Source organism: Ochlerotatus camptorhynchus, unplaced genomic scaffold (assembly GCF_037179485.1).
Source record: "Ochlerotatus camptorhynchus isolate MF236.1 unplaced genomic scaffold, CSIRO-AGI_Acam_v1.1 ptg000137l, whole genome shotgun sequence".
NCBI classification, from domain to species: Eukaryota; Metazoa; Arthropoda; class Insecta; order Diptera; family Culicidae; genus Ochlerotatus; species Ochlerotatus camptorhynchus.
This window is the reverse complement of record NW_027040627.1, coordinates 324,519-396,607: the sequence shown is the minus strand read 5'-3', so window position 1 is coordinate 396,607 and position 72,089 is coordinate 324,519. Positions and strand designations below refer to the sequence as shown.

The 72,089-nt window shown below is 38.4% G+C and overlaps 2 protein-coding genes and 3 non-coding genes across 5 annotated transcripts; 1 reads left to right on the top strand and 4 right to left on the bottom strand.

Annotated features, from left to right (window-relative positions):
- Positions 1-11,939: 11,939 nt before the first annotated feature.
- TRNAT-AGU (transfer RNA threonine (anticodon AGU)) lies at positions 11,940-12,013 on the top strand. The gene has a single exon. It is a non-coding gene; the product is annotated as a tRNA-Thr (tRNA).
- A 1,573-nt stretch (positions 12,014-13,586) lies between these two features.
- LOC135700462 (protein aubergine-like) lies at positions 13,587-17,113 on the bottom strand. The gene is made up of 4 exons (XM_065220982.1): positions 15,262-17,113; positions 14,985-15,194; positions 13,985-14,923; positions 13,587-13,923 (listed from the first exon to the last, which is right to left on the bottom strand). Exons 1-4 carry the CDS (start codon positions 16,656-16,658, stop codon positions 13,659-13,661), a joined length of 2,811 nt encoding a protein of 936 aa, XP_065077054.1. The 5' UTR covers positions 16,659-17,113; the 3' UTR covers positions 13,587-13,658.
- Positions 17,114-54,334: 37,221 nt separating this feature from the next.
- On the bottom strand, positions 54,335-54,407 carry TRNAV-AAC (transfer RNA valine (anticodon AAC)). The gene has a single exon. It is a non-coding gene; the product is annotated as a tRNA-Val (tRNA).
- A 13,348-nt stretch (positions 54,408-67,755) lies between these two features.
- Positions 67,756-67,828, bottom strand: TRNAV-AAC (transfer RNA valine (anticodon AAC)). The gene has a single exon. It is a non-coding gene; the product is annotated as a tRNA-Val (tRNA).
- Positions 67,829-68,257: 429 nt separating this feature from the next.
- LOC135700461 (TWiK family of potassium channels protein 7) lies at positions 68,258-70,406 on the bottom strand. Its single transcript, XM_065220981.1, has one exon. The coding sequence runs from the start codon at positions 69,738-69,740 to the stop codon at positions 68,697-68,699; it is 1,044 nt and encodes a 347-aa protein (XP_065077053.1). The 5' UTR covers positions 69,741-70,406; the 3' UTR covers positions 68,258-68,696.
- Positions 70,407-72,089: the final 1,683 nt, after the last annotated feature.

Below are 72,089 nucleotides of genomic sequence, written 5' to 3'. Positions count from 1 at the left end.
TCTGCTCGCTGAAAGCAGGTTATGAAACAACTGTAGAGATGCTTTAAGTGTATAGGCTTCGGTCTCCAGGCGAGAAACTGAAATGGCCTAGACAGCTTTAAGATGTGCAGAAGATGCAGGAAGAAGAGTCACTTTGCAAGAGATTGCCTTATGGGTGAACGTCATCAGCTGATGAGCATGCATATGACTGTCATCTAAATAAAGGAAGATATCTACTTGAAAATTGGCTGCAAAACACACAGATTTATATTTCGATTGTTTACATTTCCATATTGAATAGTCATGGACCGCCAATCATGATGAATACCAAAATGTAGTGTTGGTAGAGGAAACTTCTCCCACCACGAGATATACAATCTTCGGTTTCCACGCTTTACCAATGTTCGTACCACCTCGGATAGCGATGACTATGTTTTCACCTTCGTCAGCTCAGATCAGCAAATAACGTTCTATAGAATTATTTACATCATCGTTTTGTATGATTTGCGTAATGGGGCTGAACCAATACCATATGCATTTTAATTTGAGATAACACTCATTCCTCAGAGAGCATTACGTATTTTAACTAAGGTCCGTTCGCTTATCGTATCAATGTTCATTGTGTATTCGAGAGAAGTATCATCTGATTACAAAACAACCGGCATCCGGTTGCAGCTATCATTCGAAAAAGTGATTTCAATGCTTCGGTTTGAATGGTCTGAGGATTCATTCGAACAGAGGATGATGTTTTGGTACAGTGTGTGCACTGTGTGCACGAATCAGCCGAGGAACATGCTCTGCAATAAGGAGGATGGAAACGACCATATGACGGAAGAGTTCAAACGCTGGGTTTTTAAAAGAGAAATCTATATTTTCAGTACGCGTAATCTGCTCCACGATGCCAAATCTGCGCCATAGAAAAAATATTGGATTTACATCTCGAATACCCGCAAGCCAATAATACCCACTCAGCAATTTTTAAAACTGCTTCAAACTTTAATTATTTCGAACCTGTAAGACTTTGAGTCCAAGTTGTAATGCTTGAGTAATTGGCCCTGACGAAGTCTACAGTAGTGGACGAAAATAAACGTTCTGTCAAAAGATAGACAATAGTAATTTAATTAAAAGAAAATGTTACACAACCCACAGCTCTTCAGCCTTAAACTGTGAAAAGAATTCTAAGCAGTTTTTCAAAGTCTGTGAATTACATATGTGCTTTTTTTAAAGTACGAAATTACGAAAAAATTTATGTCCACCCCGAATACAGTCTCGAAGATATTCCCAAGTACGGGATGATTAAATGATTTCATATATTGGATCCTGAAATTTATTCAAAGCCTTAGATTTAAAATTTAAAAAATCTTAGTTTTTTTCTTAGCAGCAAAATCTCAAACCATATTCTAAATTTGAGATTTTCCTAATTTTGTCAAGAAACCTTTCCCTTAAAAACCTTGTGATTTCGACCAATTTGGATCTCGTAAAACTTTCAAAATGGCTTCTGATTTTTTTTAAAGCACATTTTGTTTAAACAACTTTTTGTTAAAACGTTTTTTGATGTAAGTTACAACCAGCATACAATGTTTCAAATAATTTTCTGTGAAAAAATAAACTAGAAAGTTTACTAATAAAAAGTTCAATTTTTTTTACCAAAAGTTCTTGTTCTACGATTTATCTCAGGTTTCAAGTGTCCATGGTTGAAAGACTCTATAATAAAGACAAAAAAAGACCCTAATGTCAACAATATTCACTGCCTCTTAACGATTTTTTTTTAATTCCAGGATCATAAAAACGTTTCTAAGAATGTCCAGGACCTCGTGAAAAATATATTTTTGAATCCTTTTGATACCCTTGAAACTCTTCAGAGGATATCTCAAAAGTTCCTTAGAGTTCATGACACATTTCGCGCCAAATCGTATTCGGAGCTGGCAGCACCCTCAGATTTCAATGAAAGTTTCTGGATGTGTAGATTTTGACTAAATAAGCCTCTATGCATATGGCTAGTTGCTTTAAAATTTCGAGAATTCCACATGAAAAGGGCTTATACGTTAGAAAATTATATTCAATTGTCTACTACTGAGGCAAAATCCGGCACTACTATAGCTAATTAGCATTCTTAGCTAAAAGTATACATAAAGAATTAGGTATGAATAAAATTTAAATGGAGACCTTTCTTCGTAATAACAATAATGTGGGAAATCAACTTATCGCATCATAATTCTATATGTCCTTCTGTTATTTATACCTAAATCATTTACATTACATACCTACTACTTCATTCTACCTATGAGGACTATAAAACTAAGGTTGTTTTCATCGTCAGCGAGGAATAAATTTTACATTCGTACCCGTAGGTACAAATATAACCCATGTTTCAAATTCTTCATCTATAGCTCCCCTCGCTGCAAACAATGTTTAGCGAGTAAATGGAGCTACCAATGCTGCTATTGCTGCGGGTAGAAATCAAAATACTGGGGATTCAGTTATAATAGACGACGATTTTCAGCTCTTGATCCGTCTGAAAAATGTCCGCAGGAGACAAAACACGCTATCCTGCCATGAAAGTTATCTGGCGGGATTTGCAAAAACAAGTTAAAAAGCGATTCTCTGCCCTGAGGAACAAAACTTTTGAAAATAATGTGTCTAAATTTGACCCGAGTTCCAAACCCTTTTGAAAACTCACAAAAAGTTTGTAAAACCCTCAAAAGCCTATTCCAGCGCTTAAAGAAGGTGGTAAAATTTTGATCACAAATTCGAAAAAAAACTCAGAAACTTGCTAAGAAATTCGAGAGTTCCCATAATTTCAGCTTGGGTCTCACAAGTCCTATTGATAATCAGGTTGCTCGGGATAATCTGAATATTTTCTCTCGGGAAAATATTTTTGATGATTCCTGGGGGACTGATTTGGACGAAGTAAGGTCTATAACTAAAAAGTTTCATAAAATGAAAGCGCCCGCTGATGATGGAAGTTTCTATATCCTCATTAAAAAAACTCCCAGAGAGTACCTTGTCTTTCGTGGTAAAATTATTTAACAAATGTTTCCATTTGGCATACTTTCCTGATAAATGGAAAAATGCAAAAGTTGTTTTAATTTTGAAGCCGGATAAAAATCTAGCTGAAGCTTCTAGCTACCGTCCAAAAAGTTTGCTTTTTTCAATAAGTAAACTTGTTGGAAAAGATAATTTTAAATAGAATGATGCTTCACATCAATACGAACTCAATTTTTGCAGATGAGCAGTTTGGATTTTACAATGGGCATTAAACTACTCATCAACTCTTTAAGAGCTACCAATTTAATTCGATCAAACAAAACTAAAGGCTGCTCAACGGGAGTTGCTCTTCTAGACAAAGAAAAAGCATTCGACAGTGTTTGGCATGAAGGTTTGATTGCTAAATTGAAAAAAAGTTTAATTTTCCACTCTATATTATGAAATTAGTTCAAAATTATTTAACTGACAGAACTCTGCAGGTAAATTATCCAAATTCCAAATCTGAACGACTATCTGTTAGAGCAGAAGTTCCTAAGGGTAGCATTTTTGGGCCTCTATTTTTACTAACATTTTCACTTCGGAATCCGGCTCGAAGGACCAAAATGTACAAGCCAGTTGGTTGTAATTTTCTTCGCCATCGAAACGGCTGCCAAAAGGGCCAATGAATAGCTACAGTAACTTGCACTTATTTTTGTTATCTTCGCTGTCTCACTAGAGCGCAAGACTAGCACACATCGATAAGGCCTCAACAAAGAGCTATCAAAATTCTCTGTATGCCATTTTTGGAATCCCCCCTAGGAAATTATTAGAATTCAATCTAAAATTATCTTATTATTCTTAAAAAATTCTCCCGATGATTCCCTCAAATTTATCTTAATAATTCCCTTTAAAAGTTACCTTGTGGAAATTAATCCTTTGAATATTGCTAAGAATTGGAGTTCACCTCAGAATATATTCGAGCAGTTTAAAATGACGTTTCCTACCACTCGAACTTGGCCGTGAGATAATATTTTGAAAAAATTTCTTTTAGAACCTTGCAAAAATAACTTAAGGGAGTGTTACCAATCTTTTTTTTTTCAAAAAATCGATTTTTTTACATTTTGTTTGTACTTTATACTATCTAGTTTCATTACCCAAGGCATTTTTAGATACGCGAAATCGGTATCCTATTTTTCGCGTATTGAAGCAAAGGGTACCGTGGTGGTTTTAAGTACAGTAAAATCTTTAAGCGCATTTTTCTCAGAACCACTTTTTTCGCTGGCCGATAAGTTTTCTCAGAAACTATACAACTTATCGACTTGAGCTTTTTAATTTTGGTTCTTCATACTTGTCTTCTGCTAATCTCCTATTTTTATGTCAATATATTAATATTTAACCATTTTTTTCAAGTGCCCGAAAACAGTAAAACATGGGTCAAAATCGACCACTTTTTTCGTATGGTCGCCATTTTGTTAAATAACAATTTTTTTATGTGAGTGGGAGATTAGCCGAAGAACCTTGTTCAGATTACTAATTGCATGCGTTTATGTGTCACAGATTAGCCGTTTCAGATAAAACTAATCGGCCAGCCAGTAGAGCACAACGGACACGGGTATTTTCGGTCGCCATTTTTAATAATATGAAAAACTTTTTTTTAACACAAAATTTTACTGAAATCTGTTTTTTTGTTAATAAACATGTTTAAATCATTTTTCATCATTGATGGAGTTAAAAGTATTCATTTTACCTAAAAAAAATATTGAAAAATTGTTTGAAAATGGCCGAAAGATTGGTAACACCCCCTTAACTCCCTTGAAATTTTGCTAACCATTCTAAAATCATCCTCTTGGAATTCCGTAAAGATTCTCTGAAGATTATTTCAAAAATCCTCATTGGAATTTAATTGCATTTCTCAGGGCTGGTAGTGAGTCACTTTTTAGTGACTTGGTCACTTTTTTCAAGTCAGTCACTAAAAAGTCTCTTTTTTAAGGCCAAGTCACTAAAGTCACTTTTTTTAAGGCCAAGTCTTTATTTTCAACTATTTTAGCGTGAATTTATTTCAAGATTGATTATTCTTTTTGCGTTGTGACGTCAAATCGTCTTTCTCTATATACAGAATGTCTACTCATTTTTCTGGATAAAATTACCTAAGTTTTCAAAGTAAGTAATTCCAAGATCTAGAAATATTTAATATCTTGAAGTTTCGTATTCCTTGTACAAGTTCAAGATATTGAGAATATATTCAAAGGGTCAGAATCACGTAAACAAATAAATGATTTATTTCAAGTTCGTAATTAACTTTATGAAAGATTAGATATCTCATTAACAATTGTAAGAACTTTGGAGAAGTTCTAACTTTACAAAAATTGTAGGAACTTTGGAGAAGTTCTGAAGAATGAAAATAAATGCTGAGAATTTCAGTTAAGCTCTATGAACAAACTGCAGGAACATAAGGGAAGTTAGCACGCTGAAAATATGGGAAACTTACTGGAAGCTGTAAGAACCTCAAAGCGGTTCTTTTAGCATCCGAGACTTTTCAGGAACTTTTATGAGGTTCCTAGACTTTCAGAGAACTTTACAGGTGTCAAGCAAATTTGAGAAATTTAAAAAACTTTAGGCGAACATTTGCCAATTTTTAAGAAGTTTTAAGCACCTCAGAAAAGCTAGATAGATTAAAAATCTATAACCGTAAATTTTGATAAATTCAAGATAGTTCCATGATGTGCTGAAAAACAAATCGAGAGCCGTTAAGATGTTCCGCGAATTTCAGGGAAGTACAGAGACCTTCAGAGAATTTATGAAAACTTCAGAAATATTTCAAAAACTTCACAGAAGTCCAGAGAATTTCAGGGAAATTTAAAGGTGTTTACGGGAATTCTATTTATTTCCGAGCAGAACCGAGATTTTCAATAGAACTAAGAGCTTTATGAAGCTTCGAAAACATCAAGACAGGTCTGAGAATCAAAGGGCAGTTCAAATAATTTCAAGAAAGTATTAGAAACCTTAAAAAGTTTCGAGAAACTCAGTGAATTTCCGAAAACTTCAGCAAAGCTCCGAGAGAATTCCTGGAAATTTTATGAACATCCGGAAAACGTGAGAGTATTTTAAGGGTTTTATATCATGGAGATTTCAGGAACTTAAAAAAATGTAAAAATTTAGCTAAGTTGATTAGAGAACTTCAATGAAGTTCCATTAATAAAAAAGCACTTTTAGCAGGCAGCGATATCTACAAGAAATTCCAGTGAACTTAATTTAGATATTTTTATATAGATATTCAGCGAAGTTCCGAGTACTTCGAGGACGATCAGATAGCTTCAGAAGAATCTCATTAACTTAAGCAAATTTGCAGCGACTTACAAGGAGTTCCTTGGAATTATAGGGTATTCCAAGAATTCTATGATTGATCATTAAACGTGAGAAGCGTCAGGGAATTGTGAATATATTTCAGAAAATTTGCATTCAGAGAACTTCAGGTAAGCATAGATAAGTTCAGGGAAAAGCGAGTGTTAATAATAGTTATAATACTTAAGGAATATTTTATAAACTTCAAGGCAAATTTATTAATTAGCTGGTTCTTAAAATGAACTGATAAATTTAGGGCAGTCTATAGAACTTTAAAGAAATCCATTTATCGTTTAGGCACCAGGAAATTCTAGACTATTGAAGAAGTTTTAAATTACTGTCGATAATTTAAGGGAAGTTTTATGAACTTTAAAAAAATCTTGAGAACTTCAGTAAAAATCATGAAACTATATTAATTATTTCGTTCTAATTCCATGAACATTGAGGGAGCATAAAAGTTCCATAAATTTAGAAAAACTTCAGAAACTTCAACGAAGGACAGTGCCCAAGCAACAATTTTTGTTTTATTTAAGTTTTATAGCAGTTGATATAACCAAATTATAAAACCTTCACTGACGACCACATTGCTTTAACAATCTCCTGAGAACCGCAATACAGCCATGTCATGGCCAATTGGCCCAGTTTTAATGCAGTCATTAAAACTTGATATGCGAACTACTTTAGGAGCATAGGATTTATGTCAGTTTTATCACACTCTAGACGTGATTGTTAAAAATAAAAACATAAAACCTCCTCCAGGTCAGAAAGTTTTAACAGCCTTCTAATGACTACCATAAAACTATATTACAACCGCATAAATCGCTCCTGAAGAAGTTGATAAAACATGATACGCAAAATATTTTGACAACTTTGAAGGTGCTATGATAAAACAATGATAAAATAAGAATAAATCTTCCAAGCATTTAGATTGTTACTTGGGTGGTCTTCAGAAAAAAAAATTATTTAGTTTTTTAAATTTATTTCTTACTGAAGATTAATCCATTGTGAATCTTTAATGTTCAAAGTGTGAATGAAAATAACGAAAAAAATCAAATGGTTGTATTTTAAAATTCATTATTTTCTTTAAAACATTCTTAGTAAGAATTTTTTTTTAATTCTTTGAGACTTCCATGTATTTTAAGGAAACAAAACTTTTCCTGAGTATACCCGGTTTTCCAGCTTGTTTAAGTTAGTAGACATCGTGACTAATGCCTTGGGTTTGGTTATAAACTTTCTATTGAATCTTTCGTTTTAAAGTTTCATATCGCACATCAGTGTTTATGAGATAATAATTGAATAAGTCTAAAACATCAAACATTTATTTGATGCACCTTCTTTAAAGTCACTATTTTTACAACTATAAGTCACTATTTGCTCACTTATTTATTCAACATGGTCACTAAAATCACTATTTCTGACATCAGTGATCGCTACCAGCCCTGATTTCTCTTCTCAATTCCAATATTCAATTGAGAATAACATATTTTGACCTTACTACATACTGTATTATTTAGGGTCAAAAGTTAAGCGAAATAATAATCTATGCTTCTAGTAAGGATTTGTGTTATATTATGCGATAAAACTTGTGATGGTACTTGGGGTATTTTACCATATTCAGTTGTTTCAATTAAACCGTGAAAACTAGGTTAGACAACTGAACAAACCAGGAATTTAAATTCTTAAATAGAATGGTCAGAGTGTATTTGTTTCAATTCCGTTATCTTCAAAACAAAAAATTAGATTACACATTTTTTTCTATTGTCTATGATCTCGAGACATCACACATTTTCTGAGGTTTCGAAGAAAATAAACTCTGGTTCCTATTTACTACTATTTACTTTGTCATCTTGAAAGTTTTCCAAGCCTAAGATGTTGAAAAATGGTCTAGAAAGGCTGGAGATTTTTTCAAAGACCTGAATTTTGATAAATCTTTAAAGGCCGGTAGCTTTAGTGTCTGTCCAAATATCGATAAATCATGTAGTAGAACCATCTTTTTTCAAAAGTTTCATGTCCAATATCCCTAAAATGTATACCAGATTATTACAACTTTTTTCAAGATCGAGATTTCAAATCATAAACGCATGTAGTGTGACGTAGTAGCCATTATTTTTGTCCTCTTATCTACGCGCCAGAAACACCAATGTTGCCTGCTGAACAGTTGATGGAGCATAATCATAAGACATTAGTGACTTGAATCATTAATAGCGTTTGTTCCTTATATTTGATCGAAAAGTGGTCTTCAACAAAGTTGTAGCTGAGAAATTTTTCAACAAGCGCAGTTATCATTTTCTTAAACACAGACGAGTTAACTGGTGAATTTTGAGATAGTATGAACCAAAGTTTTGGTTTTCCCATAGTAATTTCTACACAAACTTCAAATGGTTTGTGCCAAGTCAGTTTCTTACTAAGTAAGTTCAAATTTTGGGAGGCTAACCAGGACCCAATTTGGAACCGTTTGAGCACTGTGGAGTGAAAATTTCAAATTTTGAATCAGTCTAATGACCAGTTTATTCGAGATTTGACCCACTTCTGTTTCAAAACATAGCTACGCCCATGATCATGTAGAGGATCTATACAGCATGCAAGTGATTCGTTCACCGATTACAATTTTAATTGATAAATGGCTTTCGTTTTCCATTACAATTGTGAATTGTTGCTGCTTAAATGATTTATTTGCTTGATATGTCGAAATGAAGAACAAATTGCAACCCTTAACCCTGTTTTTGGAATACTTGATATTAAACTGCCAAACTTACATAACAAAATATTTTTAAACTTCTTAGTCGAAATAAAAAATAATAAATATCTTTGTATTAATTTGGTCTTTATTGCAATATTCTTATGTCGCTCTCAATCAATCAATGAGATTAAAAAGGTTTTTACGATAGATAGCGATTATAAAATCGCTCGAAAGCTTTCGGCGAAGCTTATGGGCTGCTCCATATCAAAAGTAGCAAAGTAAGATAATTAAGTACCGGATAGTCGTCACGCAGTCTAGAGTCAACGGGTTTAAATCCATATAATTGATTTGTGTACGGTGAAATCATGGATATTATTTATGATTTCTGATCGATAGAACGGAAATGAGCGATAACGACGAAGTAGCGCTCTACCCTCATTGCTTTTGTAAACAATAATTTTAACAGTCGATTTCCCGCAAATGAAAACTCTTACCTTACCTTACCTTACCAATCAGGCTAAGGCCTTGTTGTCCTCTGCTGTCCGAAGAAGTCGTCTCCACTCTACTCGATCCATGGCCACAGTTCGCCAGCCTCGTAGTCTGCGAAGGGTCCGCAGGTCACCTTCTACTTGGTCGATCCACCTTGCTCCTCCTCAACTTCTTGAAGATCAGGGGCCGGTAGCCTGTCGTCTTCTGCGCGTGCTCCAAGGTCTGTTGCCGTGCCACCTTCGTTTTCTGCTGCTTCACCGTTGAGGTGCTCGTCATAGTACTGCTTCCACCTCTCAATCACCTCACACTCGTTCGTGAGAAGGTTACCGTCCAAGTCCTTGCACATATCGGCTTGCGGCACGTAGCCTTTGCGCGAACTATTTAGCTTCTCGTAGAACTTCCGTGTGTCGTTTACGCGGTACAGATTTTCCATCGCCTCGCGATCTCGATCTTCCTGCTGACGCTTCTTCCTTCGGAAAACCGAGTTTTGTCTGTTCCGCGCTTGTCTGTATCGCTCCACATTCAATCTCGTGCGGTGTTGCAGCATTCTCGCCCGTGCTGCATTCTTCTCCTCTACTAACAGTTTGCATTCGCCGTCAAACCAGTCATTTCTTTGGTCCGGGATTGCAGTACCTAGTGCCGCTACAGCAGTACTACCTATGGCTGAACGGATGTCCCTCCAGCCATCTTCAAGAGAAGCTGCGCCAAGCTGCTCTTCCGTGGGTAGTGCAACTTCCAGCTGCTGCGCGTAGTCCTGGGCAACTCCGGTGTCCCGTAGTTGCTCAATGTTGGGTCGTGGCGTTCGACTTCGACGTGTGTTATGCACCGTCGAGAGTTTTGAGCGCATGCATACTGCAACTAGGTAGTGGTCCGAATCTATGTTCGCACTGCGGTACGTGCGGACGTTGATAATGTCGGAGAAGAATTTCCCGTCGATTAGAACGTGATCGATTTGGTTTTCTGTGTGTTGGTCAGGTGATCTCCAGGTGGCTTTGTGGATATCCTTGCGGGGGAAAAAGGTACTTCGAACTACCATACCCCGGGAGGCTGCAAAGTTCACGCATCGTTGGCCGTTGTCGTTCGATACGGCATGCAGGCTGTTTGGCCCGATTGCCGGTCTATACATTGCCTCCCGTCCTACCTGAGCGTTCATGTCGCCGATGACGATTTTGACGTCCCGTTGCGAACAGCCGTCGTACACCTGCTCCAGCTGCGCATAGAACGCTTCTTTCTCGTCGTCGGGTCTCCCTTCGTGTGGGCAGTGCACGTTGATGATGCTGTAGTTGAAGAAACGGCCCTTAATCCTCAACTTGCACATCCTCGCGTTGATCGGCTGCCAACCAATCACGCGTTGGCGCATCTTACCCAGCACTACAAAGCCGGTTCCCAGCTCGTTGGTGGTGCCACAGCTCTGGTAGAAAGTAGCCGCTCGATGCCCGCTTTTCCATACCTTTTGTCCCGTCCAGCAAAGTTCCTGCAGTGCTACGACTTCGAAGTTGCGTGGTTGAAGTTCGTCATAGATTAACCTATCGCAACCCGGGAAGCCGAGCGATTTGCAGTTCCATGTTCCGAGTTTCCAATCGTAGTCCTTATTTCGTCGCGTAGGTCTGTGCCGATTGTTCCGATCCGTATTTCTTTCTTCGGTATTTGCAACTTTGTTTTTTTCCAGGGCGGCTTGTTGGGCCTGCCCCAACCCCCTGTCTCGCCGGGGGACCATCGTGCACAGCTCTGTTTAGAGTCCCACGCTGGCACTAGGACGGTGATCAGCCGCTCCTAACATGGAGAACAGACGCCGTTTTGAGCCGCACCTCCATGGTGAGCAGACGCTCAGGTTTGGTGAAGCATTTCCTCTATCACCGTACTATGGTTACCGCGCCAGTGTTCGCGTCGCACCTCTTCACTTTGCTATTGCCGGACTGGCAACATTGCCCAGGCTACGCCAACCAGCTGTGTCCATGTTTCAGCTGGTAGTCTTTTGTTATCATATGACTCGAGGAGGCGTGAAGTAGGAACTTGTGAGGAGAACTCACACCTCCACATTACACAATGCTAGCTGGAAAAGGGAACATTCCTCTACTTGTTAGTGTTATTAATGTTCATGAGTGAGCTTTTATTCGCGAGAAATCGACGGCTAAAGCCATTGCTTACAAATGCAATTACGCCCCTTTGAAATGTTGGAACTGATTTGTGTTTTCCGTTCCATCTTCAGCATAACTCAAACGCGATTCACATACATTGACTGTAGAAAGTACTGAAGCATGTTTCTTCATTTGCTGCATTAAGCGTGAAACGGTCCCCAAAAACTATAGCAAAGGTGTTTGGCATCATTCATTGATACAATTTGTTTTTCCTTTTACTACAGAGACTTTCAGATTTCGGCTAGATAGTCTATCCGCTGATACAGTAGTGAAAGTACTAGTGGAATTGAAATTTAACTTAAACTCTTCAAATCGGGAAAAATCACCAACAACTGCTACCATATGGCGCCGTGGCTTAGTTGGTTAAAGCGCCTGTCTAGTAAACAGGAGATCGTGAGTTCGAATCTCGCCGGAGCCTAATGTGGGTTTTTATTTATTAAATATGTTTTCCTACTAGACCGTCATAAACATGAAATATAACATTTTAGGAGGACCAGAGCTTACAAAATAAAGATATCCCTCCGTGACAATGACCAACGGAGCTAGTCATTGCCGTGACCTGGATTCGAACCTGGGTTACTACGGCCACAACGTAGGGTCCTAACCACTAGACGATCACGGCTATCGGGAGTTGTTAGCTTTAAGCTGTTGAAACTAGATTAACTGAAAGCCTTTTACTAACAGCAAAGATACAAGGCAGGTAATTTTAAAACGCATTCGACCATATCAAAAAATGGTAACAGAAATTCTGATTCCCAAAATTTTTGTCGCTCTACTTGAACAAACTTAAATTTTAATTCGTTCGGTGCAATTTGTTTTGAAATTTAATCGATGCACCCTTCCAAATAAAGGACCACAGTTCAAGAGGTGAACCAGCCTCTGGTTGAAAGACTCTATAATAAAGCAAAAAAAGCTGCACAGTTGGTTGAATTAGAGTCGGTGTATAATGAGTCACGCCAAGAGAAAAAAAAAGTTGAACTCGCATCACGGTTTTCGAAAGATTCCATTTATTTTCACTTGGCAACAGAGGACTTCTGCATCAACTTCAAATGACTTCTAGCGAGGAAAAAATTAACGGCTGTAGTAAATCATTATATCAGGGATTTTGTCGAATTATCTTAAAGAAAAATAGTAGAAATTGTCATTACTGATCATTACAAAACGTATCGCATGACAAATGTAATGCTCACTGCGTGTATATGATCATTTCTTCGATTATATTTTATATTTAATTGCAATACCTTTCGTGGACTTTCATAGCATCGTAATGCTTGTTTACTTTGCACGATAGGTAGCCGGTTTGACAGTGCATTAGGTAGACTTGGCTTCACTCTTGGCGTGACTCATTATACACCGACTCTAGGTTGAATGAGCTTTGTAAGTGTTTGTTCAACCATTCTGTTTGAGCTGTAAAAGCAGTTAACAGATATGAAAATTGATACTTTTAACAGCTAGATTTTGGTTTTCGTGAAGGCGTTTTCTCTGGCGAGATTGAAATTAATAGTGTCGTATGGGGTAAATGTCGGCTGCGACAACCAAAATGTATACGGTAATTTCAGTGCATTTTTTCAACAAACACTTTGGTGAATGTTTTCCAACGATTCCTTAATCTGTCAGCTTCAATCTGATTAGGTTTTTACGACTGAGCAAACGTATTTTTCTAGGTTACTCTTGAAATCAAGATTAAACAACAGTTCAAATGGAAAGGTTTCCGAAGAAAATTAGGTTGCTGACAATAGTTACACTCACCTGAGAAGTTTGGAGCGTTGTAAATGAGTTTTAAAACATTTGTTGACAATTCTATTAATTGGAATGGATAGAGCAACAGGCAGCAGCTGAAAGTAAACAAACAAACACTGCATATGTATGCGTTACGTCGAGGAGAAAAACCCCATAGAAGCGCGGACGCTGCTTGGATTACCGAGAATACGTAAATTCCCCTACCTAATATTTTCGAGGGTAATATAAATTCAAATCGATCATTGGTGTGCATGCATCTATATTTTGTAAACATGATTAAATTTAAGGAATAACTAACATTTAATGATATCTGAAGCAAAGTTTTACAAATAATATAGCTTCTTTTCCAACGCACTATTCGGAGCTTGATGCAAATACTGCCCAGCCAGGGAAGCCAGCTTGTGGGCGTACTGACACACTGCCGGAACACCAACCGTGCCGGACCAGTTGTAGTACATGTGGGTCTGCTTGAAGGTATACTGCTGCAGCTTATCGGCATTCAATCCGGATTCGTCCTTAAGAATGTTGTACGAAGTCGGGGAGACCGTACCCTGCCGAACGCTTTGAGATACCAGGTAGAAGTCATTTCTGAAAGATTGTAAAATGATCAGTAAATCATCACCTGTTTTTTTTCTGCAAAAAAACTTACCTTTCCGGTAGTGTGATGACATCATCCACGATCGTTCCCGGAAGTGGATTTCTCTTCTGCAGGAACAGTCTAGTGTTGATTCTTTTGTTCACCACAAAGAATGTCAATCTGGAAGGTGCTCGTTGCTCCTTGCAAGCTAGTTGCAACTTTTCCTTGATCGCGTTCACTTCGTGATCGTAGACGTACTTCAGCTGTCCTTCTCCTACTCCGTCGCGATAGACAATAATTCGATCCGGTAGCGAATTGCCAAAGTCAGCTCTGTAAGCATGAACGGCTTTAATGATGTTCAGTGCCATGAAGTTCGACAGCTCCTCTCCATTCGAATGATGATTTACGGTCGAAAAATACTTTGGATGTCTGCAGCCTGCTCCGTACATAGACGCCACTAGAGCTCCGTATGATTTCGACTTATCCCTGGTATCGTGGCAAACGTCGAAACCAATTACCATAATAGAAGTCAGGGGGTTCTTCAGAACCCAAGGAATGCCTCCCAATTTACAATTGACCTGAATCGCAACCTTCGTAGCCACAGACATCAACGTACGAATATTTCCACCCTTTGGCGTAATCGTGCGCGTCTTAAGGACTTGTGTTGCCACAGCTCGATCGACACAGCACTTCTTCTTGATTGCAGCATACCGATCGGCCTTGTCATTCGTTACCAAGCACATGATCAGCTGGGGATCTTTTTGAACAATCGAATTCAGACTGTCGATGTAAACCGTCGGTGAGTCGTTGGGAATGACAATGAGCTGGGGATCTTCGATTTGGAAGTGCATTCCTCGAGCTGCCTGCCTTAGGCATTGCATGAAATCGGTAATGAGCCTTTCCGATCCTCTTGGAACAATCGCGAACCATTTGGTCAGTGGAATTGAATAATACATGGGATTGTTGCGGAACGCCATCTGCCAGTCGGCCATATCTCCAGCTGCTACCGAACTGTAAAAGGAAGGATGGTCGATTAGTTGCAGATTCATTCAAGGAAATTTGTGATACTTACTAATTGGGCTGCTCCGGATGGAAGAATATCGTTTCCGGTAGAAAAACACGTCCTGGTACTTCGACCAACCGACGATCGAGTTCAGTTTTCCAGAATTGGAACACCTCTGCGCTTTCCTTGGAATTCTGTAGCCGTCGGTTGAATACCTCCAGACGTTCGATACGTTTATCTGGAGTCAGACGGGTATGATCGGCCAGGGTTCGCATTAAACTGAAAGCGATAAAACGAATTAGCATAAATCATAATATGCCTATTGGGATTCACATGGAATACTCACTTGAAATTTCGTCTCATATCGTCGGTGATACCGGTTGCCCGGACTAACTCCGGCACCAAGTAGATCAGCTCAGGCAATCCGGCTCGTATGTCTCTTGACTTCGATCGAGAAACCAACATCGGTTGTCTCGGGTCTCGGATGATGATGTTGTATCGATCTCTGAAGTATTGTACAAACGTGACTCGTCCATTGGAAGTCTCGAAGCTGCTTTCTGCAGTAGTGTTGTATTCTACGTCGTTGACCGTGTAAGTACGATTGCTGCCATAGTTCGTCATAACAACCGATCCTAGCACCATTCGCTTGAAGATATCCTGCCAATTACCGCCTTGATTCATGCATTGCCTCAGAAGCATGTAGCATGTATCCGTTCGCATAACTCGATGCGTCAATTCGGCGCACATTAAAACGTCGTTCTCGTGCTGCCTGATGCTAGTCACATAACCGGGATACAGTTCAATGCCGTATTGACTGACGGAAACCTTCGCGGCCGGATCGAAGAAGTTTCGTCCGATCAGTTGCAACTTCAGTCCGCTCATTGCCTTACGGTTGATCAAGTTAAAGATCACCAATGCCATTTCGTTAGTTCCGTCAATCGCACCGACACGTCGCAACTTAATGATGTACTGCTGATCCGAATTGGTGTCTCTTGTGGTAATTTCCACCTCATCGTTTCGCAACTTGTGCCGAGTGAAGAGTTGGGTTCCATCAAAAATGTATCCACCGATAGTTGGTTTTAAAGTATATACCAGCGAACTCATCAGCTTGCTACTTTCAACTGGAGGATTGAAATCGACTCGATACTGGAAGATGCTTTCATCATCCTTCCTGACCACGCGGAAGTAATTTGTCTGTAACATAATTCGTCTTCCACAAATTCCTTGCTTGGATGCCGTTTCTCCGATAGGGCGAGTACGAACGATATCCGAAACCGCTCGATTGCCACGCATCCCTCCTCTGCCAGCTCCAGGCGTCACTTGCCGAGGCTCCGTATCTTGGGCCGGCTGCTCAATGGGATTGGATCCTGAACTAGCACCGGCGTGTTGCTTCCCATTTTGTGCCTGGTCATTGCGATCATTCGGCTTTAGCCGCTGGTTACCGTTCGATTGTTTCCAGTTCGTGTTAGCGTTACCTCGTGCTCCTTCCGTTTGTTTCCAATCATGTCCTCCTCCGTTGTTAGATTGCTTCAAGTTTCCATTCTTTCCGCCATTTGATTCTTTCCAATAATTATTGCCTCCACCGTTTTCATTTTTCTGCCTCCATCCAGCGCCGTTCGAGTGCTTATCATTTCCTTGGTGAGAATTGCCGCCATTGAGTGGTGGAAAAGCACTGCCGCCACCGACGTTACCACGAGCACGGTTTTTGCCTGCACGACCGCTCTGTTGTTGATATTCCGCCATTATACACCACTCACGAAACACGCGATCCGATTTCCGGGTAGAAGTAAACAGTAACAGATACGAGAAAGTACTGAATTCAAGAATAGATTACTCGCAAAGTTTTATAAGGGTAAACCCGACTGGTAGCAAACTGCAGGTACCAGACGCAGTGCAGCGATCACTAATACTCAGCTAGATCTCAGTTTGTACCTACTTGGGTAGAAGTAGTATGTAACAGACAAACAGAAAGTGAAAAAGGATATTTTATTGCTGTTTTTTTTTGTCTGACCAACATGTACAATTGTTCCGTCATCTGGTTCGCAGATTTTCGTGTCCCTTGTCTTATGACCCGAACACAATAAGAGCGGTTGTAGCGCAACGAGGCGGTAGCATATTACTCGAGAAAGCTTACTACAGTATATATTAAGTAAACACTATATGCAGTGTTGAACCGACGACCATCCTTAAAGAGAATTTGTTTTTGATTCAGTTCCAAACTAGATCGGGTATCAAGATTGGGTAGGCTTGTTGTCCGTCAAACGTCAGTGTAAACGTTTGTTTTTGTAACCTGGCTCAGATTGACGTTCGCATTGACAATAAGCTCGGGTTCGCCCGGAATGGAACTGGTTTAATCTGGATAATAAACAAAATCGCTATTAAAGAATAAGCAAATGCGTTTGTAATCTACATTGCTAACATAACTTCAGGCGTAACATTTGAAAACGACACTAAAAGCTTTTGTAAATAAAAGTTGTAAAACCCTTTAAACGCCCACGCAAACCAATACCACTATCGGAAAGGGGAGAATGCTGTTGTTGGTTTGCGTGGGTGTACTTCGGTTCGCGTGTAAAAGGGCTTACAACTTTTGTTTACAAAAGCTTTTGTGCCGTTTTCAAATGTCACGCCTGACTTTAGTATTTCCCCCATTTAATAACAAATATCGGAACGCAAAGCAGATATAGATTCCAATGCCATCCATAGCTTCTTCTGCACTGGATATCAGTCGCTTATATGCCGAGACAAATTTTTGCAACTCAGCGAAAACTTATTTATTTTGAAATTCTCATAACCGTAGGGGAGGTGTACCAGTTATGGCACAACTGAAACAAACGTTTTAGTTACGGCATAAACCATGTATGGCATATGGAGTTAATATGGTGTAGTGCATGAATCGTATCACTACGTACAGTTATGAGATAGTGTCGTAACTGGAACACCTACCCTATGTCTACAGTGTCTAGAAGATATCATCCGATACCTTCATTCATGTTTGAACTTTTCCAACCCAAGGTTGCTTCCACTAACTTCGTTATAAAAAAAATGTTTTTCGGAATTATGAAATCATTAGTAGAGCAGTTCCACGCCAAATGACGAATCTGAAAAACAACCTTTTTGTAAACACGTAATGTAAAACCATTTTAGCTTGTGTTATATTTACATAATTGATTATTCCACATGAATAACAAAGAACAAAAAAGAAGTAATTCTATGTGTAAACACTTGTCAGTGCTGCTTGTACTGAATGCAAACTTATCGATATAGGGTTACGGTATGTAATGTGGGTCTAGTCCTTTCATTCGGCCTATCACGCAAATAAATAATTAATTAAGGAATATTACACAAAAAATAAGGAAAATATTGATCACTGATGATTGATAAATGTGTACCACACACAAATCAATTTATATCACAACATTTCAATACATTTTCAGCTCTCGTAAGTAATAAAACTGGTTGAGAATATCACTCTGTTCGGAGTTTTTAGCCGCCATGACTTCTAAGGTTAAGATGGGAAGGTTGCACTGACGATCATCAAATGGCCTGATTATGGCATTTATTGAATGGAATTACCTGATAATACACACTAGACGTAAAACTCACAGTTACTGTTTGAATATTTTATGTTTATTTTAATTGTTTAACAACGTTTTCACAAGTAAATCATGGACCCAACTTTAGGGACACATTTCTTTTCTATGTTCCTAACTTTGGCCCATGAAATTCATTTGACAGCATATAGCAATAAGAGTAACGTCAACAATGTGGTTTGCATTTGGATGATAAGGAACGAACAGGAAAGAAGATTTTTTCTGCCAAATCTGTATAATGAACATCACAATGTTTTGATTTAGATATTCTGCGGTCGAAAGACGATAAGCGAAATTTTTAATTTTTAATTTTTAACTTGAGTGATTTAATGTAGTTTTCGTAAAATTTTCTCTAAGAAATGTTTTGAGGAATGAAGAGTATTAAGTTAACAGTGATAGTGATAAAAAAAAATACATAAGAAAACGTTACCAAGAGCGTTTTTTTTTGAGAATCAAACAGGATAGGACGAAGTTGCATCCATAAATAGACCCAATTTGGGGACAATAGACCGATATTACATACATTTCCCTGGTGAGTTTTTGTCTTAAAAAAAGTAAGTTTTTCAACTTTTTGCGGTTCCTGATAGCAAACGACATGATAAGCATATCTAAGCATACCATTTAGCAGTAGAATATCGTTTGCAGGTAAATTAATTGATGAGTTATGATTAAAAACGTAATCTATGGCTGCATATTAGACCGAGGTTAGGGACGTATACCCTATATATCTTTTAATGTTCTAGCAGAACGATGTGTTTCCAAGTGGTACTCGATAATGGCGACTCGGTTTGAAGAAAACGTTTATGCAATGAAAACAGTGATAAAATTAACATTTTTACATTTTTCCAAATTTTTGTTTTATCGAAAATTGGAAAATGAATCTTTTCAGCAGATTCGTAGAGTTATTTCCTATCGATTGGCGTATTTCTTTAAGCATTTTTTTTTTATTTGCACCCAGTATAGTCCACAAAGACGTACTTATACGTCAAAAAAAAAAGGACCAAAATGTGTTCATTTGATTACTGAAAAATCCGGAAATTTTTTGAGTGATAGATTCCTACGATAAAAATAATCCCACATTTTTTTTTCATCAGGTCAGAGAAAATTAAAAATTAATTATTTTCAAAGTTCTATCACCGTTACTATGTCTCACTGGCGCAGTGAAGGGTAGGAGGTGTCAAGGGCTCAACCCCTCTCCGCCCCAGAGCCTTGGGACAGATGTATAAAATTGTATACTTATCCTAAATGGAAGCAGGCCTGAACATACTCATTGCAGCTAAAATTCTACTTTTCGAAATTATGAAGCTATGAGATATTATAATAATAATTTTTATATGTAAGCTGCATGTATTTGACACATACAGTTAGAGATGGGCGATTCGCTCCCGAGCTGTTCTATAGACCCGATTCTCTAAAGTGAGTTGATGTAAGTCTAAACCATTCAATCCATCACTCATAGCGGAACTTTTCAAAAAAGGACACCACTTACGCATTGAACAGTCACCGCCGCGTAAACCAAAACGCGCGCGTAATACAACATGTGCCTACTGATCGACGGCACCAACGGTAAAAGCAAACTTCCAAGCGGCTGTTTATGTGCTACACGATGTTAATTTTCTACTGGTATTATCCAATTTATTTATTTACCCGGCTCTTATTGCTGATGTTATTCCTTCAGCATGTGTGCTCTCACCTCTCCTCCCGTCATTCTCTGAGGGAGCGGAAGATCCGCACAAAAGCAAATAACCAAAAAGCGAAATGCAGCTCTCCAACTTATCAGCTCAGCTCTGGATCCGAATCATCGACTCGAATGATTCACTGAGAGCTGTTTAGGATGACAACTCTCGGACCCGTACAGCTCTTCAGATCTTTTTCTCTCTTTCTCTCGATTCTTCACGTTTCAGCTCCGGATTTAAGCTGATGATCTGAGCTGATGCCGAGAATAGTGAGAGAAATTCTGTTGGAGAATCAACATCAAAAATAAAATCAGAATGTAGACTGGATTGCATAGCTTGAGAAACGTGTATTGCATAGCTTGAGTGTCACGATGTCAATCATATCATCGCGTGTGACATAGGTGTAGCTCTCTCGCATACATTTTTTTTTGTTTTACTGTTATGTTGTTGGCACATTTTGCACGCATTTTGGTTTACGCGGTGGTTGATCAGTTGTTGCGTTAGTAGCGTTTTCCATTGAAAAGTAAAGTCATGTTGTAAGGTACGAATTTATTGGTTTAGACTACTTTTACGATCTTATGCAGTTTTAAGCACTAAAACCACTAATTAATTTTCAAATTTTCAATTTGTGTCATAATTTCTATAATTTCGATGTGAGCTGTTCAAAAGAATCGACTCCCTTTAGTGAGCTGAATGGGTTTTATCCACTCTGCTAGATGAGCTGATTTGCCCACCTCTTCATAAAATCTGTCAATTTCGCTTCCAGAGTGTCACAATTAGCGATTAGGTAAAACGAATAGTACCTAGTTATTCATGACGATTACTCATTTTAGCTAAAATAGCTAATTGTAACCCTCTGAAAACAAAATTGACTGGTTTTATGTGTCATACACAAGCTTTACCTCTTCTTATTGCATCTTACATATAAAAATTATTTTTTTGTAATAATATCTCATAGTTTCCTTATTTCATATTTCCCTTATTTCAAAATCATCCTCGTGGACAAAGCCGAGTCTTGTGATTATCAACAAGGCATAAAAAGTAAAAAGGACTAAGGTGTGTTCCCCTAGTTTGAAGTAGTTCGGACTAGGCTTCAGTGGTAGATCTTAATGCCAGTAACGCACCACGAAAAAGTAATCTACCAGGCGTTACTGGGTAACTGTTATGTCTATATGACATTCTATTGTAAAATTTAGCACTATGTTACATTCAAAGTGATCAATTTTTTAAACTTTAAAAAGGTTTACATGAACTAGATTAAAAGGAACTTTTAATAATTTATTCAGGAATCTGTTTAAATAAATTCATGCTGGAGTATCAAACTTTAACAAAGCTCAATAAATTGCAGTGGTTTTAAAAACTTATTAGACTAGCTATTGATTGATTTAATTCCACTTAATTAATTTTGGTATCCATGACAGATACGTATTTCGACTACAATGTGCAGTCTTCATCAGTGTCATTCCCACTAAAGAACTATTCAAAATCTAACCCCCGCTGATGAAGACTGCACATTGTAGTCGAAATACGTATCTGTCATGGATACCAAAATTAATTAAGTGGAATTAAATGGAAGATAACCTTTTTGCTGTTTTATTGAAGCATTCCGCTAACAACCCAATTTCATTACTTCATTTAATTCAGTGTTTTTTTGTGAAGTAATTACATGGAAGTTTACGTTTTTCAGAGTTGATTGGAAATGCTAAACTAATATTAACATGAAGCTTTAGTGTGATGATTGATTAGCTAGAAAAAGTTCTGAAGACGATAGGTTGATAGTTCCGCTAGGGCACGGCAGTGTGAAAATTAAATAGAAGTTGAATTTGAGCGAAGGGTGTTGTTGCGTGCTGTACTAGACTGGCCCACAAAAATAAAAGTTCTAATTTTCCACGGGTCAACCTCTATAAATATGCCATTAGGCGAGAAAACCATTCTATGAAAGTTTAAGCTCATTTGGTTGTAGGATGAGCTGGCGCTTTTAGTTTGAATTTTGTATGGGGATTTTTGATAAAATACATGAAAAAATGACACTCCTACACTGTATCGATCATAAAAAAGTTTCATTATTCTCGATTTGATTCAGATTTTCAAAACTTTTAGTTCAAACAATGAGTAACAACTTTGCTCAAGACTACATTATGAATCCGGTTAGTTTTATTGAGATATTCGCTTTTGAATGTGTATGAGCATTGTGTATATGAAAATTTCAACCAAATCCCCTATATAAACATTAAACCAAAAGCGCCAGCCCGTGTTACGTCAAAAATAGTTGAAACATTCAGAGAGTAGTTATCTCACCTACTAGCACGAGTCTGGATTTTGGCCTGTGGAAAATATCAACTTTTATTTTTTAGTGGTAATCTAGTTGATATGTTGTATAAACTTCCTGCATTATAAATATTGCAACAAAATACACATATAAATTCAAGAATTAATATCTCCGTAATACTAACTTGAATCAAGATGCTGTCTTCAGCAAATTTGTGTATTAAGCTACATGTTCTGAAATTCTGAGCTTAAAAGAGTTAGCAGAACCAGTTTTATGTACGAAAGAGTGAAGGGATAGTATTTCTCCATACATACATCTATGGTACATACATCTCCATACATTTCAACCAAATCCCCAAAAGCGCCAGCTCGTGTTACATCCGAATGTGCTGAAATTTTCAGAGAGTTTTTTCTCACCTAATGGCACAAATCTGGGGGTGGCCCGTTGAAAAAAATGTTAAATTTTCCATATCCCCCAGTCTAGGGCTGTACCATCATAAGCATTGTTGACGGTTACTCCCGCCTTGAGTTGTTACATTCAAAGCGTTTTTGTTTTGTTACTTCATACAGAAGTTTACGATTTTCAGAGTTGGTTGGAAATGCTATACTAATATCAACACGATGTTTAGTGTGACGCGCACTCTTTTGCCTGTGGAATTGAAGAAAAACTTCAAGTCCCCTCATTCATTAATGTATTCAACTTTCACAATGCCATACTCTAGTGGAACTATCAACCTGCCCTTCAGAACTATCTGTAGCTAATAAATGAGTGCTCACGAATCATAAAATCCCTGATTGTGACTCTCTGCAGGTGAAATTGAAAAATTTTGTCAAACATATAGTCTACAACCTCTTCTTGTAACTTACAAACAGTACAACATATCATTGTAACATCTAATGATATCATAATTCCTGTAAATATTTTTATAGCGAAGTGAGTCGATGCAACCTTGGCGTCCCACTAACTCGCGATTGCAATGCAGTTGTGTTTTGGATTCAATTTGATGCCAGCCGACTAGCTGATTCTGATGGTTCTTTTTTTCTGTTGCTTCGTTTACAAAATTGCGCTTTTATCGTTTACACAGACAGGTTAATGTATTGGATTGATGCTGACATATGAGTGGTGCAGAACAATAATGCAGCAAGAAAAAGCATCAGTGATCGGTGTTTATTCAACGATTGCTGTCTCACTTTCCTTGTCCTTTCATTGGAAAGTGTAAAAAACTAAAATCTGCTCCAGAAATGGGTGAGACGTTTATGGCCTTGAACGCGCTCTTGGTTTCATCCAGACTTTGAAGCATCCTTTGGTTCCAAAGAGGTCAAACCAGGTGAACGTCTCTTGAACTTGGAGGAAATTCTGAAGAGCGTTCAAGGAATCACGATGGTGTAGGGCTGTTTCGCATGGTCAGGGATTGCAAATTTTAAAAAAAAACGTATGAATATTGACATCTTTTCAGAGGCGTCTCGTGACCAAAAGGTCTACCTGTTCGACAAGCTCCATGTTTAAAAACCTGCGCTGTAAATTCAATTAAATTATTCTTTTTTGTTTAATCGTAGGGCGAAAACAAGGCAGTATAATTAAGACGACTAATTTATGAGGTTGTGAAATGGGGGCTGTGTCATTTCGCTGAAGAACTTTTCGCTGAAAGACATTTCTCCGAAAGCGTCATTTCACCTAATTTCAATCATGAATCAATAATTAAAATTAATTTGGAACGCATTTAAATAATAGATATAGGGGAGATGGCTCTAATGTTGGCCTATGGATCTAAGATTGGGCTCATCGCTAAAAATCTGCTATTTATAAATTTTATGTAGATGAACGCGTCATTGGGACGGTACTGATGGATATTTTTGGTCGCTATTGAAAATTTAGTCGATTGCTGAATTTATGTATGGGCCCAAATTAGGGGCCGACATTACATCCATTTCCCCTATGTTGATTATTTAGAAAATTCGAAGTCAGTACAATTCTAAAGAACTGGTCATGTTCAAAAGAAGGAAGCATTCCTATAAATCAAAAATACATATTAGGGTGGGTGAGCCAGTAGTGGAGGTACTAAGCCATTTTATTAATTAAGCAATAAATATACGGTGTACACACCATTGTTATACGTCAATCTATAGCTTTCAACCTCTATTTTGATAGAAAAATATTTCACTGTAATAAAATTGCATACAATTTTAGAAAACTCATCCTCCATTGATAGGAGCACTGTTCCAGTAGTTGTGATAGTTGCAAACTTTGGTTCCTATAGTAGTGGAATGCGTTGGTTTCTTATGGGTTTCACTATTATAGGAACACTACCGCAACTATAGGTGCGAAGGAGTGAAAATCTTAAGGAAAATCAATGAGCGAAGGCAAACGGTGTGCGTCGCCTGCTCGTGAGTGACTGAATGTTTTTGTTGGCTCTTTCATTGCCTCGTCCTTTACCGTTTGGTACAAACGGTCTGCACATAGCAATGTACAGTGGGGAAAAATCGACCAAAAATCCCACTTAATTAGACGGCGCACGGTAGGAGTCCTGCAAAATAGCCTATCTTATGTGAAAAAAAATCGGAGAATCGATTGGTGACAGTCTCGTTTAGGGTTGACTTCGGGAAGTGGTCCGTTTTGCCCGATTTACCCCTAATTATGGAAGAAAAATATAATTATCATACAGAAACTGAACTTTGCCCGCTTAGATTGAGCCAACGTGAACTTTATCCTTGTAAAAAGAGCTGGGGAGTTGAATGGAGCTAGTTTTACTTTGATCAGACGTCAATAAGTGGTCCATTTTACACGATTTCCCCTTGGCCTATAAAAACAAGATTAAACACTCGGAAAGCAGAATTTTACGGACAAAATATTGAACTTTATGCACTTAATTATTGTACAATTATCCAAGGAATCGAATTCTGCAAAGTTCGCCATGTGACGACCACTGTAAAACCCCATTCCACCCTATATTCTTCTCAAACTTAAACAAACTCATATATCATGTGGTTTTATAGATTAGCGTCATTAATATTACACGGACTTGCACTGTACTTATGTAAAAATGTCCGGAAAATCGAATGGTGATGGTCCCGTCTTGGTCAGACTTCAGGAAACGGTCTATTTTGCGCGATCTCCCCTCAAATTAACAAAAATCTTTATATATCAAGTGGAAATTTAATTTGGTACTGCAAAACCCCATTTCACCCTATAGTTATGAACCGGAATACCCAAGCTTTTCCTCTTTGCGTGTCTGCTGATTCTCGTGTTGGAGCATCTCTGTCCAATGCCAGACTTAATACAATTGAGTGGATGATTCGGGTTTCAGCCCAAAAGCAAACCAATGGCAGTCTCTGTCAGGCTCATCCCATTTTTAAGCAAAAAGCTCGGGAAATTGCAGACCAACTTGAGAACGCATTTAAGTTGAGCGTCAATCGACCAAAAATTGGTGGCAGCGGTAGTAGCAGCAACGGCAACATGGCGCGACGTCTTCTAGCGGATCCAGTAAAGTTCTCCGAAATACTCGGTATCTCGGAAGAACTGGCCAATAATGTGCGACTAATTAGCAGCTTAGCGGTTTCTTCAAAGCAGCTCGATGCCGAAAAAGTAAAGAAGCTGTACAACAAAATGGAGGAACTAATCATGACAGAATTTGATTTCTTGAAACGACTGCCTCCATCCGTACACAAGTAAGATAAGACGGGGCTCGAATCATTGGATTCCTTGGATAATTCTACGATAATTTAGTGCATATAGGTTTGCATTATAGTACCAATTTGAATTTCTTCTTGATTTATAAAGATTTTTTTTAATTTGAGGGGAGATCGGGCAAAATAGACCATTTCCTGAAGTCTGACCAAGACGGGACCATCACCATTTAATTTTCCGGACATTTTTACCTAAGTACAGTGCAAGTCCGTGTAATATTAATGACGCTAATCTATAAAACCACATGATATATGAGTTTGTTGAAGTTTGAGGGGAATATAGGGTGAAATGGGGTTTTACAGTGGTCGTCACATGGCGAACTTCGCAGAATTCGATTCCTTGGATAATTGTACAATAGTTAAGTGCATAAAGTTCAATATTTTGTCCGTGAAATTCTGCTTCCCGAGTGTTTAATCTAGGGAAAATCGGGTAAAATGGATCACTTATTGACGTATGATCAAAGTAAAACTAGCTCCATTCAACTCCCCAGCTCTTTTTACAAGGATGAAGTTCACGCTGGCTCAATCTAAGCGCGCCAAGTTCAGTTTCTGTATGATAATTATATTTTTCTTCCATAATTAGGGATAAATCGGGCAAAACGGACCACTTCCTGAAGTCAACCATAAACGAGACCATCACCAATCGATTCTCCGATTTTTTTTTCACATAAGATAGGCTATTTTGCAGGACTCCTACCGTGCGCCGTCTAATTAAGTGGAATTTTGGGTCGATTTTTCCCCACTGTGCAATGGATTGAATAGTGCAGTGCTTTCACAGTCAGCCTAGACAGTCAATAATTTTACGCTCTGACTGGAACACCTACTCTATTTGAAAATTTCTGAAATCACTACAACTCAAAATAACTGCTCATGTTCAAAAGAAGAATTTAAATAGCCTGCAAAAAAAATGAAAAAATGGAACCTTCTGATTCTTTTTTCTAGACTGATTTCAAAATTTACTGATCTTTGAAAAAAGTTCAAAACCATAGAAAATGCTTTCCTCTTCGGCGATATTACCCATTCGGCGGATTGTCCTGCTCCCGTGAAATGAATTGATTTCCTATATAGTATCTAGGCGTACTGCAACATACTAAAAATGTATTTGTGCATGATGAAGATAAAAATTAAGTGCACATACCATTTTATGTGACGTTGCTTGTAAGTTACAAGAAGAGGATTCAGAGATTATGAAATAAAATACTTACATTTAGGCGCAACTGTGCATTTTAAGAAACCTTTTTTTTTGTAATGATTTCTGATAATGTACTTCGCACAAGGATTTTAGCATTTAATAAGAACATAAACTAGAATTGTACTCGAAAGCCATTTTATTGGTTGATAAATTTCACCTTATATAGATGTTTTCAATTTTGATATTTCAAATAAATAATAAAAATAAACATAACACTCAAAATGATACGTAATCATGCAAGACGATAGAGTCCTCAAGTCATAGCTATTAATTTTAATTCCATTAATTTTTCAATTTCGTTTTATGCAGAAATATATTTTTATATTAACTTTATTAAGTGATCAATTAGTCCCCGGATTACGGTACTTATAAATTTGATTCTGAAGCAGAATTTCTGACACTTAGATTTTTTTTAAATCTTGGTCTTAAATGTTTGAAACTCTAGACTGTTGAAACAATTGTGTGTGACATTTTTTTTATTATAGTCACTTTACACTCTTGGGTCATTCGTGACTTGTCCGGGGGTGAGATTTGAACTCGTGACTTTGACGTGAGAGGTATGGATGTTAACCACTACGCCGGGGTCGCCCCGTTATGTGTGACATTGAAATCCAAGACTTAAAGCAAATATCTGTGTCTTGTAAACATTTAAAACCCCAGGCTTGAAGTTTTTGACGTACGATTACGTCATTCGGCAACATATTAGGGGTGAAATTTAAAAAAAAAAAACCAAAATTGATCGCGTTACGAAAAGTGGTCAGGTTTTGACTACTTACACCTCTGTCAATATCGAATGGATTTTAATTCTAAACAAGCCAATCGTTTGAAAAATTTTCTACAATCTGCTAAAATGAACACTTTATTAATTTGCAATAGGTCATTATTGAAAAATACACAAATGTCCAACTGTTGCAATGTTGATCAAAATTATCACCGATTGCCCGCAAAAAGCACTTTCCCTAACACAGATTTCAAAATCTAATTCCATCCGGTCTCGCCGAACGGTGCTCATTCGAAGAAGGAGGCTCGCCAACCTCACCTGTGTTGAACATCCTAATAGCTCAGCATTACTCAACCATCACGACAAAACGGTTCTTTTCAGGACCACCATAAATAATTGTTGTATAAGAGTTAATTTTCATCGTACGTTCGCTCGCCTTGTTTTCAGCCACATCACCCCCAAAGTCCTTTGATAATATACCCAGCAACCAAAAGTTTATGGCGAAATGCGTTACAGTATTGAAGTGGTACATACAAATTCTCGCAATGACCGAATACCTAATAAACTAAAAATTCCGTGCGATTTGTATGTATGTATGTATGTAAGTAGCCACCATCGTAGCTTGGGTCTTGCCCTGCATGCGGCTCCACTCAACAGCAAGATCAAATTCCGTAATCATTCTGAATTCAACATACTGCTGTATGAAGGGCCAAAAAGGGTTGGACGGGCCCGTAAGCAGAGGCACTTACGTGAAACCCGCGGGAATAAGAGAATCTCCTTCCAACAATATGATCCAACAAAATGAATAACGAAATTCGCAATACATGTTAAGCTTTCCTCGGGATGATTTGTTTAAGAAGAGCGCGTCAAATTCATTGCAACTGTTGCAGTGAAATGTAACTATCTAAAATGACAGTACACATTCCCTCCTAGACTCCGGTTGGCACTCCACTCCATTGTCCAGTTACAACTTCAATGATGCCCTGATCAGGGCTTGAAAGGGGATCGCATATCGACTGTGACTGCGTGATCGCGTACGTTTTCTGCATTCAATGTGCGAAGCAAGCACGTCGCTTTGACTGGCAAAATGGCGCAGTCGTTCTGCCTTTTGTCGATTGCTTGTGTGGTGTTTGCCGCAGCAGCTCGGTGGAAGCCGATTTTTCAATTCATTCATTCTCCCGCTTATCGTGCATGTTGAAAGTTGAAGCTGCAGAATGACCGGGAGTACGCTGCGTATTTTGTTTTCATTTCTCTTTTCCAATGGTGCTGTACGAGTCTCCCGATAAACGCAGTAGGAAATATGTTATATTCACCGCTATAACTCGGCTGTTTTCAAACCAATCGATCTAATTTTTAATATTTGAAGTCTCTGGTTAATACTTTTTACGTACAAAAATGACATCGACTTCTTTCTACCTACCAAGCTGAACGATGAATCAGATCCTTTGTAACATTGACAGATTCTCTTTGTCGATTTTATCTTTGCATGGCCATAAATATTAATTCCCAGCTATTTTCAAATCACAGTTTGATAAAAGAAGGTATTATCAGCAACGGTTTTGTAGCCACGTAATTAACCGTTATGTGATCGACAAAAAAACACCTTTAGGAGCTCGACAAGGTACTTCCACAAATTGAAATACTTGCTACTACGGCCAAATTTGATCGATTTTGAATCTTTTGGCACCAAAGGATTCAGAAATTTGTCTTCTTTCTGGACATTGTCAACAATGTTCATTCGGAATAGTCTGGTTCCCATAAATCCGGATTTCTTGTATAATGTTCCAGAACTAAGCATTTTCTTGCCTTTCGCTAGAATTTTGAAGGAATCGATATCAAAGTAGAATCTCCTTCAAGAAACAATTTCAGCTTACTTGAGGACCAGTTTAAAATTTCTCCCCGGAACGGCCATTCCGGCGCAGGTTCTCGTAGGGCCTCTAGTGGCCATAGAAGTGTTTTGGAAGAAACCCCTACAATATGGGTATCAAAATTCATGAACTTACAGCAGGAGACTGTTTATCATAATTTTGTGATCATCCGATGGATTGTCTCCGGGATGGCCATTCCGGAGTAGATTCCCGTATGACCTCTAGTGGCCATAAAAGTGTTTGAGAAGAAACCCCTGCAATATGGGTATCTAAATTCATGAATTTATAGCAGGAATTTAATTTTACAGCAGGAGACTGTTTATCATAATTTTGTGATCTTCCATAGTGGCCATAGAAGAGTTTGGAAAGAAACCCCTGCAATGATTTTGCAGATTTTAATCCACCTCCACCAAAGCAGGTCCGTCCGGATTATTCTTTTGCGTTTGAGTTGTAATTTGTTTGTAATTTCATACTACAATAGCCCTTCGAGGTTTATATGGCAATTACAAGGGAAAAAAAAAGATTTTGTTTTATTTTCTTCGTTTTAGCCTTTTTCCAAAAAGATTTACGGATATGCCTACTATCTTTTCTTATGTAAAATTTGGAGACTACTTTTTGCGAGGGGGACGACTCTATCTACGATGCAAGTAGATGTGACAAATGAAAGACATTTTTCGAAGATTGATTAGCTAGTGTGAGATTTGTTGAGTATCTAAACTTAAGATTTAGATGTGTCGCCCCCCTCGACTTTTTAATAGAACTTTCTCAAATTTTCTCGTAATAATTTCCTTATAAAAATCAAAGAGCAATATGAGATTGCAACCAAATGGGTTCAAATTTCTGAAAAATAGTCAGAAATTATAATCGATTGAGCAGGGTAGAGCAAAATCTATATTTTTAAACACCCTTGTATAGAGGTTAGTCATGGATTTTCTAAATATAATTTATGAACATTTTCAGCCTGTTGTTTTAGCAACCTAGCAATCTCTAGCGTAAAAAATGTATCGAATTTGAGGGAAAAAACGGTGAAGCATTCGAACTGGGGTCATTTCCTCATTATCTTACAGGTTTGTCCAAATGAAGGGTGGTTAGGGAAATGTTACGTTTATTTTATTTGCGAGTGGGCTAAAGGGTATCAGAGTATCAAAATTTGATAAAATGTTGCCCTTGGTTAAAGTTTATATTAGATGGAAGGAAAAAAATAGAGTTTATCTCAGCGAATTCCAGTTCAACTTTTCGAGGTTTTCAGAACATCAGTTGCTATAAGAGTACATAGCTTGAGAACGAATGCTCTTAGAAACAAAGTTGTAGCAACAATCAATACGAAACTAACGATTTTAAATTGGCTCACCACTTTAGTAGCCTATTGGTCCCAAGCAAACGATTAACGTACCCTATTCTAGTTGAAATTCTATTACTACACTATGTTTGTTTTGATTCGCTATGAATGTTTGACAGATAACATCAGGGGTGTGTGGATTCATGCAGAACATGCAGGGGTGAGTGAAATAGCTTGGGACTGCTTGGGACCGTTGTTCTGGTACTGAGTGAGCCAAAAATAATAATGATTTTCTTCGGGACCCAGTGGTCTTAGAGTTACCTCTATGGTTGTAGGGTGAAGCACTACTTCGGAATATTGGAAAAGTTTCCGTTATACGCTCAAAAAATAATGAAGACAAACAGCGATATCCAAAATATGTAAAGGTAAGAAATGATTTGCTCAGAAATTCAATTAAAAAAGCTGTATGTATGGCGCTGTCGGAAGACTGATTTTTGGGAGTTTGCCGAAGTGAAGTGAGGTATGCTGCAATGGAACCGCACCTTAGATTGAAATGATGAATAAATTAAGAGTGATACTATCTGCTCTCCGCTTTTTCTGCGCTTTCCTTCAATCAATTGAAAAACAGCGATGAAATAGTGGTGACCACTAGCACAACACCATCCAATTGGTTGAGGCACTACGGTTGAACAAAAATATATATCTTACCAAGGGTTCTTATGACGATTTGGTCTTCATTCTCAAATTGCACGTTAATGGCGATGCAGAGTCGATCTTCAGTGAAATTAACTTTCCTCTCATCTCATGTGGAATGTTTTTCTGAATTTTCTCAGCATCGATGTTAATGTATTTCTTGGTTTTCCCCGATGAAAAACTAGTACCTAACGAACTAGCTAGCGTGTCAAGAATCGCACGCATTTCGGGCCAGTCAATCGAAGACAAAGGCATATTCCTCAATGAATCGACAATGATTTGTTCATTAATAGCCACGGACGTTTTTTTCATTTTCTTCGAATTTGCTTCCCTTTCCTTGGCCAACGCAAAATGTGTACTGCGAAAATTACGCACAACATTTCCCGCATCAAAATTCTATTCTGGAAATATTTACAACTTTCATCACCACTCAACCTACACCACACACCCACGTAATTTTGAACAACGAAATCCTTCGCCAAATCACGAAACTTCCTCTTGCCTGCGATTTTTTCTTTCCAATTTCAACCAGTTTCTTATTAAAAACAACACTGCTAAGTTTGCAAACACCCCAGCAAGCTTGGGTTCAATCCCAGTCGGCGCCGCCGGGATGTTCTGAGGCATAACATCTCTGATTACGCCTTCCTTCGGATGGGAAGTAAAGCCGTTGGTCCCCGGTTCATGAGTTGATGGGTCGATAGGTAGGGTCCAGGTGTGGGAGCTGCCTTCCTGGCACGTCGGTAGCATTGGTGCTCAGCACGGAAACCAAGATCGACGGAAAAAAAACAAACCAAAAGGAAGTTTGCAAACACTACCTGCGCTAGAGGTGACTGCCGTAGAACTGATTTTTTTTTGCAGTCATTCACTGCAGCAAACGACAAAGGGAACTTGACCGAAATGAAAATGTGAAAAAAATCAAAACGAAGCAGAGTGACTAAACGAGAGAGGATTTTTTACGAGAGGGAGGAAAAACTGATTTTTCTACCTATTCGTTAAGCTGTGCATTTGGAAGTATGAATGCGAAAAGCAGCGTGGAGCAACGGATGGTATACGAAGTACCGCACACAAAAGACTACATGAAATTGAATGAATGGTTATGTTGACTGCTCATGAAAAAAAGGACAGACAGAAGCCCTGGCCCTGATTCTCCCTCCCCTCCCAGTATTTATTGGAATTTACATTATGAATTTATATATAATCATGTAATATATAATGAATATAAAATATGTAGTAATATGAAAAATATAATAAAAAATAAAGATGTTTTACAAAATACAAATAACCTAGATTATTGGGTTCTATACACACACTTTTTGTTTTATGTGCCATGAAATGACATAATGCATCATTGTATGTTTTGAAAATATAATACTAAAGTATTGAATCAATAGACCGAAAATCGAGGTTATTTGGACATGAGACATTATATTTAAAAGGATACTACCAAACCGACCATCAAACGCACTGCCCACAAGAGCAGACACGTCCCCTCGAAAATGTACAAGAACAATCCTCAACTGGAACGTACTCACCAAATCAATATATCCCGGAGCGCATTCCCGATGTCGTCGAACGGCAAAAAAAGGGAACTCGGTGAGAAAATTTGTGATACGGAATTTTTTGCTAAAAATTCCGTGCGATTTGTGCACGAAAATGCGTAATTTTACCATAAAAAAGAGGCGTTTCCGTGATGGGAAAAATATGTTTCCCTAACACAGTCGCCGAATATTGATACCGAGCACATAATCCTACGTCAAAGCCACGGTCGTGTCAAGGATACAAACTTTTATGAATTTGGGACAAGGGAATGATTTTTTTAAATAAATTTCTCAATTGTCGAAATATGAGCTATTATTTTCATACCTACCTGGTGACAGGAGAACAAATTTTAAATATAATCTAGCGAAAAATATTGTCCGCATTCAGTTTCAATTTTTTTCACCATCCTGCAACTACTCGCGCTCACTGATGGAAGAAACAGTCATTCAACAAATAACCTTTTCCCTCATTCTAGCTGTCTCTTTGTTTGATCACCCCACTAAAAACTTCATTCATTTCCACTTGACTTCTCGTTCCCTACTGGATGCGTATACCTACTATCTGTTGGCGCCAAGGAATCCCCATAAACTGGCCGACTGATGGAAATAAAAGCTTTCCCATTTTCTTTTATACGACTAAGTTTATAAGAGATCTAAAATGATAAATTAAGCATCGCCACTAGCTCTTAGCGATGAAACAATGAAAAATTGTAAAAATTTGCGATCCTCCACTCTGTCGGCACGTCTGGAGCAAATAGAATAATTATTACTTCTTTGAAATGGTACGGGCAGCGCTCCTTGGGCCTTCTGACATGTACCTTAGGAAAATGAGAAATGACTCCAGCGTTCATCGAGCAAAAGGCTTATTAAATAGAACAAATTGTTCGTTCGGGAAGAACTTCAAATGCGTTTTCGTGCAAGGTTTACTCGCTGAGAGCATAATGTTTTCCGAAATTATCATAATTAATGCAAATGACTTTTGCTCACTTCCTCCGAAAACTGTCGTCTGTCATTGGGGCTGCTTGCTGCTGCTGCTGCTGCTGCTGCCACTTGACGAAGGGTAACAACTTTTTCCTTACTCATCCTCGCGGCAGGCTGCAGAAGAACTCCTCAGCCGACTGTCACTTTCAGTTTGTTTGAAACTATATTTAAAACCTTTTACGCGCGCATTTTGAGGAATGTGCCTTTTATCCAACTAGTTAGCTTTCCGGGCGATTGCGGTGGGAGAAGGCGAAGAGGAGGCGTTTGCCCGGGGTAGATAAATATTTATATGTCACACAACAAGCGAACAACGGTGCACAAATTCGTTTCATATTACATCATTTCGCTCCAGAGGAAGATGTCTCCCACTGATGGAGCAAATGCAAAATGTCTAATTAGTTGTTTTCGAATAAAGTTTTTTCGCTTTCTGGGTTGCTGCAACGCAACGAAATGAATTTCATTACGCATAAAAGTTGATCTTTCTGGGCTGCTGTTGTGCTTGGCTTTGAGTATTTACACTTTGCACGCTTTTCGTGTTTCTAAATTGACATAGGGTAAATGTTGGCTTCGGCACCCATTGACTGTTTTCGGCAACCAAAATTTAAACGTTGATTTCACTATGTTTTTCCATCAACGCACTTCCCTGAATGTGTCCAAACGATTGTTTAGCCTTTCAGCTTCAATCTGATTATATTTGAACGATCGAGCAATCCAGTAATGCTACATTTTTCTTCAAATAAAGCATACGCACTACAAAATGGGGTTGATTTCGAGTTGCCGATAATAGAACAGCTGGTTAACACGCAGTTCTAATGGGAAGGTTGCCGAAGAAAAAGAGGCTGCCGACAATAGTCACACTCACCTGAGAAGTTTGGAGCGTTGTAAAAACGCTTTCAAAACGTTTTGAAAAATTCTGTCGATTGGAATGGATAGAGAAGCAAGCAGCAGATGAATGTAAACAAACAGACACATCATATATGTGCGTGACGCTGAGAAAATGCTAGTAGAAGTGCAGACGCTGCTTAGATTGACGAGAATACGTAAATTCCCCTATGTTTGAAGGCAAAGTTTGCAATAATCTTTCTTTTCGTTTCAGGGTAAGTCATCAACATTTATTATCAGTAAGCTCAACTAGACTAGGAGGGACGGATTATTAGGACTACAATCGTATAATCTCTTTGTAAGTACCGTATTGTATCATTGTATTTGGTATAATTCGTCAAGCTATTGTACTTTGTATGATTTTTTTTCATTAGGCTCAAATATCGTGTAACGTATTCTATGGAGCCGTGTAAGATCGATAATTTTATGATGAAAGAAAAAATCAGGAAGGTCATGATGAATTCATTTATTCCTGGGAAAAACTTGCTCCCTCCGCGTCCTCTTCTGCAGCGATTTTTTTTTTTCCAGATAACACTCTTAACTTTAAGTAGCACCAACGCTAGATTGCGGTCAGGAACATCTGGTAGGAGATCGTACTCTCAAACATATTAAAAGTTGCTCGCCGCAGTAGAATGCTTGTCGAAATACGTATGTCATAAATACAAAAATGTTAATTTTTGCAGAAAGACTTAATTTACAGAAATTACGTTTTCGTGGTACAATTTATTGAAAAATGACAAAGACGCCATTTTGAAAACAAAATGCAAAATCCAAAATGGTCAAATTTTTGCAAAAATGTGAATGATTGATGCTCTATTTTTTTATTCAACACTCATCGCGAAGTTTTTGATTTCAACGGCAACGACAAAATCGACCGAGCAGCAGGTAATTAACAAAGCGCTCCCGCAGTTTTTTCACCATACATAGGCAAAAGTGCGATCTTTCAATTGTAAAAAACAACATAAAAATCCGCTCACTCCGTTTGCAGAAATAAACATTAAAAACTAGCGTATTTTCCAAAGAAAACCATTTAGTACGAATCAACTAAAAAAACATACAAAAAAGTGTGCCATCAACAGTACATAAATCATTTGCGAAAATCAATGTGTGAAACATTAATTATTAAAAATTGAATTTTCAGGGGCCACCCTAACTTGCTATAACGCAAAATCCATTAGAGATATGGGTCATTCCAGCTCAAGTGGGTACAGAATTTAAAAAAAAGTTGTGGTCGATGTTACCGATTTGAGCCAAACTTGGCCAAAACGCCTATTTTGGCATTCTGAGCAAACGCCTGCTCTGAAGTGCCTAGATCCCTCTCGGCTACAACCCTGGATTTAAAAAAAATATCTTTCAGAAGAGATTACTCCACAACCAAATAAGCTATTTGTGATCTTAGAAAGTCAATTTAAATATGTTTTTATGTTGATTCACATAAGTGTACCCACACTTTGTTTTTGTTATAGTAACTACAGTAAACAGATTGATTACCGGCGTCTCCCTGGCGTTGGTAGCATTGGTACTCAGTACAAAGAACAAGATCGATGGAAAACAAAGCAAGGAAAAAAATCAATTAGAATTTCACATAACTTTCATGTGATCACTCAATTGAACCATCTCAAATCATATGAACCTTGATGTGTATGTGACACCCTAATTCAATTCTGAAACATTTCTCTAAAATTATAACGTTAAGACGTGGAATAAATATTTCTTTCACATAGTTGCTTGAAATTCACTCAGCTACAACTTTGCTTAACAACATAGGTCTGTACTTTTAAAAATAAAAAAGTTTGTTCTTCTTGAATATAAATTATTCTTAATGCCATCCTATTGTTTGCAAACACACAAAGAAGCGACTTTTCAAGCATAAAAACTTCACCATGAACACCAAACGCCTAAATATCACATTAAAAGCTATAGGACTACTATTCTGGCTAAGCTCCCACCTCTGGACCCCTGTGCAATAATAACAGGTTTAAAAAGGAAAACCATAATTGGGCTTGCATTAATCCTGTTGATTTAGGCAAACACGTTTGTTAATAAACGTACTAGCTGATTATCTTGCCCCGTGACCCATCTTGCCCACATTACCCTATACTAGAGAGGGTCTAGTATTAGAGAGGAGTGGACTGGCTGGTTTTGAGCCAAACGAACTGTCAAAGCTAGAGCCAATCGAGCAGCGCCTATCTTGATTGCATTGGCAGTGTTGCTAGAAAACACCCAGGTATAGATATCACTTGAAAAACCGACTATCGATCCGAGGCCCGGAGGGCCGAGTTTCATATACCATTCGACTCAGCTCGACGAGATCGGAACATGTCTGTGTGTGTGTGTATGTACGTGTGTATGTGTGTATGTGTGTGTGTATGTAACGGAATGAATTTGCTCACGTTTCTCAGCATCCGCTCAACCGATTTGGACAAACTCGGCGCCAAATGATAGGTCTTGGGGTCCCATTGAACGCTATTGAACGGTTTTGGAATCGGTGAACCGGTTCCGGAGATATGGCCGGAATAAGATCCGGTGAATATGGACCTTCACGCTGGATTTAACGGAAAACGTATCAAAACCATCATGCGACACATCAAATTACTACAGAATTCAAAAATAAGATCAATGCAAGTCGTGTTAAGTGTTCCAGACCACATTGGACACACTTGGACATGTTCCGGGTACCCCGGGGAAGTTGCTTGAATATGAATTGAATTAAAACCCATTAAATCACATTAAAATACGATGATAAGGTGATTGGTAGCCTCACCAAATAGACTACACCCGGATATATTCCGGGTACCCCCAGGCAGTGGCGTAGCGTCACTGGATGACACGGGGGTGGGGGGCTTGGTCACTGATAATGACAATAAAATAAATAAACTTGAATAAGTAAGAAGGGTCTGAACACACCATAGGTGGATAAATTCGGGTTTTTAATTGTTTATTGCCCACTTTTTTAATTTTTATTTGAACTTTTTTTACTGCTCATTCCGACTTTTGTATTGGTTTTTATTTGGTTTGGTTTGGTTTGGTTTATTTGGATGAAAAAAATATTTTCTATTGCATATTTTTAATTTTCAATTGCTTCTTTCCACCAGTCTATAGCTCATTTTCAATAGTTTATTGCTCAAGAGCAAGCAGGTTTAAAGATAATTTCGCATTAAACTGTGGTAGTATTCCCTTATTTTAGTGAGCATTTTTTATGCTGCCATTTATAATCGGTGTAATCGGGAAACGCGAAAAAACATAGGAATCCGTAATGACCGGAAAAAAGACCCATGAATTTTGATCACAAGTAGGGAAAAACATACTTTATCTATCTTATCAGAAAAATGCCTATACTTATCGGAAAAATAAAATTCTGGACTTAAAACGAAATTCAAGATCCTTCAACTGGTCTAGATTTTCAGGCTACAGTCACTTTAAAAAACTGTTTATCAAGAAATTATCTAATTTTGACGAAAATTACAAAGAAATTTGAAAAGATTTTAGAATGAATACTAGGGCTAACAACAAGGTATTTCTGCAAAAAAAAAATGCCAGGAGGTTAGATCAGAATTCCAAGTCAATTCAGAGTAGAGTTTTAGGTAGTTTTGTGATAAATTCTATAACGATTGTGAAGAGGATTGCAGGTCCTTTTCTAAATAATATTCTAATAAGTTCTGAGAAGAATTTCAAAAGAGTTCTGATGGGAATTGGGTTCTTTAAGGATATTGAGGTAAATACATATTCGTTATCTGCATTAAAAATGGAACTGAAATCCAAAATTTCATCAATTTTGATACACCGCAACTACCTAAAATAAGTGTTCTTCATTAGACTGATGCAAAATTTCAAATTTTGTCTTTTTAAGAACGGCAAAAAGTTATATTTAAAATTCACCATCCTAATTTCACTCACATTAAAACAGGGTGGCCACTGTACCGGGACATAAGAGGGAAATTGAAAAGTAACCAACATTATCGCCATGGGTTCCCTAGAATTGAATTAACTTTAATATGTGGTCACTTAAATTATAAGTTGTATTTTTATTTTTTATTAATGTACAAGTTAAGCATACCTGATTTTGTGTTTATTTTTGCACCAACAACTTATGTGTTACTTTAGCAAATGGTTTAATATTAACCTAATTGAAATCAAAAACTTGTTTTTCCATAATTACCTAGGGATTCTGCTTAGAATTAGCATGAAATTCTCCTTAAACTCACAAGAAAAAAAAACCTTTAGAACTTTTCTCGCACAGTGGAATTCGTTTGAAACTACCCTTGATAATTTCTTTTAAATTCCCAGTAGAATTCATTTAATATTCTAAGAATTTAATTCATTTGAAAATATTCTCAAAATGTGAAACAACTCCTCAGGAATCCTCCTGAGTCTGTTCCTTTTGAAATCATACTCAGAGTGCCCTTTAAATTTTGTTTATAATGCTCTTTGAATTCTCGTTAAAATTCTCGGCGATTTCTCTTCAAATATTACTTCTTTCGATGTGAAATTTTCTACATTTTGTTCTTTGTAGTAATATCGATATTATGTAGAAATAATATAACAGACAAAGTGCAAAATAATTTTATTATTATCGATATATTCAATTCAAAGTGAATTTATCCATACATTCTGTAGTCGATTTTTCACCGACTGTGGCTCGCTCTCTGGTGATGAGTGCTGTCAGAAGCAGTACGAATTACCTAATTATCCTTAATGCTCACTTGATATCCTCCTCACAATCCTTATAAAATTCTCCTCAGAATTACCTAGCAATTCAATTCAGAACATCCTTTCTTCTCCTCAGAAATGTCTAGGAATTCATTTTTAAGACATTATCTCAGAACTATCTTGGAACCCTCGTCAGAACTCCGTTAGGATGTTTACCAGAGTTTTGTAGTAATTAACTTCGATTTCTCTTTTGAATTATTCTAATAATTACATAGGTGTTCTCCTCAGCATTCCAGCGATGCTTTTTTTTCAAGTTGCAGAGCGTTAAAAACTTCCAGGACGATTGAAATGTATGTAATGTCAGCCTAAATGCCCCTAATTTGGGTCCATACATAAATTCAGTAATCGACTAAATTTTCAATAGCAGCCAAAAATATCCATTAGTATCGTCCCAATGGCGCGTTCATCTAGATAAAATTGATAAATAGCAGATTTTAAGCGATGAGTCCAATCTTAGATCTATAGGCCAACATTAGAGCCATTGCTACAGACAGCAGGACGGTGGAAATGGAAGTCGTCATCCGCTAAGGAGTGTGTAACAACTCACCTGCCGAAAAAATTAGCCCTTAAAATGGATGGCACTTAAGTCGTTTGCCTATACATTACCACTGGCGTACAAGTACTTTCCTGAAGACACCATTCACCTAAAACTTACGGCTTAGGCACAATCATTGTTGTCTTCCTAAATACGACTTTGGAACCATTATGCACTGGTGTTACTTTTCCATACCTTCTTGAGTTATTAATTTATCGAAAGTAAACTAAAAGGCAATATGATTGTTATGGAATAGACAACATAATTTTACGAAAACATCAAACATGTAAATGTCATCAAAAGTAACTAATTTAATGTCACAGTAGATGAGATTTGTTTTACTGAAGATTTTTAATCGAAAACCAGTTGCATGGCTGTTACAACAGGCGCGGATTTCGCGAATTTCACGGATTTCGCGATTTTCGCGGATTTGTCGCGGATTTGAAGTTTCAGTCGCGAAAATCGCGGAAACATTAAATGATGTCGCGAAAATCTCGAATGGTACTGATATGCTGTGGAATTCATTGTAACCTTCCCGCCCGGATCATCTTGCTGTCATCAGTTTTGTTGTTCATTTGGCTCTCAATTTTTAACCGTTTCGAACCAAACACGCTGCAAATAATCGAAAAATGATCTCAATTCCATAAGTCACACCGGATTTACACGGAAATTTCCTGAGTTGTGTCCAATGTGAGACATTTTCCTTTTTTTACAATATTATTTTATATTACATAGCATTTTTCGTTGTCAAATCACAAACGAATCGTATATATGCGATTATTTTTCTACTAGATCACCCAAGACTAATTCAATATCTGGAGTATCGAAATATGCCCAAACAAATTTGCATATGTCGATCATGCCAATCTATTTCCGTGTATGCCAAATGTTCTAGGATTTCCAAGTCGATATTTCGATAACGCAGATATTATCCTAGTCTTTGTTGATCTAGTAAAACCAATCATCTGATCTGCTGGACGATTAGGAGAACCTAGATCATCTGGTATACGTGGAAATAACTAAACATTATCTTTATAGACACCATGAATCTGTTTGGACATATTTCGATACTACAGACTTTATCCCAGTCATTGTTGATCTAGTAGAATAAATCATCTGAACTCCAGAACGATTTGGAGAACTTAAAACATCTGGTATACATAACAATAGTTCATGCATGATCCGCATAGACACTGTGCATCATCATCATCAACTCCAGGACGATTTGAAGAACCTTGAACATCTGGATTACTCGAAAATAGGTCATGCATGATCCACATAGGCACTTTGAATCTGATTGGACATTTTTCGATATTACAGACATTATTGCAGTCTTGGTTGATCTAGTAGAACAAAATGTCCTGGACGATTTGGAAAACCTATAATTTCGTGACCAACAAGTGTGACTTATGAAACTCTGGTAATTTCTCGATTATGTGCAGGGTGTTTAGTTTGAATCGGTAAAAAGTGAGAAAACTAGAGCCAAATTAACTGCAACATTTAGGACAGAAAAATACGTCAGAGACGTAAAGGTAAATTTTCAAGAAAATTTGCATTTCAAATGAAAATGAATTATTTATTTTTTTAAATCTTGGCCGGTATTATCCAATAGAATCTCATAATGTAAGGGTGTTTTATTATATTCACTAATTACTCAAAATGTATGCTGTACATAAATAACTGAAGATGGTACAATGTTATTTTTTTTAATTTCAAAGGTTACAAACGATACTCCTTTAGCTCAGTCGGTAAAGGCGCAGCTACAAAGCAAGTCCATGCTGGAGGCGTCTGAGTTTGATTCCCGTCCGGTCTATTAGTTTTTCGAGTTGGAAAATTTCTCTACTTTCTAGGGGATAGGATGGTACAGGCATAGGAAGCTCTCAATTAAAATGTGATAGTACTTCAAAGTTGAGAGCAGGCAATAATCTAATATGCTATAAGCAATAAGCTTGAAATGCCATGTAGTAGTATGCAAATGCTATTTTTAGACAATGAAAACTGTTTTTTTTTTTTTTTGTCGCGAATTAGTATTTGAAGTCGCGGATTTCTTTTGAGAAATCGCGGATTTCGCGGATCAAATTTAGAAAATCTTGTAACAGCCATGCAGTTGTAAATTTGAGCCTGGAGAAATAGTTCCTAGGTACTTGAAAAACTTAGAATTCAGATTGAACCAGAAACATTCCAAATAGAGCTCAATGGCCCAAATGAACTCGTAATTGGACAATTTTGAAAACTGCGAACTTAGACGAATATTCTAAATTCTGGGACGCAAAAATGGTTGGATACCGCACTTTTAAAATGCTTAAGATCGTGGACTTTGAAAATTATCTTAGTTCTGGGTTTGTGAGCTACAAGGCTCTCTGCAATTATGTTTGTGTAATCCATGTATGTCATAATTTGCTAAAAATTTTCACTTTGTAATATAAATTGTTAATTAATTTGGCAGTTAAAAATGTAATCCTAAATCTAAAACCAGGTTCAATCATCGAGGCCAGTGCTGAGTTATGTCATTGTCACTGAAAGATTTCACACGATATTGACTAAATTATGCTTGATACTGTCACTGGAAGAATTGACTCTAAAATAAACCTTCATCAAAATCTCATTCATTTTTCGTCATGATTCACCTGGTAAACAAAAAGTATAATTTTGTGCATTCTTATTCACATTATTCAGATGAGGACGTAGATGCATGTTTATTTCGACAGCACTATGGATTTTCTTATTGTCACTGACAAATGACATGGCATCCTTTGAAGATCATTTTCATGTCGTGCTTGTGACGAAAGTTGTTTTGACAATATCGTCGTGTACGGTCGAGATTTTGCAGCACTACGAGGCATAATTCTAGTATAAAAAACGCTCAACAGCTCTGTTACATTCCAAATCCTCGGCATTGTTCGGCATCAGGGACACTTCCACTATCTAAAATATGTAGCTCCCGTCAAAGACTTTAATTTAAAAGTTTTTTTTTACGTACTTTCCTCAATATCTAAGTGGACTGTATTTTCCGTTTAATGCGCCCACCAGTAGCGCCAAGGCACATTTATAAAATTCCATCATAACACTTTGAAAGACTTGAATGGCAGACAGCGGTTGGTGGAGGCATAATTTGGACTTCCATCCATCCGCTGCAGCCTGAGTTGGGAAAATGTACCATGTGCTGCACTATTGTTTTGCATATTTGTATCCCGCCAATATACACACACACACAAAACGGTAGTCTCCTGGACTTTACGACGACGATGCGGACACGTTGTGTGCAGCAACAACGGGACAACTTGGTCGGTTGATTGTAAGATTTAATATTTCCTACAAAAGAGAGGCTGCTCAAATAAATATGTACCTACCGTGGAGCAGCGTTATAATCCTGTCATTGTCCTTGTTCTAGCGTTGTACCGGCTGCGAAATGGTTATTTTGCTCTATTGAGGGTGGAGTGAGTGGCTTTTTAAAGAACCTAAATTGATGAAACTGTTCCTATGCGCTGTTAACGTACGCATTTATGAATGTATCATTCATTTGTTTACTAAGCTTTATTTCGTTTACATTAGATTCTTTGCAGGTATATATTTTTTTCTTATTTACGGCAGCCCCTAAATTTAGTGTTCTTTGAGCACTTTTACAATTTTTAGAATCCATCTCTTATTCAAAGTGTCAATACCGTCACCCTGTTTATGTGTATGTGCGGTTTGCCTCTTCGTTATAATACGAAAAATTTACATAAAAATATGATTCCATCTTGTGAAGCTTTTTAACTACTGCTAGTTCCCCTTCCTATATCTGCGAATCGTTCGTATGTATGTCCTCCGTTAGTCCTCGTACCTATTAGTGTTGTGACTAAGTTTGAAAGCGGATGATGATGAGCTCAAGTTTTTCCGTCGTATACTACCGCGATTATGAATAAATTTCCATTTCACTAAACAACCACCCAGTCATCAGTGGTGGCCAGCCAGTAAGCGGACGGACAGCTACAACACCCTTTATGTAGATGATGATGGTATACAAAGTCCAGCTTCCAGAAGAATGCAGGCTGGCAAATAATAAATAGACATCGCTGTCATTCTCCATAAACCCATTGCATTTTGTTGTCTTCGCTCAGCTGAGCCACAGCTTCGTAGTGTGTACCGATCCGAGCTTGAGTAATCGCATTTTAGTTTTTATTCAAGTGCGTCCCATGGCATGTAGGTTTAAATAGGCGGAAATAATAAAAAAAAGTCTTATCAGATTTCTCCCCGACTCATTATATGTTAACTTATTATAGCTAGTAACGTATATTTTATGATTTCATTCATTTAAGTAGATATTCGTTTTTGTGTAGATGATAGCGATTAAAACTCTGCTAAATTGGAAATGATCAGTCCGGATCGATTTGCGAGCCTTCGTGGAATGCCTTAGCTTTGAAATTGTAAAAATGCTTTAAATTATGTGAATATGTGCTTTAATTGTGTATGGATTCAAGGACTACTGACATAATTAAAAGCTTCATTCGTGTGATGTCTCGCCTCATGTCCAATCACTATTCACTAAGCGCTCACTTATTCCGTGTTAGGCTGGGGACAGTAATCTCTGTGAATGTGGACAAGGTTACCAGGACGCAGATCACATTATTTGGTCATGTGCTGAGCACCGTGGAGTCAGATCCGAGTTGTACGATTCCCTTCGGGCTCGAGGTAGACAACCTTATGTTCCAGTTCGGGATATTTTGGCTAGACGCGATCTGGAGTTTATGCAACTCATATATGTTTTCTTGAAGAATATTAACCATACATTGTAAGTTTGATTAACCTTGTGTTTAGTTTGTATTTTGTATGTGTGTTTTTTTTCTGTAATAATTGTATAATTACAGAGTTGATATAACGTCGATAGGATTAAGTATATGTTTTAGAAATAGTGAAATTTTTTAATCATAAATCATATTCCAAATCTCCTTTTCCCTCTCCCGATCCAAACAATTGTCATCCACTAACCTCTAGAAGACCGCGAGTAATCGGTTCAAATCCTTTAATTTTAGATTTAAGACATTTATAATGTATAAAGAAAATGATAACTTGGCTCTGTAAAGTTTATTCGATTGAGCCTGTACAAATAAAGTAATTAAAAAAAAAATTAAAAGCTCTTATTTTTTTAAGATCAAAGTGTTGGATGGAAACTTCTCACGACCTTATCAGTTCCCAGAACACCTATTAGGATGTATTTAGCTCGTTCGGACCATATTTGAAGCCCTCTGAACCTCTCCAAATTCTGAAGTTCGTCGCTCTTAAGAACTTTTAAAATATTCGAAGTTCGCTGAACCTATCTTTAGTTCGTCGAACCTATCAGAACCTTTACAAGCTTCACATTTTTGCATTAGCTCACTGAGAAGCTTAGTAATTTCCTGAGAAGTTTTAAAAATTTTAGAAAAACAGTCTGAAATTCAAAGCAGATCAACGGATATTTTAGGTATTCAGCCAAATTCAGAGAAACACAGGAAATATTATTGTAGGTTAGGGCATATCAATAGAACACACTGGGAGAACTTCAGAGTCTTTTGAAACTCCAGGAAGACTGTTCGAAGACGATTAAGGGAACCTCATGGAAGCTAAGAGTATGTTTAGACAACATCAAATGAACCACAGCGTAGTTAACATTTCTTTAATTTTGGAAATGCATTGAAATCATTTATTAAGATTGGGGAACCCCAAAAAATAAGAAATTTTTAAGAAATTTAGGGAACCTCCGAAAAGTTCAGGGGACCTAAACAAAAGTTAAGAAACCACTAAACAAAAGTTAAAATGCCTTTGAAACATTAAAGAAGTTCAGGAAATTCTGGAGAAGTTCAAAATAAACTCATCTCCAAAATTTATAGTTGGACATCTCTACAGGGTGATGCAGAACAACTGTCACCAATATCACATATATGCAATATTCAATAGGTAAAATGGGTATATTTTAAAGTATTTTTGTTTTAAAGTGTGTACAATAGTGTACAGCTGGTATTGATAGTAGGATTTGAAATTTCATTCGTTTTCGATTTCAAGCAGCCATGGACGTGAAAATGGAACATGTCATAAATCTGTATAGATTCGTGTGCTGTCGTTTAGAAACTGAAATCTCTTCGAAAGAATGAAACATTTATTTTTCATATCATTATAGACGTAAAAAGGAATCATTCGTTGTAAATCCGTTCAATATCAGAGCTTAGACGCATCGCCAGGATATGGCGGGTAATTGAAGGTAAAGGAGGAGAGAGAGATTTGAACTAAAGTATGCTAAATTGAAGGTTATATATGTTGTATATCTGGAATATACTGATATCCCAAAAATCATGCAAGCGTTCAATCGTTATGACCATTTTTAAAAGTGGCAGTTATTCCGAATCACCCTGTATTCATAAAAATTGGTCCAAAGACGCGATCTGCTACTAACAGCCAGGTATACTAAAATAAGCTACTTTCAATTCACACGACTCAGTGTGACATTTCGGCTCTCTCCAGTTGCAGTTACGATATAGTTTGATTTGAATGAAAAAAGTTCGAACGGTCGCGTGGATGTAGTGCGATTTTGGTACTAATTTTATCACAAATTTCTCGTAGCAACCCTGGATTTATGATTTTAAAAAAATCAATGGAAAAAAACAGTGAACCGCCTCAAAACGCCTGCGGCTTTACTGTATTTCAACCGACCAATCTCCTCCTCAATTTCCTGGAGGTGTGGAGTCGAGACCTGTCGTCTTCTGTTGCTTGCTCCTACCGAACTTACCAAGCTTATTTCAAGCTAAACATTGTATTAGGTCCTAAGTAACATTGACAGATTCTCTTCATCGACTTTCTCTTTGCATCCTCACGGCCATGTTAAGACATTCCCAGCTATTTTCAGCTCACATAATGAAAAAAAGCTATTATCTATCTTCTAATACAACAAACATCTCGAGAAACAGTTCTATACCCAAGTTATTAACGAAAGAGAAAGTCGATGAAGATGATCGATCAATGTTACTTAGGACATAATGCATTGTTCAGCTTGATTTATTTATACATCTAGATCAACATTTCGAAAGGTCCTATCTGCATTAATCGATCCTCTTGGTTCGGTTGGGGCACCAGCTAGAAACTTCGTTTATCCGACTGTGTGGTAGAAATAGCACGAAATGAGTTTGCATAGTAGCAAAGTCATCATATCAAGAAGACTGGCAACTTTGCCATGATCCAAGCGACAGATACAGTAGCGCTGCATTTGAGCGAAGGTGGAAGCAACGCATAGCAAAAATGAGCAAACACACAAACCTTTCTTCTGAGGATGTAATCTTTGCTATCAAATTCGTTCGAAGCATTTACCTTTGAGCGGCAGATGACGCAATTGTAGCTGTCTCATAGCGATCGTACGAGAAAATGGAAGAGTTGCCAGTCTTTTTTGATATGTTGTCTTTGATAGTAGTGAGTGGTTATGATGATGATGATGATGATGATGGTCCCACCTCTTACCCCTACAAAGGTTTGAGCTGGACGATTTATCTTTAAGATAATTAAATATGACATTTTTTTTTAGAGATGAACTAGCCTAAGGCTAAAAATCTATTTAATAAAGAATTAAAAAAAAAAAATATGACATTTTAACCAGGTTAGCAGACAAAATTGAACTGGTTACAGTTACAGATATAAATTCCCTCTAGAGTTCACAGTTGCGTTATCAAAAGAGAAAGTGTATGAAGAGAATCGCTCAAATCAGATAAGATCTTTTGAAATGTTTATCTACAAATATTTCTAATACTATACATACCTTGTTAACCCTTTGTCAGTACCTTAGGGTCAATTTGACCCCAGGCCACTTTGAAAGGCTGTAACTTTTTTGTATTTGTTAATGGGTTTTACTCATTCTTTCGTGACTAGATGCGTCCAGCAGAACTCTGTAATACTAGATGAAATCTGCTCCAAAAATCTTGAAAAAATATTTATTGGAAAATTTTTATTGAAATACTTACTTGTCGGTACCCTGGGGTAAATTTGTATGTATGTATATACAATCCAACTTCCACTGTCCGGCAGTGTTTGCACTGTACAAAAATGTTTGCAATATAATCTATTATTATCTTATACTGATCCCATTGCAAAAAATTTTAGCCCAGAAGTTGAAAGGTGATAGCTCTGTTGAGATTCAGTAACCCATTTCAGAATGCCTGGTCACTCACGTCCATTCCGAGGTTACTTTCACTTATAACAAGCCCCGCATACACGTAGTACACGTAGGATTTTTTATAATAGTTTACAATATTACAACACTGATATATTAATCATGATAAATCTTCATTTATACACATGATAATAATGCAAACGAATTTCTTTTTGCCTTGGTACAAAGGCCAAATCACGCGGAAAACACGAAATTTGTGACAGCGAAATTGAAACCAACCGTTCGCGGGCAGAGCTTACTGCGCAATCCGTCTGTACCCTGGAGTTGACCCCAAATTCAAATTGCCGTATCTTAAATAAAATTCAATGGATTTCTTAAATTTAAAATAATTTAAAGTAACTTTAGTGATTTGTTTTTGAAGGGTGGATCTCTCAGATGTTGCTTCCTTCTGCAAAGACATTTAAAAATAGAAGGTCTTCGAAACTATGGATAGTTTATGATATAATATACTCACTAGATGACGCTAATACGAAAATGATCAAGTTGTGCCTTCTTATATACACATTATATAATGATATCTATATATATGATATAATCATATGCTGCTCATATAAATGGTTCCCGTCTCGAGCTAACTTGACTAGATGGACAAGACCTATCCTGAGGTAAAGAATTTAGTTCAGAATTCCCTCACAAGGCAGCGCTAGTGTGACATTCATATTGAATTGTTTGCCCTAACCTAACATAAAGGGTGATACGGTCAAAATTTGGTCAAGGGAAAACGCGTGTAAATCGGTGAAATCGTTTATTTAAAAAATCAAATTAAATTTCTTTTTCAAGTTCAATTAGTATAAAATTCAGGAAAAATATTCAGTTAGGCTTCCGCTTTTCCAAATCCGAATTGCCGGGCCTTACGCTTGACCCCTGCCATCAGATTTTGTACAGCCACCTTGTCCACCTTCTTCGCCGCAGAAAGCCAGTTTGCCTTGAACTGCTGCTCGCCCTTAGCAGTTTTTTTGGTCTTCTTTAGGTTCCGCTTGACAATAGCCCAGTATTTCTCAATTGGGCGGAGCTCTGGCGTGTTGGGAGGGTTCTTGTCCTTGGGAACCACCTGCACGTTGTTGGCGGCGTACCACTCCATGGCCTTTTTACCGTAATGGCAAGATGCCAAATCCGGCCAAAACAGTACGGAACAACCGTGTTTCTTCAGGAAAGGCAGCAGACGTTTATTCAAACACTCTTTCACGTAAATTTCTTGGTTGACAGTCCCGGAAGCTATGAAAATGCTGCTTTTCAAGCCACAGGTACAGATGGCTTGCCAAACCTATTTCTTTGCGAACTTTGACAGTTTCATGTGCTTGAAAACATCTGCTACCTTTCCACTTCCTTTTGCCGTATAAAACTCCTGTCCCGGAAGCTGCTTGTAGTCGGCTTTGACGTAGGTTTCGTCGTCCATTACCACGCAGTCAAACTTCGTCAGCATCGTCGTGTACAGCCTCCGGGATCGCGCTTTGGCCGTCGTATTTTGTTTATCATCGCGATTTGGAGTCACTACCTTCTTGTAAGTCGATAGTCCGGCTCGTTTTTTGGCTCGATGCACGGTTGTAGACGATACACCCAGCTTATTTGCGGCATCTCGGAGAGAGAGGTTAGGGTTTCGCTTGAAACTACCGGCAACTCTCTTTGTCGTCTCAGCGGCTTCCGGTTTTCGATTTCCCCCCGATCCAGACTTCCTGGCTGTCGACAAACGTTCCCCAAACACTTTAATTACATTTGTAACGGTTGATTTGGCAACTTTTAGCGATTTTGCCAACTTTGCGTGCGAGTAGCTCGGATTTTCGCGATGCGCGAGCAAAATTTTGATACGCTGCTCTTCTTGCTTGGACGGCATTTTAACAACTGAAGAGTGAATTCCAAAATCAAAATAGGAGCAACATTCTACACACACACACCTTCAAAATGAGGGGTGTTCAGGTTTTTTAAATGCAAAATTGAAAGAAATACGTCAAGTTGATATTGACCAAATTTTGACCGTATCACCCTTTATGTACTAGATAGAAGGTTACCATCTTGAGTAAAGTTATTGAGATGGACAATAGGGTAAACTACCCCATTTCCGGCCTATCAAGCACAACCCTCACTTAGTCTTTCTTAATCTAGCACAGTTTAGCACCAAACGGAATGTTATTATTACGGATGGTTTCCACATGTATTTACCTTTCCGTATGTACCGTAAGATTTGATAAAGAGAAACCAGTCGTTGAGATATCGGCCTATCGGATGAAGATAAAAATTGATTCGGTCGGAGCGCTTCTTTTGTTTTTGGGAATAATGGGTGCAAACCTTCATATCACGCGTTCTCAGTGACTTCGTTCCGTAGCTTATAAATTAAAGTATCGCACTAAACGCATAATTGACTTGTTAACTCTGAAATCATGGATTTATTTGAAGTTTTCTGCTCGATAGGCCCAAAATGGGCGATTAGGCCGAAGTAGTTCTCTACCCTACCTAACCTAAGACAATGAGTTTAGTTCATAATTCACCTATCCTAAGGTAAAGAGTTTAGTTCAGAATTCACTCACAAGGCAGCGCTAGTGTGAGATTCATTTTGCATTGTTTGACCTTTCTTAACATCTTGATTAGTTAGAAGGTTCCCGCCTTGGGCAATGTTTTTCTGATGAACAAAAACTATTTTATGGTAAGGAGTTCAGCTCATTCAGTTTGATTGTTTGTCCTAACTTAACATACACAGTTCGAAAAAGTAGTGTAAATTTCTGTTCAGTATGATGCTAATAAATGGAGCGTCACATATCATATAAGTTTACATTATAAATCATGTGAAGTTCTCAGACATTTCATGCAATGTAGCAAATATTGTATACAAAAGTCCATTGTTGTAAACAACATTGTTTACAAGTTGCTCGGTTGCGTAAAATTAAATACAAGTTTACGTGAATGAATGTTTACATCACTATTAAAATTCAGAATTTTTATCTGTGTATGTACAAGATAGAAGGTTTCCGTTTTCGTTAAAGTTTTTCAGATGGACAAGACCTATTCTAAGGTAATGAGTTTAGTTCAGAATTCACTCACCAAGCAGCGTTCGTGTGACATTCATTTTTCCTTGTTTGTCCTCACTTAATATATGGACTAGATAAATGGTTTCGTCAAAGTTGTTCAGATGTACAACATTTACCCTAAGGTAAAGAGTTTAGCTCAGAATTCACTCGCCAGGCACCGCTAGTGTGGCATTTATTATGAATTGTTTGCCCTCAGATGGACTAGATAGAAGGTTTCCGTCTTCAGCATCTAGTCAAGATGTTAAATTAGGGCAAACAATTCAAAATGAAAAGTAACACTGGAGAGTGAGTTCTGAACTAAACTCTTTACCCCAGGACAGGTCTTGTCCATCTGAACAACTTTTCTCAAGACAAGAACCATCAATATAAGCAAGATCTGTAGAAATAGTCATATAGTGTGTATTTGGAAGGCGCAACTTGATCATTTTCGTTTTGTCATAAACCATTCATAGTTTCTGAACATATTTCCGGAGAACTTCGAGATTAGGGCGTAATTTATTTTGTAAACAAACAATTCATTTGACGATTTCTAGCGAATTAAAGCTCAATCTAAAAATCTAACAACACAAACAGGTAGAAGAATGGTTCCTCTCTGGTATAGTTTGTTTCCGAGATTGTTCTTTTATTCGCGAGAAATCAGCGATTGGCATGTTTGTTTACAAAAGCAACTACGCCCAAATCACAAAATTCCCCGGATTTGCGGAATAAAGCAACATCCTATATAATTGGGATCTCGTGATATAAACATCTCTAACACGAAATATGTCACTTCATGGGTATACTTTTACAATGACCCCTTCCTCCGAGTGTCCATCCCTCAAAAAAAAGTCAGATTTTCACTGAATTTCAAAACATTTGAAATTTCAATAATCCGTTGAACCTTCGGTGAGATATGACAATTTGAATTTGGGGTCAAATTGTCCCCAAGATACAGAGGTTATCATCGATCGACCGATTTTCGTGCAAAGCTCAGCCACGGTTGTTAGATGTGAAGACCGCAGTAGACCGCGCTTGAATGCTGACGTGTTTTTCTTTTGCTACGTATTTTTCGTCAGCGAATTAAACATTTTTTGCTTTAAATTTGTTAAATTGCGTGCTGGAATTTAGTTTCAAGTGTTCATAAAGTTATCATTTAGTGATATATCGTGTTTTGCCTGTGTTTGCCTTGAATGACTCGGTTGACCTTGAATCTAACCTCCAAAATCTACGACGCAACTTCAGTTCCATTTTTCGGTGTCGGTTATCATTGCCGCCCGTTTCTTCTAGTTCGGATGCCACACTTTCGGCGTGTAGTTCTATTGAGAGATTCGTCATCGTGGGCGTGTTTGAAACCGATCCGGTTGGTGAATTAGCCCGAAAACGTGCTGATAATGTGTCCGTCGCGAGGTTTGGTGGCCGACGTTGCCGTGATTCAGCAAGTTTTCCGGTTGCAAAAGTGCTCGGTTGCTGGTTTCTTGCCGGTGTCAGAGATTGCGAGCAATCTGAAAGATGCCTTGCTGGATACGCCCAAGACTGGACGCTTTCTCCATTGACTTTCTCTTTTGGTAACCACGACTATTCAAATAGATTTCTTGGTATTTTCGCCACATAGTTTGATAAATGAGGTTGTTATCTAGCGTCCAAAACATCAAACATGACAACGAATGTTTTTGCAGCTGAGTTACTAACGAAAGAGAAAATCTATTGCTTTTTCATACTGAAAACGCCAAAACTTCATTCCAACTTTTAAAAAAAGCATTCAAACGTCATACAATTAAATGTTAAGTGGTATATATGAAGCCTAATCCTAAATAATTTAAATCATGCACAACACAAATGCTTTCACAGGTATTTTTTTTTTTAATTTTGTAATACTACCGACGGCGTTGAGCTACATTGAAAATTGCAACTATTTTTGCCTATTTTTTATTAATTATTTTGTCGGACATTTGTTCTAAAGTTTCACCATTCGAAATTCTATGTAATTCGGCAGACTGTACCAGGGCAGCAGCTTCAAACTTTGTTCTGAATCCTTTGAAGTGCTTTTTCCCTGGTAGTGAAACAACTAAACTATATTGGCACAGCGTAAAGCATGGCCGGTCAAAAAAATTGTTTAAATATAAGAAGTTTGGTCTTCAGGCATAGTTTAGATTTTTTGTTTATAAGAGGATACAAACATTTTATATATTTGTTACATTTGGCTTACCATGTGGTTTCTTTATGTACTTTACACCATCATGGGGCATTTAAATATGTGTAGTGGAAAACTTTTCATAAACTGCCATTAAGTTTGTGAACTTTTGCCCAACCGGTGAAGCAAAAGTTCGTTTTGAACACTCCCCGGAAAAATCGTTCTAGTTAATAATAAACTGAAAACTAATCAAAGCACAGTAAAGGAAAATTGAATTAGGGTTCCTGTTAGGGTTGGAATTTTGAGATATTTAACTTACTCTATATCTTGACTAACCCTCGTTTAAACAACAACGAATCGAATTAGTTTTAAAGACTAATTCTTAATTCAATTGGTCAGTTTACCATTGAATTCCGTAACTGTTGGCCATAAAACACACACTTGCGCCAATCCAAATTATATAAAAGCTGTTTCGTCCGCCATTGTAAAATTGAAAAAAAAATACTGTTTCCGCCCGGGATCGAACCGGGGGCCTTCCGCGTGTTAGGCGGATGTGATAACCACTACACCACGGAAACGATTCTTTTTTAATGCTATTCGAAGTTCAACGTTCCCAACACGTCCAAGTTTTCTATGAATTTCTCACCCTCCTCTCTTTGTGTAGCACTTTGAAAATCTTCCGGAAAACGGCAAACAACCGCCTAATGGAACAAAAGAGCCATAAGCATCACAAAACCGGCAGCCAGTACCAGATTTACATAAACATTTCCATCTCTTGAAAGTGATTTCAGTGTCGTTGCCTGTTGGAAAAATTTCCCTCATCTCAACAGCGGCTGCGGCTGGTTTGCCCAAAAATGCATTCTCCGTATATTTATTCGACGGATGAAAGCGTTCTATGAAGTTGCGTTATTCTGTTGCTGTTTTGTAGAGAAGAGAAACTTCACTACTTGTTCCATCACTTCTCCGACTGTGCTTTTGTACTGCGGAAGAAAAGCGTTTATTTTAAATTCTAATCCGCTTTTTCTTTGGAGAGTTGTACATTGTGCATGCATGATTGTGTGGACCGGTAGTACTTGGTTTCTGATAATGGATGCAGAAACAAATTGACGATGTTGATTTTGTTTGAAATCTTGTCAAATTGTGTAAGAAGCGTGACTAATAGCTAAGGTTTTTCTTTGTTTGGCGTGTAGCTCATGAATCGACCCAGAGCAAGTAAGAAACGCGCTAATGATATGCGATGTACAATCACTCAAGTCTTAGGGGTCACCCACAATTATGGGTCACTTCCATTTGATTACCACGCATAATTGACTGACCCATAATAATGACTAGCTGGGCCATAATATTGGGGTGACTGTACCTATCATTTATTAATTTAAAGATCAACATCAAGCAGCGTGACCTTATACTGAAGATCTGAATCCAGTCACAAAGCGTACTGTGTTGGTGCTGTTCCTGGTTCGATAAAGAATCCCTTTAATGCTCGGGAGAGTGTTAAAATTACCATGGCTTTTAAAGCTTTCAAAATAGCTATGGAAATGATCGAATTACACTTCTGATGAAAAATAATATCTTATCTTGCGTACGTGCTACTTTTTTTCCTTCATTATGTTCAATTCACCCGTGTCCAATGCTCTAATGCTCTAAGCTCTGGCTAACCCTCATTCCTTCCAGTAAACAGCGCGCCTTAAAAATGAGACTGACACATTGCAAATAGAAGAACCGAAACAGAATAAAAATGAACTGTAAAGCAAACAACTTGCTGCAAACAAATCAACAAAACAAAAGGAAAAATACACCGGATGAGCAAAAGTACAACAATGGGGATTTAGACTTGGTAATCGAGCAAGAGGAATTCGTCAGCTTCTTCGTGTGAATCCTGAAAATCCTCGCCACGCTCGCTCCGGACGCAGAGCGCATAGCCGGCCAGGTGCCACTGAACCGTTTTCACCCGTTGTTGCTACCATCAGCATAGAGCACTTTCGAGCCGGTGACAGTGGCGGAAGCATCTTCGACAGACTGCTGCTGCTGGTTGCCATCCACTCCCCCATAGGAAAGATGCGAAACGCGAAATTGTATTTACACAACCAGTACTTGTCTCTTGCCTCTGAAACACACCACACAGCACCGGAAATAGATGCTTTCTCTCCCATCCAGCAGGCAGAAGAACGTACTTATACCGAAAAGACACTAAACTGCTTGGAGCTCCAGAGCAGTGCACTACCAGTTGGTTGGTTGGCTAATTTATGCCATTTACGGTGCAGCAACCGACCGCGAGGGGATTAATCTCTCGCTCCCGCTCCTCCTTCTTTTGCTCTATCTCAACCCGACGAGCTCAGAGTCCTTTGATTTGTATACTCAGCTGGTGTGGCTGAGACCGAAATCCGGAGCATAACAAAACATTCGCCAGAAATGACGGCAAAAAAGCATCCACCGGCATCAAGGCAACGCGCAAATGTTTATTTAAATTTTAATTTGTAAAAACGAAGGTAGTTAATTTTTTATAATGACTATTTGCCTTTCTCGGTGCAGTTCTGTTGGGAGGGAGGGAAATATTTCTTCGGGATGGAATCTTCGCACAGGATAAGAGTTACCTGTTATTAGTTGTGTTTGAATAGTAAATCCCTGGTCGCACAACGTGTCGAATTGTCTTCTGCTCAGGAAGAACTGTGGAATGGGATGGGAACATTAAAGTTATGATTATGTGTTAACTGTGTGGAACTATTTTACTGGGCGTTTGTTGAGCAGCAACAATGTTCCACATTATCTTAATTGCTAGTCTTGTACTGCTTGGGTTTGGAAATTAAATCTATCGTGGTATTCACTTGTCGCCATAGTGGATTATAAACGTAAGCATAGGGGGTGGCACTGCAAACCGCCCCCTAACTCAACAACAACATTTGTTTACAGATATTTTAATAAAAAATATTGCAAGAATCTTGTAATGTCTTTAAGCTTTAAGTTCGAATGTTCTTTTTTTTTATAAATCTCAGAATATGGTTGTTTGCTTGAGTTGCAGAATCGTGATATTTTTTCGAAGGGCTACTAGATCGAACGTTATTGGGCTGCATTGATCATTAGCTCGAATATTCGAAAGATTAAACTTAGATTCGAATTTGAAAAAAAAAAAAAGCATTTTGAGATCTCCTCCCCTTGGCTAGTTTTTGGACCTTGCTGTTGGTGGGCGGGCTTAATTTGATGCTTTATAGTGGAGTGTTGGCGACGGTAGGTTTATGGCCGGCGTTGCTGGTTCATGCCGCGATAGAATGGCGCCATGGGCAGGCGATGGGGATTACTAAGCTTCCCCTCAATGATGACCCACTGCATGATAAAACCAAAGATCTGCATAGTTGAAGATGCTAATTTCAAATAACAGACTAGAGTGGTAATTTTTATACGATAGATGAGGAGATAGCATTGATAGTTCCGTTAGACTACGGCAGTGTGAAATTGTATATAAAGAGAGTAGAAAGCGAGCTAGGACAACTTTTATGAATGAAGGTATAAATCGGTTTGATCATCTCTCTTTACCAAACTACCCCATTGGAGAAGGATGGTGAGGGGATCTCCCCCCGCCACTACTGGCAAAAAAAGATGATCACCGACACGCTCAAGTACCGACGATGTGTTTGAAACAGTTCTACCGATTTTTACCGCACTCAAGCTGTTATCTGAAGGAAGGCATCCAGTCGTACGATGGGATGCCTTCCTTCAGATAACAGCTTGTGTGCGGTAAAAATCGGTGGAACTGTTGAACTAAACCCTACGTGACTGTAAATTCGATCTTTTCTTATGTGGTATTGACGCATCGATCGATGTTTAAGTTTTCGCGGCTTTCGGATTCAACGTGCCTACGTCTACGGAGTTCACGCAGAAGTGATTCGCAATTCGGTAGAGCTTGCCAAAAGTGTTTTGCGCTTATGTAGTTTAGAATTTGTTCGGTACGGTCGTGAAATTTTGAAATGATTTAGTGATAATAAGCTGTTTTTTCTCTACGGTTGTCTCGCGCGGCGTTCGTAATTTGCGCGATTTTCGTATCTTAGATGTTTAGCTCTAAACGGTTTTACTGACTCGAGGTCATTCCTTAAGCGGCGGCTGTCGGAATCAACGCGCCTACGTCTGCGGAGCTTACGCAGAAATGATACGCAATTCGGTAGAGCTTGTCAAACGCTTTTGAGCTTATGTAGTATAGAATTTGTTCGGTACGGTAGCGAAATTTTGAAATGATTGATTCGTTCTTTAAATTAACTAATTTGATACAAAGCTCAGTAGTAAATAAATAGAATATCTAGGGAGGAAACCAAAATTAATCAACTTGCTAACATAGACCATCACCTTTATTTTGGTGGCACTCTTTATATTATAATAAGCCTTTTTTCTCGCTTTCAGAACTCACGTGGTTTTCGTAACTTACATAATTAAGATATTTCGTTCGAAACGGATTTACTTATTAAATCGGTTTACTACGCGGATATATCTACGCGCACACGTCACAGCATTTTTTCCATAACTATCTTGAAACAATACACACGGAATCCAGTGTTAAAGCTGCCAACAAAGGCTAGTCGTTCTGCTGTATTGTCAAAGATAGAAGCAACATTTATTCAAATGGATCAAGTCTTGAAAACTAAGCTGTCACGGAGCTCCAGCTTGATATAAGAAAAAAAAGTTGCTGCTATTGGCTATTTAGATGGAATTAACTTACAAATTTCAAAGCGCTGTTTTAACGATTTCTCACCGGAGGAATCCGCCAGTGTATTAGCTTTTTATACGGAATAATTTTCTTGCGGAGCTGGGTCTCAAAATGTGCTCAAGGGGAAAAGAAATAATAATATTGAAAACAAGTGTTTCATATGTAATTGCAGGGTGACCAGTAAACCGGAAAAAACTGGGAATTTAAAGTTACTGGAAAAATATACCCCGTGACTCAGAACTGACAGCAGTAGAAGCAAAGAAGGATAAACTGAAAGGCAGCCGAACAATTTTCTCTACCGAGGGAGAACCAGATTGAATGCGTAAAATCCGAATGCTAACGATTTAGATGGCTGGCAAAATTCTCATTCAGCTTATCTCATCAACAAATATCTGTGAAAAATCACAGAAAATCTGTGAAAAATCACCGAACTGTTTACCGAACGTTCAGCTGTTGAGATTTCGGTAAAATTTCACAGATTTCGGTAAAATAATCTTAGTGTGTACACAACAATAGGCTTCTAACGCTGCTAACGTACCGCAACAATAGGGCTGTTTCCCCTACAGAGGTGAGGAAATGATCGTAGAATGGTTTTCGTGTAGTGCAAAATATGTTACAGTGTTTGTGAAGTGTACCTTCCGTGACGTCAAACTCCACTTTTTCATGTCAATTTATTAGGAGTTTTTCGTCATCACCGATTGTCTACCTCTTTTTTGCTATTAATACCAACAATTACCCTCTTGTGCCACACCTGTATTTACCTCATTGCGCAAAAGCTGCTGTTCGTTTCTGATGTTGCATGCGTGTGAGTGAGTAGTAATTCATGCTTGCTCGTCCTCTCTTCGAAAACAACAGGATTTCAAGACCCTTGGACGGGACTAGATTTACATGATGCAGTACAATGGAAGAACTACTAATAGAATCATAGATTTTTTTTTCCAAAACAAAACCCCCAGTGAATAGAATTCCAGGATTCGTGAAAAATACCAAGGAAAGCTAGTTTTGAGAGTTTAATTCAAGATAATTTTGCGAAGAGCTATAAGGAAAGTCCGAGGAAAATTTCCAGCACATTTCGAACGGAATTTCTGGAGAATTTTAACCATCCTAGTGCATTAGGGTCTTTTTTGGCCTGGCGTCATTTTAAATAAGCTGAAATTTCCTCACTTTTCCTATCTTCTTCCTATATCTTCTGAAAGGCAAGGACGAGGCAGCGCGGAAAATAAAAGATTACGTTCGTTGGGTTGAGAACATTTTCGGGAGAAAGCCACGCTTGATTCGCTCGGACGGCGGTGGCGAGTTTGTCAACCGGGAGTTGAGTGATTTCTACAAGTTGGAGGGCATCAAAGCGCAGTACACCATACCCTACTCACCCCAACAGAACGGGATAGCTGAGCGAAAGAATCGCTCGCTGCAAGAAATGGCGATTTGCATGCTGGCTGACGGCGGTATGGACAAGCTGTACTGGGGGGAGGCAGTAATGACAGCTGCATACCTCCAGAATCGGTTGCCTTCGAGAGTGATTAGGAAGCCTGATATTGCCCACTTGAAGGTGTTTGGGTGCGACGCATATGTGCAGATTCCGGAAACCAAGCATTTGAAGTTGGACCAGAAGTCAGTAAAGTTAACGTTTGTTGGCTACTGTGAGGATCGTAAAGGCTACCGATTCCTCGATCGTTCCACCAACCGAGTGACAGTCAGCCGGGATGCCAAGTTTATCGAGCTTGGCAATGGATCAGAGCAAGTTGCACAACCGGAGAAGCCTGACGGTGTAGAAGGCGCATTCGACGAGATCGATGTTGTTTTCAAGGATGATGAAGACCTGGGGCAGGTGCAGGGTGAAGCTGCTGGTGTCGACGATTTGTGTTCGGTCGATTCAGACCCTGATTCGGACGGATGGGACGATGCGTTGGAGAATTTCTCCGGGGATGAAGAGGCGGTAGCCGATCAGGAGGAGCCAGAGCTGCAGCGGCAGCAAAGGATTTCGACAGGAATCCATCCGAAGAAGCTCGACGATTATGTCGTTGGCTTGGTGCAGACAATGGCAGAGGAGCCATCGGACTACCGTAGTGCGCTGAAGGTTCCGGCGTGGAAGGAAGCTATGGACGCCGAGATAGATTCACACGAAAGGAATGCCACTTGGGAACTGGTTCGACTGCCGGAGGGGAAGAAAACCATCGGTTCGTTTTCAAGTTGAAACGGGATGAGCACGGAGACGTTGTAAAGCATAAGGTGCGCCTGGTGACGCAGGGGTTCAACGGGGTTGATTACCTAGACGTTTTTGCACCGGTTACCCGACATGAAACCCTTCGAGCGTTGCTAGCAGTGGCGGAAAAACATGGATTTGGTCTTCGACACCTGGATGTCCGTACGACATATTTGCATGGTACTGTTCAGGAGGAAATATATATGCGCCAACCTCCAGCATACGTCGACAGGGGAAATGAACTGGTTTGCAGAATCAGAAAGAGCATTTACGGGCTTAAGCAGTCTGCACGCTGCTGGAACCGCGCTTGTTTGAACGAAGCAACTGCGAAGAACGTGTACGAAGCGCTGCGGAAGGATTTGGATATCACTGACCTAGGAACAGCAAGCATTTTTTGGGGTATGAGATTATCTACGATGGAGGAGTATACAGTCTACGATTGACCTGTTTCATCGAGTCGCTGATCGAGAAGTTTGGCCTTAATGAATGTAATCCTTCTAAGACGCCAATGGAGCTTGGATACCCAAAGTCAAACGGCGACAGCAAGCCGTTGAAGGATGTTAGCAGATACAGAAGCCTGGTAGGATCTCTTCTCTACATCGCGGTCAACGCTCGGCCTGACGTAGCCGCGAGTGTGTCGTTGCTTGGTCGCCGAGTCAGTGGCCCAAGTGAGATGGGTTGGACGGCTGCAAAGCGAGTCGTCAGGTACCTTAATAAGGGTACGAAGGAGCTTATGCTATCATTCGGACCTTGTGATGGATGGTCATTGGTTACCTTTTCGGATGCGGACTGGGCAGGTGACCAAGAGAGCAGGAAGTCGACTACGGGTTTTGTGTTCTTCTTCGGCCGAGGTCCTATTGCCTGGGTTAGTCCTCGACAGACCAGTGTGAGTTTGTCGTCCATGGAAGCCGAGTACCTCGCATTGAGTGAGAATTGCCAGGAGTTGATCTGACTTCGTCGATTGATGGCGGATCTCGGTGAACCTCAACAGGAAGCAACGATAGTTTACGAAGACAATCAAAGTTGCCTAAGCTTCGTGAACCTGGAGAAAACTAACAAGCGGTCCAAACACATTGACACTAAGCAGCATTTTATCAAGGACCTATGCGGTCAAGGTTTAGTGAAGCTGATGTACTGCCCTTCCGAGAAGATGACTGCAGACACGCTCACGAAGCCCTTGGGCACTTCGAAGTTCCGGGGTTTCTTGGGAAGCTTGGGTTTATCGAGCAAATAATGACTCGGTATACATTTAGGAGGAGTGTGGGGAGTTAGAAATGACTACCTCGCACACACACACCTTCTACCGAAACGCAACCATCGAACTGCTGCCAACATTACCGAACTAGAACGAGCAGCGGTCGTGCAAGTGTCTACTTCCTTTTCTCATTCGAACTGTGTACTTTAACCGAAATACACGTGTTTTGTTTTTGCTACGCCTAAATCTTTTTATTCAGTTCTCCGATTCCTTTTTCGCTCCGATTATTCGTTTCGGTCGTTGTGGTTCCTGCGCGGTTGCTGCCCACAATGAATAGGTATCATGCCACAAACAAACATATGGATTTTGCCATATCCGGAAACCCAGAACCGGCAGGGCCCAAAAAGGACACTTCCAAAACCTCATGTAGTGGCACCGTCCGACGACTCAACGACGACCGGCCATAAATTTTGAGTCGTCGGACGATACCAGTACTTGAGCTTTCAGAAGTATTTTTTTTGAGCTCTGTCGGAACCGGTGCCGGGTATCCGGATGTGGCCAGATTCACCTCACGGTCCATGGTATGATGTCTATTTACTTCTGGGTGAAAAATCATAAATTTTGAGCCGTCGGGCGGTACCAGTACTTGAAGACCCGGTGCTAGGTAGCCATCAGTAATTTGATCTATTGTAGTATATCCCGTATCCTTAGTTTAGTGCATGTCGTATTACTCCATCACTATTGAGAAATGATGAAGTATTCGATTTTTTAACAGCTGTTATTCTTGCATTTATCGCAAGGATCCGACCTAATTGAAAGGTCCCGCTATCTATACCCTTCGGAGTGTTGAAACACCCTCCAAAGGCGCGCCCCTTTGTGAGTCAAAATTGGATTCCTTAGCAACAATAACAAGCTATGACACCGATAATGACTATGCAGCAGAACCCTAGTCTTAATCACTTCAAACTAGGGAACAAAGAATAGAAGATTAGGAATCACATAGATGAAGACTAACTAACTAGTTTTTTACTTGTTTCAAGATCGTCTTCGGTGGACAAAGTCGAGTCTTGTCAATATCAACAAGGCATTAAAAGTAACAAGGACTAAGCTGTGTTCCTCGGATTACTGAAAAATCCTGTTCCTCTAGTTTGAAGTAGTCAGGACTAGGAATCGGTGGTAGATCTTACATCCCGTAACGTACCACGAAAAGGTGATCTACCCACGTTACGGGGCAATCTTTATCTTTCTTTTGAGGCCAATTGATCAAGAATCGGTTCAATTGATTTTTGGGAGCGAGTTGCAGTCTGAGTCTTTTTTGACCCATTAATGAACAATGTGTAACTTTTTGCTAATGCATTAGGAAGGTTAAAGAGAATTCCATGGAATTTCCAGAAGAATTTAGAGATAAAGATAATTCTGAGCAAAATTTGAAGACAATTGTCGGCGGGAGAATTCTCCCTGCTCGATGATGTTGGCAAGGAAGGGGGATTACAAGTTTTGCTCACAAAAAATAATAGGCTCTTTTCAATTGTTGGTCAAGAATCTGAGGTGAGTTGCATGGGAACTCTACGGAGAATCTAAAGACAATTAAAAAAAAAATAAGCTCCAGTTAATTCTAAGGGTTTAAAATTCGAAGAGTGTTCTACAGAGAATTTATCAAGACATTTTCAAGGGACTTCCAGAAAGAATTTCAAATTTATTTTAGAAGAGTTCTGAAAAGAATTCTCAATCAAATGCGTGTAAAGTTTTGAGCGAAGGCTTCGAACGTGTCGCAAAACCAAATTCAAGATCCAGCAAAAGTGCTGCTGTCTTTGAAATGACACATTTAACCTTCGGCTCAATCACATTCAGTTTTATGCTTAATTCAAATGTATATAGCTAACCGGGAAAATTTCCAAAATTCCGGGAGAAAACCGGCAAATTGTTAATCGAGATTTGCTGGTCACCATGAAGATGGAGGAGATCTGGATGAATTTATGCCCCTAGGGTTGAGTTCGGAAGCAGTCAGAAAAGAACTTAGCTGATGGGGTTGTCTTACCAAAAACGGGGAGGCACTGCACCTGGATTTTTTTAGAAAATTACTGGAAAATCAGGGAATATCAGAAAATTTTATTTTCGTCTTTGAGTCGGCACCTTGTTCTATAACCTCGCAACCGGTCGTCTCTCTTTCTGTTCTCTCGATAGTCATAGCAGACGAGCACGTGATTGGTTGATGGTAGCCTAAATGTTTGATAAATTTTCAATAGTTTACTAATTATAAATTACTATAATAGGGGAAATGACGGCTTCGGCATGACAGACTATTTTCGGCAACCCAAATTGAAACACTATTTTCACTGGATTTTCTTACGAAAACACTTCGCTGAATGCATGCAAACGATTCTTTATGCTTTCAGCTTCAATTTGACTATATTTTTACCACTGAGAAAAAGCAATCTACCAGGGTTTTCTTGAAATGAAACACACGCTCTACAAATTGTAGCTGATTTCGAGTTGCCGATAATAGAACAGCAGATTTACATGCAGTTCAAATGGAACGGTTGCCGAAGAAAAACTGGTTGCCGACAATACTCGCTCTCACTAGAGAAGATTGGAGCTTTGTAAAAGCGTTTCAAAACAGTTTTTGACAATTCTTTCGACTGAAATTGTTAGAGCAGCTGGCAGCAAAAGATTGTAAACAAACCAATACTGCATATGTGTGCGTTCCATAGAGAAAAAGGCTATAGAAAGAAGGTCGCTGCTTAGGTTGCCGAGAATACGTAAATTCCCCTATTTACGCCAAACAAATCTTACATCAATTCTGAATCAAATGGTGTAAAACGAATTTAAATCCATCAATAAATGACCAAGTTATAAGCGTTCAAAACCTAACACTATTTCCCAGTATAGTCCACAAAGACGTAGTCATACGTTAAAAAACAGGAGCTCTGAGAGTGGTAAAAACGGCCCTGGTTGGAATCGGAGTTCTCCTTTTAAAGGGGATGATGAGCTGCTATGTACATTGAGACTACATTAGGGTAATATTTCTGTTAGGAGATTCCTAATTGTTAAGGTGATTCCTTAAACAGTTCAAAAATGGTCGTCATGATAGCTGATGTGCCCTATCAGTTCGTGTTTTCTAGAGCACAAAACTCAGACACTGTTGCAATATCGCTCAGTGCTGCGAACATGAAGTTTCAGTTTCATTGTTGTATGTTTTGTGATAGGTGATATGAGCGGTTCCATATCATTAAAGCAACGAGTAATTTTCATCTTTTTTGATTTGCATGAAACCTTGCATACAAGTTTTTGGGAAAGAAAAACGCCGTTTTGCATACTTGGTTCGCCATTTTGAATCTAGCCTTACTTATGAGAAGGGCCTATGAAAAATGCACATGATATCTTCAAAAAATTGTATCTCGGAAACGGTTTGTCCGATTGGTTTGGTGTATTGGGCGAAGTTTTAGACAATTGTTGGTGTTATATGGAAAAAATATGCACGGCAAAAAAAAAAGTTTGGTATTTGTGTTTTGAACTAAAATATAATTTTTCCCTCTAAAGTGACATGTCAATATTTTTTTTATTATCCTTATGTTATAGCTGACTGAAAATGCTATCTAGTGCACAGTAGGTTGTTCTGGAGAAAAATAGGTTACGATGAAAAAAATTGTTTTTTAAAAAAATACAATTTTCAAAAAAGCTATTAAAAAAAAGTCAAAAAAGTTTGTCACCCTAATTTTATGAAAGTACATCAAATTTGCAAACAAAAAGTACTTCGGTAACATTTTTCTAAGATGCACCGTTTAGAAGATATTACTGATTTAATATTGTTTAACTTAATAAGTTTTGGCCCTTTTCGGATGTACTCCGTGTTTTTCCAGTTTCAAAAGTATTTTTTTCGGAAAGATTGGAAAATTTTGAGTTAAAATGACACTGACAGCATCCTTGAGCCGCCGGCTACGCTTTGTTCCTCGTTTTGGGTGAGGTGAGCTCTTGAATCAATATGTAGACGGCAAGACGAACAAACACGAAAATCCTTGGTGTTCAGTGTGGATACCTTGGAAAATCCAATTGATTTTAGTTTTTGGATGATACCATCCGTGAGATATCGCAGCTCTTTCGAACACTGAATGCCTTTGAATGGGCGAATACATCTTATTTTACTCATTTTGTAATCTGTAACATAGAAAATATTTTCCAATTGTTAGTTTTGTATGAAAATATCACAAAACATATAATTAAAATGTGTATTTAAAACTTACCTTTGCACCAAAACGTGTTACACTTTCCTTTACAATTATTATGTTATCAAACAACACTGGATCTCGTTCAAAAACACAGGATTATGAGCTGAAATTACTATAATCACTATGCTACTAGCAACCTTTCTGCATTTACTGTTTGGTTTTCCCTAGTAGATACTGGATGAATTCAGAACCGAGTCAGACATTATTATACAGCTCACGGGTAGAAATCATAGAATGCTGGGTAAAGACTGTTGGAAGATAGGTAGAGTTGAACGCTCAGGTATCGTCGAACCTTCAGGTACGAGTTTGGAGAGTTGGAGCGAGGTAGATTTGCTGGCGTTAGTATATTGTTATTGAAGAAGATTGTAAATTGTATATACCTGCAATGAATAAAGAGTGCGGCGGTTGTTGATTGAGGTATCAGTCGGCAGCCCTCTAGTTTGATGGAAGGTGACTACTGCGTTCTTTTTATTTATTATTAAGGAACGGTCAACGACGGAGCTAGCCTCGTTATGGCCAGCGTGGCCATGGTGGACTAGTTCCAACAAAGACCATGTTTACAATCACCGTAGATACCAGTTAGCTGTACGTAGTACAGCTAACTGGTATCTGATTACCTGTATCTAATACTTGTTAGCACGTTTTCAGCACAACGCACCAAAAATCATTTGAAGAAATCATTGTTCCTGATAGTGGGATTTTGTAACTTGTTTTTCAAAATACTTTTAAGGCAGAGAATTTCACTCGAATCTTTAAGCTGTCAGTGTCATTTTAACTCAAAATTTTCCAATCTTTCCGAAAAAAATACTTTTGAAACTGGAAAAACACGGAGTACATCCGAAAAGGGCCAAAACTTATTAAGTTATCAAAAAAAAAACAATATTAAATCAGTAATATCTTCTAAACGGTGCATCTTAGAAAAATGTTACCGAAGTACTTTTTGTTTGCAAATTTGATGTACTTTCATAAAATTAGGGTGACAAACTTTTTTGACTTTTTTTAATAGCTTTTTTGAAAATTGTATTTTAAAAAAAAAACTATTTTTTTCATCGTAACCTATTTTTCTCCAGAACAACCTACTGTGATAGCATTTTCAGTCAGCTATAACATAAGGATAATAAAAAAATTATTAGCATGTCACTTTAAAGGGAAAATTTATATTTTAGTTCAAAACACAAATACCAAACTTTTTTTTTACCGTGCATATTTTCTCACCAACAATTGTCTAACAATTGTCTAACAATTGTCTAAAACTTCGCCCAAGACACCAAACCAATCAGACAAACCGTTTCCGAGATACAATTTTTTGAAGATAGCATGTGCATTTTTCATAGGCCCTTCTCATAAGTAAGGCTAGATTCAAAATGGCGAACCAAGTATGCAAAACGGCGTTTTTCTTCCCCAAAAACTTGTATGCAAGGTTTCATGCAAATCAAAAAATACAAAAAATAAAAACTGGAAAAATTTCCCACTTGTTCGTGGAACCGCTCATATTTATGCTCTTAAAATTTTCAGGTGATTTGTGAGGTTATTAAAAAAAAAGGTCTCCACAATGATTAACCTTAAGTATAGCTTAAATAATATTCAAGAAAAATAAAAATAAAATATTTGTTTCCGCCCGGGATCGAACCGGGGGCCTTCCGCGTGTTAGGCGGATGTGATAACCACTACACCACGGAAACAGCGTTGCTTGATTCCTAATTTAATTTGTAATTATTTCCACCTTCCACTACTTGCTCAGCTTATGTTCTCAATTATCCGCATTCGAAGGCGCTTGTGTAGTGCAATAGTGCAACAGGCAAGAAGCGGAAAGTATAAATACTTACCATCACTAAATCACGCTCTCGGAGGTGTGAAAATCGAATGCGAAACGGGTATTTAATGTACCAAAACAAATTTAATTTATCCTGTTTCACCGCTCTGCGCTCTGCTGCCGTGCTTTGCTGCTCTTTCTACGGCCAGTTGAAAGAGATTGAGTGGCAACCAAACGGCAAACGAAGCTCTTCGATAGCAACACGGCATGTGTCCATGATTCGGTTCTGACTCATTAAGATTACGACTTCCGGTGGCGACGTTTTCCTGAGATTTCAAGACTGCACTCGTATGGGACGTTTTTGCAACTCTCGAGGTTTGATAATTAATTTCAACCGTGTCAGCCAGATTTTTTCATCGGACATTTCCATCAAGACGTCCGGAGAGTAAAATTATCTTTACCATGCACTCTGGTAAAAATCAACAGATCCACAGAGAATGATTGTATTTACCAAAACGTCCAAATTAACGAATGCTAATTACGCGTGCTGTCGATCGATGGGAGAATTTCTCGCCCCTTGCTTGGATGGTCGGATATAAACAATTCATAACTCATCTCGCACCTCACAGAGGCAGGCACTCTGCGGTAGGCATTTCATTTATTTCCGATATCTTTATTGGCTCTGTCTTAAAATTTTAAACAAAAATGGATGCAAAAAAAAATGTGTCGAAACGTGTAAATTCTTAAAAAGATACAATGATCAAATTCAAAACAATGTTTGTTCTACTGATGGAATATCAATCGTAGTACTGGGACTCCTTACTGCTACCGAAGCATTTCGCAAATTTGCCACTCATATCTTCCAAACACAGCCGAGTATCCTCTTTGATTTCCTGCATTTTGATGCGAACTTCTTCGCGCATCAGAATGTAACACATGGCGACCAGGCCCATTCCAAGCAGCATGTACACGAAATTGATCACTAACTTGGTGGGTTTTCCGCTCTGAGAATCGAGAATGTTTGCTCCAGGCACGAGATCTCCGATTCCGATTTTGCACAAACTGGTCACGCAAAAGTAGGCAGAATCCAGATAGGTCCACTTCTCCCACTCGGCAAACATGATCGTTCCGGTGGCTATGTAGATCGAGATCACCCAAAGACACGCCGTTGTTGGTACTATGATCCGTTTCCGCTGAGGAACACCACTTCCATCTTCGATGTTCAACTCATCATCTTGGTTGTGACTGCATTCGTGGAGCCATGTATATAGCCACTTGAAAGTAGACGCCAGCACTTTCCCCATATTCATGAAATACAGGATGTACAGCGGTATGCCAAAGGTAGCATAGATGACAGTAGCTCCCTTACCCCAAGCTGTGCGAGGGACCATGTTTCCGTAGCCAATCATGGTAAACACTGCCAAGCAGAACATCAGAGCCGCCGGGAAGTTCCAAACTTCCTCCGGAGTTCGTCCATCGTATCCCTTGCGAATGGCATCCGCAAAGTCATCCTGATATCGTTTCAGTACTAAATCAGCTTCGAAATGCCAGATCGAGCTGTTGAATAAGTTATGCTGCTCCGTAACATCCCACAGCTCTGCCGCACAATTTCGCCTTAAGTTTGCCACATACTCGATCAATGGATTCGGTTCCTGGGTCTCGATCGACATAAAACTTGCTGCTCCAACCAAGGCGTACACCACAATCAGCCCGCCGACACCGACTTGGGTGCACATAAATGCGATAAACTTCCGACAGCAATCTTTCACCTTCTCGCGCGGATCACTAGTCGTTGTCGAGGAGGATCCTCGACTTCGCACTGACGATCTCTGCCGATTCATCTTCACTTTTCGGTCCCACACACGCTCGTTTGACTAATATGTTTTTATTTTGCGGCTTCTCTCACCGCGCTAATCAATAAATACTACGCGATCTTCTTGTCGCCACTTATTTTAGATGCCAACAAGAAGCAACTTTCAAAGATCCATTTTCATAATCGTCTCCTCTCTTTCCTGACCAGCAGTTTTCCTCCAAAATTGTTACGCTTCACCCGAAGGCACTGTTAGTCACAACATATTTTCCCTCTCACTCTCCGGGCAACCGACGTTATACAAACAAGTTTCTTCTCACGAGTTTTCCTCTCTATCTACAAGCACGTGGATCTGTTTGTATTGGTTTGAGATTTTCCCATCTCACGTAATTCCAACTTTTCTCACTCTCTAGGAATTTTCCTTATTGATGAATCTGTCACTTGCCAAGAGGCCTCAAATTTGTTCCATTTTCGGACATCTTTCCTGCGGTTTACACGATCGAGGAATACAATCAATCACTTTCAACGATCGGAAAAACACCTAACGCCTCGTTTTCGCACTAACTTGAGGTTTTCTTGTATCGATTTGCGTCGTTTTGAGCCTCTCTGCTGCACAGGGATGGGTTGAGCTTGATCGCTGGGGATCAGACCAGATTTCTGACAAAAACGCGTTTTCACAGATGTAAGTCTCGTTCCGAACTGCGATGGGGGAGAAGAAATATGGGAAAATTTTCACAGTGTGGATTTTCCACTCGACTTGAATCTGTGTGTGTGTGTCAGAATTTGCGTGTTTTCAAATTAAACGAAGAGAAATAAAGCTGATAATTAAGTGGCGTCCTGCAATCGATCAAGGCGTCCGAACTACGATCAAGAAGAGGTGCAAAAGTTGAACTCCAAAGCTTGTCTATTTGTATTGGCAGTTATGCGTTCAAATAAACATGATTATTTACGACACTCATGTCGTTTATTACGATGCATGCGGTGCTTCTGTGGGGTTAAACTTGGCTAAACAGTAGTTCGCTTGTTTGGGTATCTGTTTTTGGTTATTCTCACGATACCACCTAGGGGAAGATGGGGTTATTAGGCACATGTTAGTTTAATGGAAATTTATCTCAAAATTGTGTGTTATGCTGGAAAACAATATATGACGTTTGCATGAAAAATAGTACACTTTTTCACCAATTGTTTCACTTAACGGAAAATACTGAAATGTGATTTAAAGCTGGCATAGGGTTCAAGGATGTAAATTTGGCCCAGTGTTCGAAAAACTCATAAACCTCAATCTCATGCGTGAGTTTATTCGCCTTTCAGTTTTGCCTTGCGAAATTCAACTACACAAAAATCACCGATGAGTTTTCAAGTTAAAAAATTCATTGTTTCATATTTTGACGTTATTCTTTTTTTTTTTTTTTGTAAATTCATTTATGTATCAAGCAGGGCTGGTAGCCAGTCACTTTTTAGTGACTTGGTTACTTTTTTCAAGTCAGTTACTAAAAAGTCTCTTTTTTTAAGCCCAAGTCACTAAAGTCACTTTTTCTTGTAATACGTCATTATTTTCAACTTTTTTAGCGTGAATTTATTTCTCGATTGATTATTCTTTGCGTTGTGACGTTTAATCGTCATGTCTACTCATTTTTCTCGATAAAATTACCTGAGCTTTCCAAGTAAGTAAGTCTAATAATATTCAATGTCTTGAATTTTCGTATTCCATGTACAAGTTCAAGATATTGAAAATATTCAAAGTGCCAGAATTAAGTAAACAAATAAATAATCTTCAATGCAGTCCCATTAACTTTACAACAATTGTAGGAACTTTGGAGAAGTTCTGAGGAATGAAAGGAAATGCTGAGAATGTCAGTGAAGCTCTATAAACAAACTGCAGGAACATGAGGGAAGTTAACACGCTGAAAATATGGGAAACTTACTTAGCGTCCGAAACTTTTCAGGAACTTTTATGACGTTCCTAGAATATCAGAGAACTACATAGGTGTCAAGCAAACTTAAAAAATTTAGAAAACTTGAGGAGTAATGTGCAAATTTTTAAGAAGTTCTATGCACCTCAGAAAAGCTAGATTGATTAAAAATATATAATCGTAAATTTAGATAAATTCATGATAGTGCTGAAAAACAAACAGAGAATCCTTAAGATGTTCCGTGCATTGCTGGGAAGTACAGAGACCTTCAGAGAATTTATGAAAACTTCAGAAACATCACAGAAGTCCAATGAACTTAAGGGGAATTTGAAGCTGTTAAGAAATAAGAGCTTTATGGAAGCCTCGAGAACATCCAGATAGGTCAGAGAATCAAAGGGTAGTTCAAATAATTTCAAGGAAATATTAGAAACCTTAAAGAAGTTTCGAGACACTCAGTGCATTTCCAA

What these genes read in the sequence shown, in the direction of transcription:
- LOC135700462 (XM_065220982.1), bottom strand. Translation starts at nt 16,658, where the DNA reads ATGGCGGAATATCAACAACAGAGCGGTCGTGCAGGCAAAAACCGTGCT. An exon ending in GATATGAGACGAAATTTCAA is followed by an intron (nt 15,195 to 15,261) that starts GTGAGTATTCCA and finishes TATCGCTTTCAG; the next exon opens with TTTAATGCGAACCCTGGCCG. An exon ending in CATCCGGAGCAGCCCAATTA is followed by an intron (nt 14,924 to 14,984) that starts GTAAGTATCACA and finishes TTCCTTTTACAG; the next exon opens with TTCGGTAGCAGCTGGAGATA.
- LOC135700461 (XM_065220981.1), bottom strand. Translation starts at nt 69,740, where the DNA reads ATGAATCGGCAGAGATCGTCAGTGCGAAGTCGAGGATCCTCCTCGACA.